Genomic DNA, 54,055 nt, shown 5'->3' with positions numbered 1-54,055 from the left:
GAGTTAATGCTTGTTTTGAACTTTATTTGGAAATTACAGAAGAAAAAGAGCAATAGCAGAGGTGAGAATCGAACACGCGTCAATGAAATGACTACTTTCTAGCCCTAACCCTAACCCCTAAGCCAACCAGCTGACAAAAAATCCATCACTTAATTTGCTTTCTATGATCTTCTTTTCGCCATTTTTTACGTCACTTAAACCGCAGCTTATGATTGGTTGGCGGTTTCATTCTAGTCAATTTCAGTGGCAGAATTTCAACTTGTTAAAGTGGCTACCCTATGAAGCTGAACTTCTGAAGCTTCAACCTTCAGTTCAGTGGTGCCACTGCTAGTGTTTTTCCACTAGATCTAGTGTTTTGGGATTGCATCTAGTGTTTTTTTTTTCACTAGACACTATTTAGTGTTTTTTAGCGATTTAGCGCTATGTTGGTGTGCATAACTTTGAACAGTGTTCAAAGCTGGGTTTTTTTTTTCGCTGAGACTTTTCGGTCATTTGTCCGAAATAACTCGAAAAAATTCGGTCATTTTTTATTTATTTTGGTCATTTTTAGTCATATTTGGTCATATTTTTATGATATAGTCAATTGACTATATATTTTTTCGGACATTTTGACCGAATTGACTATATTTTTTTCGGACATTTTGCTAAAAAATCGGTCAATGACCGAAAAATGACCCAAAAAAAAAACCCAGGTTCAAAGTAGTCCTACCTATTGTTTTGTTTGGCTGCATCAATGTGTTTGGTACTTTTCAAAGTAGACAATGAGTTTTTTGTCCGGTTGCATCCAATGAGGACCAAATTTAAGATATTTAGCTTAAATACTTTAAAAAATACACGCTAATAACTGTGAAAAGTGTTCAAAGTACTGAGAGTAGCCTCACTTTATGGTACGCCTAGTCGCTTACATTTTGGCTGTGGATTACAATGGTAAAAGACGAGGGACCATTTCATTTTGCTCCTGCAACCTTTCCACTCGGGCTTTGAAGGTAAAACACAAGGGCCTTATCCAAACAAGTTATTTGTGCAGATTAAACTGCCATGAATTTGACTTGCTACACTTCTTTATTACAGTAATAGCCTAACTACAGAAGAGCTTGATCAAAGATGTTATAGACAAAGCTCCGCACAAAAGATACAGTACCTCAACAACGTTAAACAAAGGAGCGATTCACATGGCATTCCTTATGACTCTATTACAGACACAACACACATCTAAAATTTGTATCAACTTCAGAGCTCTCACTTTCAAGGAAATTTTCTTATTTTAAGTAAATTTAGTTCCATTTTGAACTTTTAAGGACTTTTAACACTCACTAACGCCATTGGCTGTCATTTTTGTACATTTTGCATGTAGCCTAAATGGTCGTGTATTTATCATACTAGTGTTTTTCTTTGTGAATCTAGTGTTTTTTTCAGTCAAATCTAGTAGGTACTTTTTCATAACAAGAGAGTGGCAACATTGCTTCAGTTTCTTCAGTTGTCGCTGTTATGTCTGACCATCACTGTAAAAACAATACAGGTCAACATAGCAAAGGTTGAGAAAAACCTAGAAACTGAACCTTGCGTCGCAGGCCTAATGGCCTGTTCCAACATGGCTCAACTACTCCAATCAGTCGTTTTTAATTTGATTCAACCTTTACATGGAGGAAGCTACTTTTCAGACACAATTTTGAAATTATACTTCCACGTATGGAAGTCACACCCCAACTTTGTGAGTAAACATTTGGTATAAAGTTTTGCATCTTACTGTAGCATAAGCTTGAATAAATACTGTACAGTTGTTTGCAATTCTTCGAAATTGCTTTCTGCACTGTGATTCAACAGTTGCTCTTCTTTGCTATGAGCTAAACGCATCAAGACGTGTTCTCCTCACAACCATCAGCACACTTGATAACGCACCATGGCCGATCTTCATAGCAACTGTCCATACAAATCTTAAATATATCAGTTAAAGCTATGTGGGCTAACAAAGCTATAGCCTAAATATATGTTGTTTATCTGTTTTTTTTTTGTTTGTAACATTTTCTTTTTTTATTTTCCCTTTATATATATCTTAAATTTTTCTGAAGGTGTTGCAACCGTGCCAAATTTTTTTCAACTCAATAACTTTCTTCGGTCACAAGCACGTTTCAACGTTCTCGTTTTTTCGCTTTTACCTTTTTCTTGACCTTTGCTATGTTGACGTGTATTGTTTTTGATATGATGGTCAGAAATAAAAACAACTGAACTGAATCCAATCTTCTTCGGAGTGTTTTCATTAGCATCTCATGGAGTTTAGTTGTTTTTATTATTGATCATCTCAGCGAAAACAATACAGGTCAGCATAACAAAGGTCTAGAAAAAAGAAGTTCATCGACAATCTGCAAACATTAAAACGTGCTTGAGACTGAAGTAAGTTAAAAGAAAATTGGCACTGTCGCAACAAATAATAGTTATTCTGTGATAACCATTTCTTTGATATAACTATTGCTTTGCCAGATGTTGGCAGGTGAGGCACTGCCTCCCCTGACTGCACGTCCCTGTATAGCTAATCTCTCAGGCAAGATAAAAAAGAAAATTATATGGTACTTTGCTGCAATAAGTTTAATTGAAATATTGTAATGCCTTTTTGGTAAAGGTTAAATTTTTATTTTGTAAGTCATCCCACAAGTTTCCAATATTTTTTCTTGAAAGTTTATTTATATCTTCATACAGTTTAAAACACTTTTGAAAACATTGTTTAGACTTATACATACCCAGGGATATCTATAACTACGTAGTTATAGATATCTCTGTACATACCGTATACAAAACCAAATTGCATGAATATAGAACTTATGTTTTCAATCTAGTAAACTAGGCTAATTGACTAAATGAATAATCTTTTATTTTTTTAGTGTTGTTTATCTTTTGAGCAAACTTATTACTTAAGAGTATCATACATCTTTGTAATAATAATCCGTTACCAGCCAAATAGTAAAAATGCATACTGGAACAAGTAACCAAGTAGCAAATCCAAACACAGTTGTGTGGAACAGCCCTGGAATCTGGTTAACTTATGTATTGATCACTGGATTTATGCATCTTGTGTTGCTGAGCATGCCATGGTTTACAACATCATTGTCATGGACATTGACAAATGTGCTACATGGAGTTTGCATGTATTTTTTTCTTCATACCATCAAAGGGACACCATTTGAAACATCCGACCAAGGTAAATACCGCTATTCGACTCATTGGGAACAAATGGATTCTGGAAAACAGTTCACTGCAGCAAGGAAGTTTTTCATGACTGTACCGATTGTATTGTATATTTTAGCCAGCTTTTACAGCAAATATGATTTCAGTCATTTCATTGTAAATACTCTTGTTTTGCTGCTTTCTCTACTACCTAAACTTCCACAATTTCACGGAGTTCGTTTTTTTGGTATCAATAAATATTAATTTTGGACCAGTATATATAACTTTTTCACTATGTTTATTGCTTATGTATCACTTTTTTTGAAATCTGTAACATTAATTCATTCATAAAATGCACATCTGTGCACTGTGCAGATCATAATTTATGAAATATGTTCACTTTTTGTTTTGATCACTGGAGCTTCATATAGGATAGTAATTCTTCAAAGTTTGGAAGTGATAGAACTGTTGTTACATTGAGCACATTTAAATCTTGTTTATAGAAAAAGTAACAAAAAATGTTAAATTTTTGTCGGCATTCCAAATTGTTCTATACTTAATGGCATGTTGCTAATGTGATATGAACAACTTCTACCGTGATAACATTTAATATGTTTGACCACATATTGTAATGATGGTTGAAGAAACACATAAAGTGAACCTGTTACAGTACAGGATACTGCAGCATTGCATTTCATGAATTGCTTGATTTTGAAGGATTTGTAATTTCACGAGAATCACCTGAAAGGCGTATGATAACCACAATATCTATTGATGTTAGAATGTCTTCCGTTGATGTTAACCTGCTATATTTCTATACCTTTTAGTTTTTTGCAATTTTCCACAATGTGAAATTGTAATCTTAGAAGATGAACTTTTAAGAATTCTCAGCATCATGTTTTCCTTGTTGCTGCGTAGATAATTAATTGACCAGAGCCAGATGGAAGTATTGTACAGTGTACAACCATTCTGAAAAAGGAAAATGTGGACTTGTAGAAGTGGAATGGAATGCATTGTATGCACACAAGCTACAAAATTAGTTTCAATCTTAACTACTGCCCTGAACTTAGCTTTTTATTTAACTGATGATAGCTGTAGAATGTAGATTCCTTGATTAGAAACTTATATATCAAACTGTTTTTTGAAATTGTGCTTTTCCTTTGAAACTGTATTATTATATCTGGATTATGATGTATATAGTTTGTGAAACTGTTTTCGAAAGCAATGTTTGGCCTTTCAAAAATACCTTTAAGTATTTTTAACATAAAAATAGTATGAAAGAGTCAGTGGTATCATACCCATAGGTGTCAAACATGCCCTTGATAAGCTAAATGTTGAAACTGGCCTGTGGCCCTCCCTGGTTGTTTTTAAAATTACATTCACTTTCGTTGTGCAAATAGTGATAATAGCAATAACAACTCCAACTATAAAACAACTCATTTTGTGTATTGTAATTAAATTCAACACAGATTTTTCGAATGTGCTGATGTGGTGTAGACATAATTATGATCTTAGAATAGGATTCTGTTTTATTGATGCCATACCAGTAGGTTGGATAAATTAAACTCTGTGCCTCTTTTCAGACAACCAATCATGTTAAGTGGGCTTTCAACTTCCTAAAAAAATGCTGTGATGAGCTTGATGAAAATAAACAAATATTTGAAACCATCCGCCTCAAAACTTCTGAATTGTTATTATTTTTTAATCATGTGATGATAACTACCTGGATGAATACAGATTATCTCATGATAATTTAGCTTATACCACCATACGAATTGAGTTTCATGCTTTAAAATTTTAATGGGCGTATATATTCATTCACATAATTACGTTCACATGCTTTATAAAATGGATACATTTAACGATGGGCTATAACATACATTGTTTCTTATTGTAGTATATATTTGTTGCAAAGAACTGTAGTTGTTGTGGTTTTGTGTGTTATAGTTGTAGTGAATCTATGATGAACTTAAATTGGATATTACTCTGATGGTTTTCTGCAACTGTGTCGTAGGAGAATGGGCATACAAAATGTGTTCAAGATAAAGTTTTGAATTTGGTTTTGAGTTGCTGTATTGGGGTTTGTTGTGTACAAGAAAAAAATTATAAAATATAGTGAATTTACTCATCATATGTTGTTTTATATTGACAACGATATGTTGTTGACTTGCTTTTTACAGCACAGCAGCAAAGAAGTGCTTTGGAAGTAAAACGATTGTGATTTGTGAGGTAGATTGATTGAGCTGATACCACATCAACTGAGATTAAAAAATATTCTAGTCAAGATTTAAAATGGTCAAATGAATTTTGAGCGAAGTTTCATAGAGGAGTCAATGACATACAGGTACAAAGTATATATAAAATGTTTGCTTGTACCGATGACATAACTTTCACAGCTTGACATCTGGATATTATAAAATACTGCTTGCTTGTCGTTTTAGGGTTTTCTGCATTGTATGGACATTGGACATAAGTTTCTAAACTGGTTTGTGGTACAGTCTGTCCACTTAAATGATCCCTAAACAAACAGAAACAACATCGAAATGGGATTTTTGAGAACGTCCACCTGAACAGTCATCTTTGAAGTGGCGTTTCTAAATCAACCACACCGAAACATACCATTCCGAAGTGGTGGTGGTTCAATGCTTCACTTTTTGATACATATAGTAACAGTACATTATATGTACAAACACTAACATAATTAATGTCAAAGAAGTCGTATGTGCTTTTGCAGGCCATCATAATGAAAACGTCCTTTTCCCAGCTGAAACACTCGTTTCTCATCATAAAAAAAACATTTTGTCTATTTTCAAATGTTCTTAAAAAATTAGGCAATATCTTGAAATTACATCAGAATTTCAACTTTGACTCTAAAATTTCTTCAAGTTGGCGTAATCCAATTGCCTGGTTGGATACAATATACAGTAACAGTACAGTTTGTCATCCTGATTTATGTCTGTTGTAAACATTGAACTTTGACACCTCTTGTTGCGCCTCAACCTTATTTTTTGCTTTTTTTTTAGATTTTTAGAATCGGTCACGGTATCGGCCAAATTTTGCCAATATCGATATTCCAAAAATGGCCTAATAATTTGCATATTTAATTAATGCAGAGTGAGTTATGAGATCTGAAACCAAAGAGCGGGTGTCAGAATAACACTTTTTAAATAGAAATACCATTCTACTAACTCTAACACATGGAATGAAGTGATAGATGCGTAGGCTAAAGATCCTCTGGCAGTCTGAAGAAAAAGGTTTAACATTTATTGCTTTAGTGGAAGAGTTGCTAGAATCTTTAAAGTACCGGTACCTATCATATTTTTGAGTTTAAAGATTGAAAAAGGCTTTCTCAGGTGATGAATTCAAACTGTAATTACCACTTTCCTCATTTCACTTTAGTTTACGATAAAAGCGAAATCACAAGAAACGAACATCAAACAACTATGTGCATAGCCAAAGTTTATTGGTTGAAATTATAAAAAAAAAAAAAAAAATTGCATGAAAATATAGCCTAGCAATTTTAATGTTTAAAAGTTATTGTATAGCTTCAATGTTTTAAGAATTCCCATCAGTACATTATGTTCAAGTGAATAGAAATAACGTAAGATTTGATTATTTCGTACTAAAATTAATTAAATTTGGTGGTAATTCTATTTGTCGCGGTAGGCCAGTAGCAATTTCAATTTTTTATATAAATAATAATTGTTTTTTGCACTTAACAAAATAAAGATGAGACTTTTTATTTACTACTATTTAATACTTCTACTATGCAAATGAAATACCGTACCGTATAAAAAAACAATTGGTTTTAGTGAGAAATAGTCAAGTTTTATCTTTATTCATTAAGTGCAAAAAACAATTTATTCATTCGGACTGCGCCATAAAGTGGCGTGTCCTGATTACAAAATTAAAAAGTAGTTGCTGCTTGTCTGATGAATGGATGAAGCTTGAAATTAATAATAAAGTTATTAGTGCTTCTAAAAATTGTTAGTTTGTCCAATTCACCACGTTTTTCTAAGCCCCTTCGAGCCTCGAAATTCACGGCGGTCATGTCCGCCGTCACAACATGTGATGTCCGCGGGAAGTGCCATCTAGATCGGTCATATTTGTCCGCCGAGAAATAACACAGGAACTAGCGATACAAATCGTCATTGCATAGCACGAAGTCGAACAATTGTTGCGAGAATATTATTTCTAGCGCGCATCCAGAAAATGTGAATACTGTATACCTTAGCCTTCAGTCAAACAGGAAAACTTTCGATTTTTACGTTGCTTCAACGATTGATGATATTGAATCAGCGTAACAAAGGTGAATTCTTCGCTAAAATCGACGGGAGTAGCCTACCGGTACTTCTGCACTACGCACAACTTAGTTCAAGTCTTATGTCACAATGTCTGGCTTTGATCTCCGAGTAATATTGATAAGGCAAGGTTTTGATTGATTGAATCTTTATCCTCGGACTGGGAAAGCTTCTTGCAGAGCTTAATCCTGGCAGTTTCGCATACTTGTAGAGGCTTTGAATCACTGACGCAGGCCCGGTCACCGAGATTGACAGAGTGAAGTTTCCGATTGTTGAAGTCTTGTTGCCGGGGAATTATTCCATCCATTAGACGCCGCTGAATGGAGAGCAGTCCTTAACGTGCGTTGCTCAAGCGCACACCCCGAGAGTCGAACCAGCGCCGCTATTGATCTTGAAGTTTCTTCGTTCCAGAAGTGACGCGCTAACCAATTGAGCTTAGTTACAAAATTTGTTAAGTTTTGGTATTACAGTAAGAAAGAAAATGCCCAGGGAAAATTCACTTTCGCTCACATGACACGCAAAAATAAACCTAAGGAAAAAAGCCTAGTAAAACTTTACACAGCAGAAAATAGTAGTATTGGTGTAGAAGTTTTCCGACTCGAACCCAGAGCATTGTGACGCAAGCAACACGACCTGGTTCGGTGAAAGTTAATCAGTAATGCGGCGTATTGGGCCGCTACACAGCGCTTTGACTCTTCAAGCGCTGTTCTGATGAATCGTAGGTCTGATGAAAGCCTTTTAGAGTGACTTCGCTGAAAATTTAAAAATCCTTCTAAACCTTAGCTATAGTTCTCAAATAGTGAAGAATTAGCAAAATAAAATTAACAAGAATCAACAAAAACGAATTTCGAGGCCTGCCCTTAGTGACAAACGAGATATATTTTACAGAAAAAAATCAATAAATGAGCTGAAACAATGATATAAAACTTATTGTTGCCACTGACATCTACTTCAACACAGTTATAATAACAAAGTGGTAACAGTTATTTTCATTGATTTATATCAAACATAGTTGTATTCAGGCGCGGATCTATGGGGGGGGCCAAAGGGGCCCGGGCCCTCCCCGAAATTTTGTGAGAAATTGTTGAATGGTTTGATATGCTTCTAAACAGCTGATATTAGTCCCACAGCGGACTTACAACCCCCCCCCCCCCTTTGGCACGCGTGTGACGTCACGATATTGACAATGATGCTTTCAGTCTCTATGTCTCTAAAACAAAGTTTGCCTAATTTTAAGCGAAACTGCATTAAAAGAGCGAGTTTTGCCAATACCAAACATTCAAACATCTCAGCCAGGAATTAGCAACAAGAAAACATAGAGACTTAGCTTTATTACCGAAAAAATGCCGAAGAAAACATGATCTTATCTTATCCTTTTGCTATGCCACCGGACAGCACCATTTTACAGGAATATTTATACCCATATTTTTGTTGAAAATGCTCTCAGAATGCACCAAACTCAAAGTAATTTTTCGAAATTTTCTGGCGGAGGCCCCTCAGACCCCCGCCGCTGGGTGTCGCCTTTGGCAAACACGCCGTCGGGCTTCGCCCGCCGGTCGTCAAAACCCCCCAAATTCCTGGCTACGCCACTGATTGTTCATATCTGTTTTATCTTTTTATTACTTTTTAATTTATTTTCAAATTTTCTGGCCCCCCCCCAAAACAACTCCTAGATCCGCGCCTGGTTGTATTCATTCATTTAATCAAATTTGCTCATCATTAAAACCCTTGACAGCCCCTTTCACAGTTATTGTGATTTTTAGAAGGTTCTTATTCAAATAGAATCCATTTAAAAAAACCTTTATATACGTCATTTAAATTTCTACCAATAACAAAAAAGCATAAACAATGTATAAAATTGTACACACACATTGTAACAATGTATACATTGTTTAATGTTTTTATTCTGTTGGAAGTATCAATTTTTCTCCATATTTTAGATTTTGGCCTTCATTGAGTTGAAAATCAAAGTCTTTGGGGGCTTCAAACACAAGAACTACAGTTGAACCTAAATTAAATTCTCCAACTGGATCTGCCTTATTAAAACGAATTCCTTCATTAGCAAACTCAAAATCATAAAATTTGCCATGTTTCCATTTTAGTTGATTTGTCTTGAGCAGTAAATCCTCATAAATCTTTATGCTTCCAACTGCGGTTGCCCCAACAGCAGTCATTGAAAAGTAACCATGCTTCCAAGTCCCTGAGAGCAGAACACGTTCATTTAAAACAAACAACTCCTTCAACCATGATGCAATCTTTGGATTAACACTCAATAGTTCACCAGGGAAGTGTCTACGGTATTTTGCAACCCACTCACAAGGTGAATGAAACCTATGATAATCTCCTGGTGATAAATATATGACACATTGAAAGAGAGCATTTTTCTCAGGATCTTTCATTAATGCAGTCTGATATTCTTCTAAAGGTACGAGGCTTAGATCTTTAACATAGTTTTCTTGACTGTTTTTCTCTACATTTGGTTGTGGTATTGGACCAAGAAACTTTCTTAAAGAATAAGTGATTCCCTTGACTTGTTCTATTTGACCATCAACAACAGTGCCAAATGTTAAAACTTTTCCATCAGAAGGGCTCACCACGGGCGCAGTTTGATCAACAGGTCTTAACTGGGAATCAATAGCTCGAGAAAAAAAGGAACCAACTGATTTATATGCAGTTAAATCTTTTTCAAGAGCTTCATCTATGTTCACACCAGTCAACCAACAAAATAATCCTAAAGTACTTTTTCGAGCAAACTGATTAAGTTGCATATCCATAAACCTCCCCCAAATTCTGGACAAAAACCGGAGAGGTAAGAATGTGTATACAGCCACCAAGGGAGAAGAAGTTTTGTCTGGTTTAACACAATCATTCTTCGAAGGGTCTTGTTGTAAACCAAATATTAAAGCTTTGACATCAGAGAAAATGAGTACACCAATCACAAACACTCCACAAATACAAGCAAACACATGAAAATAAAACTTGTAATCAGGAAGTAAGGGAAAGCGATCTCTAGTTAAACTTTGTTCAGCAATTCTTCTGTTTATATGGCTTAAAACAATGCTTTTACTCTCTTCATCTTTTTCTTCCTCAGGTGTTTTTTTCTTTAGGCCTTGACCAGGTAAATTATGTCCTTTTGACGGGTCTTGAAAGAATGAATAAAACAAAAAAGTTCGACGCTGAAGCGTCTGTGTTGAAAATATGTGTGATTGGAAGTTGACTTTTTCAATGGACTTGAGATAAAGACTTCCTGTTGGTATTCCATTTAAATACAATGCTGTTGCAGATTGTGTATATCTAACATAAGGAAAAGTTTGTAATCTGAACAAAGTTTTTGAAGTAATCATGATTGGAAATAATGCAGATTGCAATTAAGTTTTAATATCTCCAAGCAACATTCATCCCTTAATAACAATTAATCAACAAACATCAAAACAACCCTGCAAAATCAAAACAATTGTTTAAGTGTGAGAAATAGTTTGTTATTGAAAAAAGTTATATATTTGCATACTTAGCAATGAAACATGTTATAATATTAATAATAATTGCATAGTTATCAAAATTGTGAAAATTTAAAACTTTGTTTCAGCATTTTCATTTTTCACAAACTGTTAAAAAAAAACATGTTTTTACGGGTCTGCTACTATTCGGTGAGTTCCTAACCTCTAACCCTAAAACGGCAATGATAATTAGGCTACGGTAGCAAATAATTTTTAAAAAAATCACCGAATAGGGATCGGACTCACCGAAACGAGCCATTCCATGTTTTTACTGTATAAAAAGTACAATTGCAAAAATTATATCACTAAATATGACTGTTCTAACAATATCCTCCCCCAAACGGCCTCATGATATATAAAAACATGTCATAGTGAAGCATATTTCAAAAGTATAAATGTGTCGATACCTGCATTTTCGGGTCTGCTACTATGCGGTGAGAGCGTCTTTTGGAGAGCTCCCGGTGATTTTTTGAATTTTTTTTTTTTTTAAATTATTGTGTACCGTAGCCTAATTATCATTGCCGCTTTTACATCATTTTAACATCACTAAATGTTGAAATAAGACCCTAACCCTAAAACGGCAATGATAATTAGGCTACGGTACCGTACCCAATAATTTAAAAAAAAAATTTTTTGAATAGGGAAAAATCAGAGGAAGGTGATAAAGACCAATTGGCCTGGGAGAGTCTATGGGGGAGGGCTGCTTTTCTAGCAGGTTTTATAAGTTTAACCTGCATGCAATAGCATTCCTCATTATCAGAATCACTGTGACACAAACATTCTGTCTCACATGTCTACTTTTTATACACATGTCTACTTTTTATACAGTGGCCATTCATTTAATGCATGCTTTATAATCAACCTAGCCAAAGTCTGAAAAACAAAAAACTTAGCATTAAACTTCAACAGGAGAAAAGTGGACAATGTCAAGAAACACCATTGGCAAATATCCAATGTTAATGACATGAAGGAAATACACCTAATAACTTTACATGTCAAGAGGCTACAGTTATTAGCAAAAATGCATGGCATCTGCATTGACGCCCTCAAATTCTTGGACGATTGGTGTACTTTAGAAAATACAAAATATATACAGATAATTTTTGCGATCCATTACCGGTACCATTTGCTTAAGCAAACGTGCTTTATATCTGGCATCAGGTCTTGAATCTTGATTGAGCATTTTCTGCTGCGGTAAAGTATGCGGTAAGCTCATTCCAATTGGTTGATAAGTTGTAACGAACTTTCTCTCTCACAAGCCATCTTTTATTGCATGTTTTTACAAAAGGATGTGGAGCTATTCTGGCATCCGATGGGTTTTCACATGCATTCATAATATCAAGGGAGCAAGTCTTTTAGGCGCCGGTCAAATAGGTGCGCACACTGTGGCGTCTAGATATTTAGGTACAAAGCAATGTGGCGCCCGTTCATTTAGGTGCTATTCCTAGTAAAGTCTGCAGATTGTATCAGCTTGGCAGGTAGGGCAATGCTTTTCACACAAAATGTTGTATTGAACAGAAAAATATGTCATGACTTCCGTGCGTGAAGCTGCTTAAACCGGCAATGCTTTTCACACAAAAGGTTATATTGAACAAAAAAATATATTGTATTTTAATGCGCGTGTTTGGCATTTATTTGTTGGTAGTCCAGGTTTGCGTCGGCGAAAGCTTTATCAATAAATTATTCAAGTTTCCGAACATGACTGAGTTTACTTTTAGTGAGTCAAATAATAACTACACCATATATTCAAGCGGGTGGTAGGTAGTAACATTTTAAAATTTTCCCCCTGAAAAGATCAGGGTTGTCAGACAGCTTTTGAGAAAAAGATCCGAACAATGTCGAAAAAAGGGCAAAACTGGGTAAAAAAGAGCCAAATTGTTCAATAATGTTAATAACGTTGCTAATAAAACATAATAACGTTAACAACGTCAATAACGTTACAACATTGCAACAACACATTCTACAACTACATTCTACAACACATTCTACAACTCTTTAGGCTGCAATCAATTAGTACAATCCCCAACCCGTGTAACTTCCACAAGTTCAACTTTAATCGATCATGTATACAGCAACGACCAATCAAATAAAATTCAATGCCATGTTCTTATTCACGATGTTTCTGACCACTTTCCTATTGTAGTTGTGATAAACTCTGTAAAACCAAAACAAGAAAAATATACACAAAAAGTAAGGAACATGAAAAACTTTGTTGCTGATGAATTCGTTTGTGATCTGGAAAATAGCTTGACCAACCAATACACAGAAAGGAATGATTCAGTTCATAGCAAATTTAATCATTTCATCGACACTTTTAATGACACTTTAAACAAGCATGCACCTTTACGATTGTTGTCTCGAAGAGAAAGAAAACTCAAGACCAAACCATGGCTAACAAAAGGAATTTTGAACTCCATCAAAACTAAAAACAGACTATATCACTTAAAAATAAAAGACCCAACAAACACTTCTGCACAAGCAACATACAAAAAGTACAGAAATGTACTTACTCATACCAAAGAGCAAGCAAAAAAAATGCATTACAATTTTCTTATTATGCAAAGCAAGCACAACACTGGAAAAATATGAAAAACCATAAATGACATCATCAAGTACAAACATAAGCACACAGCTCACATACCAGAAGAAATAATTAGCACTGACAATGAAAAAATATCTGACCCTGCACAAATAAGTAACTGTTTTAATGATTATTTCACAGAAATTGGTCCTTCCATGGCATCTAAAATCCCTCTACCGTCTCCTGGCTCATTATTGAAATTGCAAAGTGTCCCATTCTCCTTTTTCCTAAAACCTGTCAATCAAGAAGAAGTATTAAAACATCTTAATAATCTTTCTGTCTCTAAAAGTACAGGACATGATGGAATACCTATAAGATTTGTCAAACTATCCTCACCAATAATCGCCCCTTTCCTCACCAACTTATTCAATGAGTGTATCGATAAAGGTGTATATCCTGATGTACTAAAGGTCGCTCAAGTTACCCCAATTTTCAAAAGTGGCTCCAGGAAAAATTGTTCCAACTATAGGCCCATATCACTATTGTGCCCCTTCACCAAAATATTCGAAAAATGCCTGTATGAACAAATGTACAATTATCTAACAAAAAAAGACCTGATCACACCACATCAGTATGGATTTAGACCACAATATTCCACTTCGTTAGCTGTGTCAAACGTTTGTGATAACATCTTAACTAACCTAGATAATAAAGATACAACTTGCTCTGTATTTCTTGATTTAGCTAAAGCCTTCGACACAGTTGATCACACTATTCTCATACAGAAACTGCAAACATACGGCTTTCGGGGCCTTCCATTACAATTGTTAAAAAGCTATATCAGCAATCGTCTACAGCACACGGTCGTCAATGGAATCTCTTCAAACTCAAGACAGGTTACCTGCGGTGTGCCCCAAGGATCGACATTGGGACCCCTTCTTTTCAGGGTTGTCGGTATTTTACCCGACCCAAAAAAAACCGGGTGGGTTTTTAAAAAAAAACCCACTTAAAAAAACCCAAAAAAACCCATAAAAAAACCCAGAGCATCATATGTGTCCAGTTTTTATTAGAAAATTAAAAAAATGAACAAAAACACTACAAGGCACTTAAAACAAACTTTAAATTAGGACTTAAGGATGTGATTGTGAAGTAAATTTCCAAAAATAAACTGAAAACGCAGTGGATACTGTACAGTACACAAAAATCAAGTAATGCCGCTTTGTGTATACTACACTAAAACTAATTTATGCAAGAAGGCCTGATAGTTAAACTGGTGAAAGTAGGCTACTACTCTACTGTAGTCTGTATATATATATGATGTGAAATGCAATTTAGGAGGCTATTTACCAATTACAGATTCTGGATTCTAACGCATGGCTGTTTCAGAGCATTTGCCTAAATGGCCACGCAATTGCTCATCCATTACTATATATATATAATATAAAAAAACAATGAAAACTATCAATACTACAAAAAAGTGCTCAATGCTAAGCAAAAAAGCAAAGCAGAGCAAATTAAATCAAATATAGTTATTACTATCTGAAGCCTTTACAAATTGTTTCACCTAACGGATCATCAGAAGGTCTTATTCAAATAGAATTTTCTATTTGAATAAGACCTTTTATTTGAATAAGACCTTCTGATGATCCGTTAGGTGAAACAATTTGTAAAGGCTTCAGATAGTAATAACTATATTTGATTTATATATAATATATATATAAATGATAAAAAATATTTAAACATGATGGCATAAATGCTCCTTGCCTTCAAATCTAAAGCAAATGATGCAATAATGTGATTTCTACCACGGTAGCATCAACTTGGTATAGAAATCAGTGGATGATGCAACATCCAACTTGATCTTGAAATTAATGGATGATGCAACATTCAAGCAACAACAGCCCTAGTGCATTATTTTATTGAGTTATGCAAGCATGTACTGTGAGTGAAAGGCACTTCATTCGTAAAAAGTAGTATTTGAGGTGAAATAAGCATGAATCTACCTTTTTTTGCATCTTTTTTAATAAAACCCAAAAAAACCCGGGTTTTTTTAAAAAAAAACAGGCGGGTTGGGCTTTTTTAAAAAAACCCGGGTTTTTCTCAACCCTGCTTCTTTTCTTACTGTATATAAATGACTTACCAAATTCAACAAACATGAATGTTAAACTATTTGCTGACAACACCAATCTTACGATGAGCGACAAATGTGAAATAAATTTGCAGAACAATGTGAATGCCGAAATGCAAAAAGTTTACAACTGGTTGAAGCTTAATAGATTATCATTAAATTTCTCAAAAACTGAATACATGCTAATAACAAATAAAAAACACATAAAAAATTTTAACATTAACATTGGTAACACAACCATTCAACAAAAAGATCAAATAAAATACCTTGGCGTTTACATAGATAACAAATTAACATGGAAATATCACATAGATAAAATTTGCGGAAAAGTAGCAAAAGGTTCATGGGCGTTGCTTAAACTCAGAAATTATGTTAACACAGACACTTTAAAAGATGTGTATCACGCTTTGATTTACTGTCATTTGCAATATTGTATTTCAAGCTGGGGAAAGGCCTGTGACAGTGCACTGGATCCATTAATAAAATTACAAAATAAGGTTATAAGAATAATTACGAAACAAAATTACTATGCTCACACTAATTTTTTTATTTTTCAAAATGAACATCTTGAAACTAAAAGACATACATAACATTGAAATAAAAAAACATATGTACAAAGTTCGGTGCTGGTTAAGCATCGGCCGCCTTGGTTGGTGACGTCATGAAAATGTGTGACGTCATGCAAAAAAACGCAACTACTTTTAGGAAGGGTGCAAAAACGCGGAATAGAAGTAAAACCGGAAAGGCTATTGATTTTTAAATATTTGTAGTGAATAGTGCCTCCTAGCTTTCTCATTTCTGCTCGGATTTTAACAATTTTCCTATCGTTGGAAAGCATGATGCCTCATCTACCCGAATGGATTAATTGCCAGTCTAAAGTAGGCATTACATTTATGTAGCGCTAACTTAAACTTTATGTAAAACCGGAAAGGCTATTGATTTTTAAATATTTGTAGTGAATAGTGCCTCCTAGCTTTCTCATTTCTGCTCGGATTTTAACAATTTTCCTATCGTTGGAAAGCATGATGCCTCATCTACCCGAATGGATTAATTGCCAGTCTAAAGTAGGCATTACATTTATGTAGCGCTAACTTAAACTTTACTATTTTGTACCAATTCTCCGCAATTCATTTTTTACAATAAAAATACCAAACCATCACAAATTAAAAGATTATGTCTTGGTTTATTCATATGTTAACTTTCACATTTATATCTAATCCACAAAACGAGCAATCGTTGTTCAAACGTAACCGCTCGACGAAGCTTTTTTCCAATGCATTTTTCAAGGCGATTCGATCGTGGTTCAGTATAAGCCGCCCACAGTTTGCAGTGATCGGTGAATACTGCCTCCACCAAATATGCTGTAGCTTTCTCATTTCTGCTTAGATTCTAACAATTTTACTATCGTTGGATGGCATTATGCTTCATCTACCCGAATGGATTAATTGCCAATCCAAAGTAGGCATTATATTTTTGTAGCGCTAACTTAAACTTTACTATTTTGTACCAATTCTCCGCAATTCATTTTTTACAATAGAAATACCAAACCAACACAAATTAAAAGAGTATGTCTTGGTTTATTCATATGTTAACTTTCACATTTATATCTAATCCAAAAAACGAGCAATCGTTGTTCAAACGTAACCGCTCGACGAAGCTTTTTTCCAATGCATTTTTCAAGGCGATTCGATCGTGGTTCAGTATAAGCCGCCCACAGTTTGCAGTGATCGGTGAATACTGCCTCCACCAAATGTATTGTAGCTTTCTCATTTCTGCACGGATTTGAGAAATTTTACCATCGTTGGAAAGCACGATACTGCATCTATCCGATTTAATTGGTTGCAAGTTTAAAGTATGCATTATATTGATCTAGCGCTAACTTAAACTTTACTATTTTGTACCAATTCTCAGCAATTCAATTTTTACAGTAAAAATACCAAACCAACACAAATTAAAAGAGTATGTCTTGCTTTATTAACCTAACAACTTTCACGTTTATATATTATCTAAAAAACGAAAAATCGTTGTTCAAACGTAGCCGCTCGATGAAGCTTTTTTGACAATTTTACTGACGTTGGAAAGCACGATACTGCATCTACCCGAATCAATTGGTTGCATGTCCAAGGTATACAGTACATTTATCTAACGCTAATTTAAACTTTACTATTAAAACATCAATTACTCCAAAAGTGATATGACATTTGGACAACACCATGAACTCCAAACAGACTTAAGCAATGATATCCATAAGCAGACAATAGGCAAAAAGTGTTTACTAATTCCCTTTAATTGAATCTTGCTTGAACATTTTTAATTATTCCAGACATGTTGGATCAATGTGCTTGGCCTACGCAGTTTTTGAAGTCAAGATTCAGTTGGTCAAGCAAAAATAGTAGGCTACACATTTAGCCAAACGCAGCAGCACCACTTTTCAAGATTGAACAATAGAAACCCTTTAATGATGCAAAAATCAGTAGTCTTAACAGCATCAAATTTTACCTCTTGAAGCAGTTTAACATCGCCTATCTTAATACGAGAAGTAGAATGGGGTGACTTTGGTCCAGTTATGAGACACCGCTTACTTTAATTTTACAATGGTTCTGGGAGAAAACTTTAATTTACCAATATTGAGGGCTATCAAGAGCCTTAAAACATAGAGCCTTAAAACATTAACCTTAAAACATTTGACCAGGCTAACACTCACAATAGTATTTCAATAAGATTTAATTTATGTTATGGAACCGGTTTTCTTCCATTAGGAATCGTCAGCATAACTGAGTTTAGAGTGACTAGAATCAATGAGACAAAAATCTCGTGGGAAAAAAAATTTCGCGAGCGGCTCATACTGAACCACGATCGAATCGTCTTGAAAAATGCATTGGATAAAAGCTTCGTCGAGCGGTTACGTTTGAACAACGATTGCTCGTTTTGTGGATTAGATATAAATGTGAAAGTTAACACATGAACAAACCAAGACATACTCTTTTAATTTGTGTTGGTTTGATATTTCTATTGTAAAAAATGAATTGCGGAGAATTGGTACAAAATAGTAAAGTTTAAGTTAGCGCTACATAAATGTAATGCCTACTTTGGATTGGCAATTAATCCATTCGGGTAGATGAAGCATAATGCCATCCAACGATAGTAAAATTGTTAGAATCTAAGCAGAAATGAGAAAGCTACAGCATATTTGGTGGAGGCAGTATTCATCGATCACAGCAAACTGTGGGCGGCTCATACTGAACCACGATCGAATCGCCTTGAAAAATGCATTGGAAAAAAGCTTCGTTGAGCGGTTACGTTTGAACAACGATTTTTCGTTTTGTAGATAACATATAAACGTGAAAGTTGTTAGGTTAATAAAGCAAGACACACTCTTTTAATTTGTGATGGTTTGGTATTTTTATTGTAAAAATTGAATTGCTGAGAATTGGTGAAAAATAGTAAAGTTTAAGTTAGCGCTAGATCAATATAATGCCTACTTTAATCTTGCAACTAATTAAATCGGATAGATGCAGTATCGTGCTTTCCAACGATGGTAAAACTGTTAAAGTCCGAGCAGAAATGAGAAAGCTACAACACATTTGGTGGAGGCAGTATTCACCGATCACTGCAAACTGTGGGCGGCTTATACTGAACCACGATCGAATCGCCTTGAAAAATGCATTGGAAAAAAGCTTCGTCGAGCGGTTACGTTTGAACAACGATTGCTCGTTTTTTGGATTAGATATAAATGTGAAAGTTAACATATGAATAAACCAAGACATACTCTTTTAATTTGTGTTGGTTTGGTATTTCTATTGTAAAAAATGAATTGCGGAGAATTGGTACAAAATAGTAAAGTTTAAGTTAGCGCTACAAAAATATAATGCCTACTTTGGATTGGCAATTAATCCATTCGGGTAGATGAAGCATAATGCCATCCAACGATAGTAAAATTGTTAGAATCTAAGCAGAAATGAGAAAGCTACAGCATATTTGGTGGAGGCAGTATTCATCGATCACAGCAAACTGTGGGCGGCTCATACTGAACCACGATCGAATCGCCTTGAAAAATGCATTGGAAAAAAGCTTCGTTGAGCGGTTACGTTTGAACAACGATTTTTCGTTTTGTAGATAACATATAAACGTGAAAGTTGTTAGGTTAATAAAGCAAGACACACTCTTTTAATTTGTGATGGTTTGGTATTTTTATTGTAAAAATTGAATTGCTGAGAATTGGTGAAAAATAGTAAAGTTTAAGTTAGCGCTAGATCAATATAATGCCTACTTTAATCTTGCAACTAATTAAATCGGATAGATGCAGTATCGTGCTTTCCAACGATGGTAAAACTGTTAAAGTCCGAGCAGAAATGAGAAAGCTACAACACATTTGGTGGAGGCAGTATTCACCGATCACTGCAAACTGTGGGCGGCTTATACTGAACCACGATCGAATCGCCTTGAAAAATGCATTGGAAAAAAGCTTCGTCGAGCGGTTACGTTTGAACAACGATTGCTCGTTTTGTGGATTAGATATAAATGTGAAAGTTAACATATGAATAAACCAAGACATAATCTTTTAATTTGTGTTGGTTTGGTATTTTTATTGTAAAAAATGAATTGCGGAGAATTGGTACAAAATAGTAAAGTTTAAGTTAGCGCTACATAAATGTAATGCCTACTTTAGACTGGCAATTAATCCATTCGGGTAGATGAGGCATCATGCTTTCCAACGATCTTTCCAACGATAGGAAAATTGTTAAAATCCGAGCAGAAATGGGAAAGCTAGGAGGCACTATTCACTACAAATATTTAAAAATCAATAGCCTTTCCGGTTTTACTTCTATTCCGCGTTTTTGCACCCTTCCTAAAAGTATTGCGTTTTTTTGCATGACGTCACACATTTTCATGACGTCACCAACCAAGGCGGCCGATGCTTAACCAGCACCCAAAGTTCATATGAAGGAGTATCCGTCTACGTATTGTGATTTATTCACAAATGCTTCATCTATTCAACAGCATAACACAAGATATCAAACAAGCAACAATTATTTTATAAACAGATCAAACACAGAATTTGGCAAGAAGTCCATGCAGGTATTGGGACTAGAGATGTAAAAAAACGTTTTTTTTTGTTTTTAAAAAAAACGAGCTCGTTTTTTTTGTTTTTTATCGTTTTTTTTGTTTTTTATTCGTTTTTTTTGTTTTTTTTACCTATTTTTACATTAAATGTCACAATATGCAGCAATTAGGGTAAATTCATTGCAATAGCGTCTCTTTCAACAAAAAAACAGTCTCATTACTCGTATAACTTCTTTCAAATGAGACAATATGTCTCTCAAGTCTCAACACACGAGCCATAAAGATTTCTCATCGTCTCAAATAGTAACACATATGGTTGGCACATCTTAAGTTTTGTCTGTATTTTGGTCCAGACGGTTGTTAAATGCAGTACCACACTCGTGTATAGTTTCGAAGCCACCTGGGATTTTGGTTAATGGGCATGTTACGTTAGGACCAGGTGGTCAGGGTCCTGTTTCTCTACTTCACAAAGGCACTTTTCAGCAGCACACCACACCTTTTCCAGTACAACGTCAAGATATTGTTCCAGTTGATGTGCATTTGGTGCAAACTTGATGAAAATCACACAAGCGGTTCTCGAGTTACAAGTGAAATAACCTTAGCCACTAGGTGGCTTTATAGATAAGGAGCAATAGAAAAACGGCTATATCTCAAGAACCGCTCAACATATTTAGATAATTTTTAGCTCTACCCCTATGTTTTTTGGGGTGGGCTATCTGTTTATGAACATTAAAACAAGTTTTGGCTACTAATTTTTGAGATAAAAAGAAATTAACCTCTTGTCGTTACGCACCAATAAAACCATGGTGCGTAAATTAAAAAAAAAAAAAATTGGATAGAGGAAAGATTGATGACAAGTTTGGCAAAAGCAGTGTAGTGCTAAACTCCCAACTTTTAGCCCAAATCACATTTAAATGTAGTGAAAGATGGAAACATTTTGATGTTTTTTTATTTTCCGTGAAGAGGTTCAATACTCCTTTATGATGTTTGTCATAGTCATGTTTGTTTTCCCTTAATTACACCATTGTGCTGTCATAGACATGTTTAAAAGAAGTATGGTTGCACTTAATCCACCCAATTTGAACTACGGTAGTTTGCAGGACTCTGAGGCTTTAGCACTTTTCTGTTTTTGCCAAACTTTTCGTCAATCTTTCCTCTGCCCAATAAAAAAAATTAAAGTTTGCATCATGGTTTTATTGGTGCGTAATGACAAGAGGTCAATTTCTTTTTATCTCAAAAAGCAGTAGGCCTAGTTCTCAAATAAAATAAGTTTTCATCTTTGATGTTTGTTTTGTATCTTTATCCTGCATTGCGGTAGCCTAATATGGGTAAAACTTTATACTTGTCAGGAAAAATATTATAAAGCATTTATTCACTATGTGAACACTGAGCAGTGCTGAAAAAACCCACTTTAAAGGGAAAATTTCTTCATTCAGGGTTGGTAGTTACTAGCAATAGTCAACATGGGTGGTGGGCATTTGAAAGGAACATTAACCTAAACCTTTTCTGACAAATGCACTAACTTTTGACAGCTAAAAATAGCAGTGATAAGATCTGTTGCATTATATGTCACAAATAATCTGCAAGAAGCATCAATGACGAAGTGTCCAAGATCTTACAACACACGAAAAGAATACTTCTGTTTCAATATTTATAAAGCATATACTGTACATCGTTGGTAAGCTATCAGTTACAAAACATATTGGCAATAGCTTGCATTAGTAAATTACCACGTCCACAAACAAGGTAAATGTGTGTAGGCTACTGAATACTGCCACCTTGTTTTGCCAAAATTTCCTCAACCCATTGAGTGTGTACAAGAATAACCAGTGCCACAGTATACTAACATCATAGGCTAACTTCCATAAAAGGAAAAAGAAATTAACTCATCTACATTATGTCATGTATCAAATTGCATTAATTCAATGTTTGTCAGGTCTACTGCCACAAACATGCCTGAGAATGAAGAAAGCGAAACAATACGTAGGACTATGCAAAAACATATGCTGCCAAACACAAACACTTAGGAATTTCAGCACACCAATAAAACCATTTTCAGTAATTTAATGTTTTTCAAGAGCACTATAATGAAACTAAGCTGCAAATTGCAAAAAATTTGCAACTTTTCCAGAAAAATATGAAAAAAAACAAAAAAAAACAAAAAAAACCAAAAAACGAGTGTTTTTTTTGGCTCAAGTTTTTTTTGAAAAAAAACACGTTTTTTTTAAAAAAAAACGGTTCGTTTTTTTTGCATTTACATCTCTAATTGGGACCAATGCTCTGGTCAGAGGTTCCAAGTAGGCTAAAAAACTTATCATTTCATTGTTTCAAAAAAGAGATCAAAACGTTAATTTTACAAAGCTACAGTGCATCGTAAGTGATATGTTATGGAAACCAACTTGTCAGTTGCTTCGGAAACTTTATTATTCTCTGCTTGCTTCATGGAATTTTGTGTTTTGGCCTACGTTATCATCAATATGTTTTTTTTTTTTTTGTGGGTATGCTGTTGTTGAAGCGCGGGAACGTTTCAATTATTATTTTTCTATTGTAAGCTTATTTTAAATGGCAAAATCGTAATTTCCGTAGGGTGGCAATTGACTAGTAGACCGTATGGCCGTCTCGTTGTCTCCCTGTCGGTATGGGAACTTGTGTAACTTTTGTACTGTGTATATTGCATATTTCAAACATGTACCTATGTTCCTGTTACTGACAAATAAAACATTGATTGATTGAACTACAAGAACAGGTAGCCACTTTAACAAGTCGAAATTCTGCCACTGAAATTGACTAGAATGAAACCGCCAACCAATCATAAGCTACGGTTTAAGTGACGTAAAAAATGGCGAAAAGAAGATCATACAAAGCAAATTAAGTGATGGATTTTTTGTCAGCTGGTTGGCTTAGGGGTTAGGGTTAGGGCTAGAAAGTAGTAATTTCATTGACGCGTGTTCGATTCTCAGCGCTGCTATTGCTCTTTTTCTTCTGTAATTACCAAATAAAGTTCAAAACAAGCATTAACTCTCCGGATGAGTGCTAGAAGGGTCACAATTGGACGGTAGCCTCTTATAACACGTTCTGATTGGTTGGCGGTTGCATTGTAGTCAATTTCAGTGGCAGAATTTCGACTTGTTAAAGTGGCTACCACAAGAACAATTCCAAATCTTCATCTTCTACAGTGTTTCCACTCGAATCTTTGGCATTGGCATAAACATTGTCAGCTAAACACTGTCTAAAAAATCGTAATTACACTTTTCAGTCTCAATTTCCGAAAGACATTTATGTAAATAGCTAGTTTGATAGTATATGCCAACTGCTTCCAAAAAGAGCCAAATATTGAAAACAAAGGGCCAAGGGGCCAACTACCTCTAAAAAGGGCCAAATTTCACAAATTTGGCCCCAAAAGGGCCAATCTGGCAAGCCTGGAAAAGATCAAGAGAAAAAATAGCAACAAGTCGAAGTCGTGGATTGGAGTTTCCGTTTTTCCGCAAACATTTTAAAATTTCCGGTGATGATCCTAAGAGTCTGCCGAAGCGACGCCACCTAGAAAAAGAAGGCCGTTTGATTGCGTATTGACGTCATCATTAGTAGATCGTTACGCCTCACTAAGCAGGCTTTCTTTTCCTAACCACATCGCAATTCGCAAGACCCGCAATGCAGTGTCATGAGTAGGGCTATTTTTATATGACCTTAAAAATCAATAATATGACTTTATTTTTTGGAAAATATGACTTTATATGACTTTATGTGAAAATCGTTTATTTTTACATACGAACAACGTCACTCACGGAACTAACGAGTAAAACATACGCAACATAACAGTAATACACATCCATTTTTATTTTAAACCACTGTTGTAGTACAGTTTCATGTAGTGTGGAATGTTAGAGTCTTTAAAGTTACGATTTGGACCTAAAAATGACTTTAGTAAGGAAAATGAGCGCTCCACAGACGCTGATGTGGGTTGACACTTCTGCAGTTTTGCATAAAGCGCTGGTGAAATGTCTTGTCTTTAGTAGCTTCATATTTTGTTTCACATCGTTTTTGTCTAATCGCTTCTTAATGTAATTTTTGAGCTCAAGCGGATCTTTTCCGAAATCAAGGGCATTTAGATCAGCATGGGCATCTTTGATGGTGTACGTACAACTTTCCATTTTGAGTATTAGGTTGACCTCAATGTGTGACCTCATAAAATGTAGGTCTGTGACTGTAAGTGTTATATATGTAGGCTAATCCTACAGTTTGCCTTCGTTCAATCAGAAATTGCCTTACTTTCTTAGTGCTTAATTGCTTCACCGCTTAAATTGGTATTTTTTATTTAAAGTATACAACGGTATGACTTTATGACTTAAAAATATGACTATTTAACTTAAAAAGCTGATATATGACCTAACCAGGAAAATATGACTTTATATGACTTCATAACTTTCTTAATATACCTCATAGGGATGCGCAGTGGCGTACGCAGGATTTTCTCAAGGGGGGGGGCCATTGAGAGTAGCGTAACCAGGAATTTTGAAAGGGGGAGTTTTACGACCGGCGGGCGAAGCCGAACGGCGTTTTCACCTAAAACGACACCTAGCGGCGGGGGGTGTGGGGGGCCTCCCCCAGAAAATTTTGAAAAATTACTTCGAATTTGGTGCATTCTGAGAGCATTTTCAACAAAAATGTGGGTATGAATATTCCTGTAAAATGGTGCTGTCTGGTGGCATAGCAAAAGGATAAGATCATGTTTTCTTCGGCATTTTTCGGAAATAAAGCTAGACGTTTTCATGATATCCCAGTATGGTTTTAGTTTAGACTTTATCCATTTCTTTCTCACTATAATAGGCTTACAGAACACTATGCTACATTGGCATACCTGGGGTGGGGTAGGTGGATTGGGCTTTGTATTTCGTATTGGCTTAGTCTATATTGTTAATTGCTTTGACAGAGCAATGCAAAACATATTAAATGGCTTAATCTACGTCGTTAACTACTAAAACATTTTAAAGGGGGGGGGGCCATGGCCCAATGCCCCCCCCCCCCTGCGTACGCTAGTGGGGATGCGGTTTTTGCGTTAAAATTGATTTCACGACTTAGTGATGCATAGAAAAAAATATGACTTTAATGACTTTAAATGGCCCTAGTCATGGGTTGACTGTTGATCAGTGAATGAGCTTTGAGAAGTTAATATCTAGCAGAAATCAGAAATCATAGCAGTATTTATTTAGCAGGTTAATAATTCTGAAAACTAAATAATTAGATTATTTCACACATTTATTCAAGCTCTTTTTGTTACCTTATTGCAAGGTGTTGTGAATGCTGGATAACTTAGTTATAAATGCAAACTGAAAGGAAAGGCAGCGATGGATGACCAAACTATCTTTGTGTTAAAAAGTTAAAATTTGTAGAGATTTTCTAAATTTGGCTGATTAATTATTTTTTGCCCTGGTTTTTTGGTGTGTTGGTTAGTTGCTAGAATTTATCTTTAAATAAATTCTGTAACTCTGGTGAGAAAACAACAAAAAGTTTGCAATGCCTTATATGTGCTGTGTTCCCAACTGCAATGGAAATTATCATGGTGGATTAAAAGTGCAAGTTTTCAGCTTTCCAAAGACGAGGAATTAAAAAAGAATTAGTGGCTCCATGTTATCAAACGTAAAGATTTTGTTCCAACAAAGTCAAGTCGAGTATGTGCTCTCGTCTCTCAACTTATTTTGTCAACTTGTTTCAATCATAACAGAAAATCACTTCTTTTTTGAAATGTCTGCAGACGGTGAATCAATGTGAAAAAACGATCGATTTTCTGTCTGGGAAGTAATGTCTGACTGCTGAACCGTTTAGTTTAACTGTTTCAAATAAATCCTATCGATAAATAATGGCATTGTTTTCTCTGCTGATTTCTCTGCTCTTACGAAATTTTCTAGTAATCCTCTCTAGACTCTAATGTGTTTTCGATGTATTTGTATGTTCTCTGTAGGCACAGAAAGCACAGAAATAGCTTTTCAAACCGGCGACTTGGCAGAACAACCACTTTTAAGTTTACGCTTGAATAGCGTTGTTCTGCTTGTTTAGATATTGATTAATTGTTCGAAACAGTGTGATGCCTTTTTGAGCCAGCAAATGTTTCCTTTTTACAACGTTTTTACATTGTCAGATGCTTGTTAGTTGTTTACTCTTAGCAGACTGCTGAGCTGTTAGCTGGATTACAGCTTTCACAAATGCCTGAACTGTAAAATGAGGAATATATGTCCAAAGCAAGTAAATGCAAATTAATGAGTCTGAATGCAATGTCGGTTTTGTTTAAAAAAATTTGTAATTTTTAGGTATGTGAACTTCACTTTCACAAATATGACATCTACAAGACTGTTTCTGCATTTGAAGAGAGAACAGGAAAACAGTTGTCCTATGATTTGAATGTTTCGAAATTAGTACCTGACGCCATTAATCTCAATTACCAAATTGTGCATCATATTTGAGCAAACCTTCTACATCCAAAAGAGCAAGTCATGATGACAAACTTGAGACAATAGAAAACGCTCAGCTCTCTCAAGCCATTGCAAACAGCAAAGAAGAACTTGTCATTGCTCTGGAAAAAGACAGCTTGACTTCAATTGAAGATCTGTGAAGAAAAAGTTCAAAATCAATTCTTCATGATAGATTGTGGACGAACGTAATAAAATATTGATTTGTGAAATAAAGAGCCATGTTATAATTGTTATAACTGTGCCTGTTGTTACCAGTGCAGCGGTTTTAGATGAACAATTGAGCATGACCGTACAGAGAAGCTCAGTAAATTTGCCAAAAATTAGGGAGTACGTTTTTCCATTGCATGTAAATTCCATATCCACATTGGAGAGTGTATTACAATTGCTGTTATTGTCTTTTGAAAATTGTACCTTTCCAAGTGAAAGCGATTTTGTAATAAAGTGCAAGCTTGTTATTAGTATTTTAATGTCTATTAAACGTTGTTTAAATTATGAAAATGTTATTTGGTTTATTTGTCAACAGCTAACTTTAATAATGCTAATAATGCTTCAATAATGCATTTAGAATTATACACAATTTGCCTAAACACTATAGCGTACGTGAACATCAAGTCTTGTGCAACATTATAACATTTGATGTATTACTTCGGAAATACGGTATGTTTTTTCTTTTGTTGGAAGATGTGAAGTTTCGTCTAACTCTATTGTTGCCTCCTTGATGAGGTCCGACTGCCATCGTAAATCAAATTACCGTCTTCAGTATAATAATTCTATGTATGCTATTTTTTAGTTTTGATGGCTGCCATGTCATCTGATTGTTTTTATCGTTCTGAATACTTTCAGTTCTTCTAACTTGTAACACTACCGTACCATTGTCTGTAAACTTGTAACAGTTGATAGAATATTTAGTGAGATTTTGTGCATTTGCAGTTTGTGTATTATTCGTTGTTTTTCGTTGTTGTTGTTCGATGTTTGCAGTTTGTGTATTATTTCGTTGTTTTGGATATGGACAGCTTTGTCTGATGCAAATAAATATTATAATAACACCAAAGCTACCGGTTTTTCCACCACCGGATATTTTAATATTTATGTCATTATTTGTGTGAAATGTGAAACTGTGTTGCCTGTCACTACCTACCTTGCTGGATATTGTTGTTACACCTTTTGTAAAAAAATGAAATGTGAGGAATGCAAAGAACGCGTGACTTGTGCAATGTCGGATGTAGATAGTATACGTAATAGCTACATTAGTGCAATCACTTCAGAAGCATTATTATACCTTGATGATGAGATTATAAAGATTGTTCAAATAAACTATCTTATTATGGAACAACTATCTGCAACTAAACAATTTCTATTCTCAAAGAACCAACGGCAGCTGGTTTTTCAAACAACGTTATGTGCTATTTTGGAATGCGATGTTGATAACTTGTCAACAAATACTTGTGAAAATGGTCACAGCATGTCAACAATAGCAAACATGACTTGCTGGGCATCCACAAATTCTTTACTCAATAATTTTTGTCGCAAGGAAAGTGATGAAATTGTTCAACAAACACTGACAAAGAAACGTAAACTGCAAACTGTTAATTCGTAATCTGCTGTTATATGGTATTTAGTGATTGTGCAATTTATGTGGGCCTACTCTGGCCTGTGTTACAATGCTACCTTTTAATAGGTTAATTATTTTATGTTGTTATATGAATTTCAAAATCACTTACAATAGCATTCTAATCATGTGTATGATGTTGATCGCCAACTGTGATAGAATTGTATATCCGTAGAACATTTAATGTGTGATAATGCTGTTTTCTCTAATATTAGATTATAAAAAATTGTAATGTTCATCAATCGTGCGTATTAAGTTTTATTACAGTATTGTGGCATTTTTTGATTGCATACAACAATTATTTGTTTATTGTTGCATGATTTTTGACAACACGTTGATTAAATTTTACATGAGATCTGACTTTCATTTGTATTCGTGATTCATGTTTCAATACAATAGCATTATGTGAGCATCACTTGATCTTGTGTATTTGTTTGCGTGCGTGGAACTATGGTCTTGAATATTTAAAATAAAAAATTGTTGATTTGTGGTACATACAGTTGCTTACAAACACAGGGGTCACAATGATTTCTTACATTCGTGTGACATTAAGACACAGATTGCTGGTTTACTACAACAAAACACAAGAACATAATGAAGCAAGCTTAAAAGCCATTGCAGAACTCTATTCACCATACGCGTTTCGCTGACAATCTGAACTACTCGTGATGACGTCACAAGTTTTGCCTTTTTCCCATGAAATGGCCTTCTTCTCTAGATGGTATTGATTGATTGAATCTTTATCTTCGGACTGGGAAAGCTTCTTGCAGAGCTTAATCCTGGCAGTTTCGCATACTTGTAGAGACTTTAAATCACTGACGCAGGCCCGGTCACCGAGATTGACAGAGTGAAGTTTCCGATTGTTGAAGTCTTGTTGCCGGGGAACTATTCCATCCATTAGATGCCGCTGAATAGAGAGCAGTCCTTAACGTGCGTTGCTCAAGCGCACACCCCGAGAGTCGAACCAGCGCCGCTTGATCTTGAAGTTTCTTCGTTCCAGAAGTGACGCGCTAACTAATTGAGCTATCGGGGCGGACTATTGGCCGTAGTCGCTGATCGCAGTTTCAGTAAACATTTTTAAAGGGTTAGGGTTAGGAAAAGATAGAGAAGAAAAATTTAAAAATAGCCGAAGTCGCTGATCGGAGTTTCCGCAAACAAACAAACTGAAAAGATCGAGAGAAAAAAATAGCACAAAGCCGAAGTCGCTGATCGCAGTTTCCGTTTTTCCGCAAACATTTTAAAATTTTTGGTAATGATCCTAAGAGTTTGCCGAAGTCGCTGATCGCAGTTTCCGCAAACAAATTAAAAGGGGTTAGGGTTAGAAAACGGTCGAGAGAAAAAACTAAAAAAAGCCGAAGTCGCTGATTGGAGTTTCCGCAAACAAACAAACTGAAAAGTTCGAGAGAAAATAATAGAATCGTTTTTCCGCAGTTTCCACAAACATTTTAAAATTTCCAGTAATGATCCTAAGAGTTTTTGTTTGTTTGCCCATAGTATAGTTTGCCGAAACTGCGATCAGCGACTTGCCGACTTCGGCTTTTTTTAATTAATTCTCTCTATCTTTTCAGGGTATAAACTGAGGGTACGAACTAGGTTGCATCCAGTTATAAATACACTGAGTTTAAATCCTATTATTACAATTTTATTTGCTTTCGTTGGCCATTGTAGACAAGGGCAGTGCTGGTCTTTGGGGTGTGTAAACCATGCGATTGCACAGTGACTGCAAATTAGGTGGCCCGCAATTTACTTAGAAAATTAGTTGGAATTTTCTGGAGGAGACCCTCCTGACCCCCCGCCTATGGGGGTGTCGCTTTCTGCAAACAAGCCGTCAGGATTCGCCCACTGGTTGTCAAAAAAACCCTCCCCTTTCAAAATATCTAGCTACGCTACTGAATTGGATCATTGTCATTGGGGCAGGCAAAGCATACGGTATTCCGCACAGGAGCCGAAATACCCTAACACCTGCACTGACAGGGGGTACGAGAAAATTTCATGAAAGCTCAAAGGGTACGAGCGCTAAAAAGGTTAGAAAACACCGGTCTAAATCATCTATATAATGTACAATACATTCATACCGTAGCTTATCATGCCAGTGTGGACTTGGAGCCAGATAATGCTTTTTAAGTTATTGTTGCAGGAAGGGGGCAGATATAGGCAAAGATATGCTTCATTGTCTGATTTTCTAAGCCAGGGGTGGGCAAACTTTTTGTATTGAGGGCCACATTTAAAAAAATGTTGCAGCCGGGGGCCGCACACTCTCATTACAAATGACTCATGAGATCGTCATTTATTTTTCAAACACGTCTAACCACAGTTCTTCTCGATAAGGCAATGCTATCCATTTTGGTTTTCTGTTCTGGACACATGATATTAACTACGTCAGAAATGCATTCCTTGATAAACTCATCGTCTGAAAACGGCTTGTTTGTTTTTGCAAGTTTGTAAGAAACCATAAAACTGGCTTCCGTTGCAGCCTCTTGTATGGTCGACTGTTTGGTGAAAACACTCTGTTGTTTCTTCAGCTTGTTCACTAGCTCTTGGCATTTCCGTTTTCTTTCTTCACTGGTGAAATTTTGTCCAAAGTTTGCGTGCTTGGTTTGGTTGTGTCTTTTTAAATTGTACTCCTTGAAAATAGCCACGGACTCACGGCGCAACAAGCAAACTGCTTTATTTCCAATTTCGATAAAATAGTATTTATTCAAACACTGTGCGTCTCAACAATGAAAAGCTGTTTAGAGGAAAGTAGAAGTACTGGTAGGCCTACGGTTGCCGCTACCGTATTTGTATTTTATGATCAAACAATTGAATCAAACAATGCGTGAGAGCATGTTGCAATACATGCACGACTGACGTGTGTGTTTATGCACTGAAAGTGAAGAGAAAAACACACTCGTAAAGGGAATAATATTTTGTCATGTAACCTGTTTAATTAAAACAAGAAGTGATGAGTAGGAGTTTCTGCAAGTGCCGGCGGGCCGCATAAAATGGTCTCGCGGGCCGCATGCGGCCCGTGGGCCATAGTTTGCCCACCCCTGGTCTAAGCCACAATCACACATTGGGTGGGGAGCTACCTTCCGTCAGAAAAGGTTGCCGTACTTTTATTTCTCTCGACTTTGTAATGAGCAATACAAACTGCATCTACCATTTCAGGACAAAGCATAATTGTTTAACTAATCTGCTGTATGTGAAGTACTTATTGTTTGTGTTAATAGTAAAAAATCCTAAATAGGACATGGCTGGGTTTACGAAATTACTATTGCCAGATAAAGAATTATTTTCTAATTTGAGAAAACTTCAAAGCCGTGGAAGACAAAAATTTGTTATTTGTAAAATTTTGAAGGTCTGGGAGATCAAACCTCTAATTTTAACCCTAACAGCAACACCTATGACAAATACAAAGATTTTTGGTCACAGCCAGCAGCGTCAAAATAGCTACTAAATATGCTGTTGACATTGTATTAGCATGTCTCTGTTGTTTGTTTTCTATTGGTACCATAACAGTACCGTAAGTTATTATATTTTCATGTGTTGTTTTTGTTTTTTCTTGGGCTATTTTTTAATTTAGCCGTATTGAATTGAATAAAGGTGGCAGCGGACTTGATGACCCTTTGTGGCCTTGTCGCTGTTTCTTTTCATTCAGTAGCAATTGTTGACACAAGTTTGTTAATTTTGTCATGACTGACATTTTTGTTATATATGTCTGCTGGTGGAGAATAAATTGATTGATTGTGTCTTGTACTATACATACTACATAGAGTTGCTAATTTTGGTGACTCAATGTTTTTTTACAATTGTGAGTTAAGAAAATGGCACAGATTAGCAATGCATGTTAATGGTATATGAATAGCTTGGCTGAAGTTGTTTTGTTTTTCTTCAGTATTAACCTGTTCAATGACTATAAAATATTTTAAATACCGGTAACTTATTAAGTTTGTAAGGTAGGTATTAGTTCAATTTTTTAATTGAAACTGAGGAAAGTAAAGTAAAGGCTGTCTTCCTTCCATCATGGCAAACTCTGGCATGGAATCTCTCATTCCACTGGTTAACAAGCTACAAGATGCATTTTCTCACACAGGTAATTAATTCGACTTATCAACCCAGATTTATAATTGTACCGTAGCATTTGTAGGTTAGTTGTTACACTTATCAGTTTCCATATCTATTAACAAAACTTTAGTCTACATTATTATAAATGCACCTTCTACTATATTATGTTTACTTCAACTAGGGTAGATCAGTACTGTCCTGTATATAAAAGACAAGAAAAATATTTCCCTCAAAAATCTCACTGCTGCAGTTGAGACTACCTCTTATTACCACTAGGTATAGCGTGAAATCTACAGTTGCAGTATTATGACTTGAATAATATTAAATAAATATAATATCACATATTTCTATGCATTTATTCTAGCAATACACAAGTGGTAAGTCACATACGCTGCACCTGGGTAGATGACATATGGTGGGGTTGTATACCTCATGCTGTAGTTGTACCTAATTTGGTTATCACACTATGACCCTCCGGCCTCCAGTTGTTCACCTGCATGTTCAGTGAGCAAATCCCCTGATTCTATCATCTCTTGAAACCTACACTTGTTTTGAGAATTAGTAGTGAAATAATTATTAATAAGTGCCCAAAGCCAAATTTATTACAAAAGTATAACTGTGCTTAACTTCATTTTATCGCTGTTTTTAAAACAATGTTGCTTGTGTTCTTTTTTAGGCCAGCAGCTCAACATTGATTTACCACAAATAGCAGTGGTGGGAGGTCAAAGTGCTGGCAAAAGTAGTGTTTTAGAAAATTTTGTTGGAAGGTATGAAGTGATTGTTAGATTTATCATAAATATATTATCAAAATATTAAGTAATACAATACTGTATGTATTATCAAAATTTTTCTTGAATACGCAAGTTTTTTGCTAATTGTCTATGGTAGTTTTTTGACATACCATCAGCTGTCTCAGTAAAGATCACATGTTTTTGCTGACATGTTGTTTGCAGCTAATTTTTTTCATGAACACATGTAATGCTTGACATAATAAACTATATATATATACTTTCATCATATATATAATTATATACACACAGTAGTGGAGACTTTACTGGTAGTGTAAAAACTGATTTGTTCAATATGTAATTCTATTTTTTACTACACAAATTGCTACACATGTCATACCTATTGCTGTTCAATCTTACTGTATACTTTTTCCATTACACAAACTTTTACCACTTTTTCTTGTAGGGATTTCCTTCCTCGAGGTTCTGGAATTGTAACCAGACGTCCACTTGTGCTTCAGCTTATGACATCCCAAGCTGGAGGTAAGTAAAGTGGCCTATCTAAGTAACATAGATTCATAGTTAAATAGAACCGGCTGTTGTCAATATCCTTTTTTTATAATATTGTGTTATTTCAGAATGGGGAGAATTCTTGCATTGCAATGGGAAGAAGTTTACAGATTTTGATGAGATTCGTAAAGAAATTGAGGAAGAGACAGACAGAATGACTGGCACCAATAAAGGCATCAGTCCCATTCCTATTACACTGAGGGTTTACTCTCCTCATGGTATGCATGTAGGTTATTACGTTTTGATTTATTTACTAGTTTCGAATTTAATAAATGTTTTCTTGACAAATGGCGTGAACTTGTCAGCACATTTATTTCGGGTGACACAGTGACCATTTTTGCCAAGATACGTGCGTGCTCTCTTTCAGTATCGAACCGATGTCCTTTTAAAAGTTTTGCAGGTGCTCTCATGTCTCGGCCAGGCAGCCGACACTCTTCATGAAACATTTCCATTTACCGCAATGAACATGTAGAAAATCACAAGCAGAGAAAACCAAGCAAAGGCACGGGATTTAACATGGTCAACAGAAAGTGCAAACGTTTTCGGCTATACAACATGTTAGCCCTTGACATTTTGGATTTTTTTTTTAAATTTTGGATGACATGTTTTATAGCCGAAATCGTGTGTAATTTTTGAGTTTATTTCTGTATTTGATATTTAATCTCTAGTCGTTGCTTGGTTTTATCTACTTATGGATCAACAAAGTTACCTTGTTACCGAAATGGTTTTTGAAGAAATAAAGTTTCATTTGTTTGTGTAACACTGTAATAGCATTTACGTTTGCTTTTGTACTTCTATTGCAGTCTTGAATCTCACCCTTGTTGATTTGCCCGGCATTACTAAGGTGCCTGTTGGTGACCAGCCCTTCAACATTGAAGACATAGTCAGAGAGATGATAGCACAGTTTGTTTCCAAAGACAATTGTCTCATTTTAGCTGTGTCTCCAGCAAATGCCGACCTTGCAAATTCAGATGCTTTGAAGATAGCGAAAGAATTCGATCCTCAAGGTAGTAAAATCTTACATGAGAAACAAAATCAACTCAAAAATATTCGTATTGTTGATTGTGCTAGCAAAAACGTTAGTATTGCATTTTGTATTGATGTATTATTTTATTATTTGTATTGCTTATTTGTCAATTGTTTAGTTTTGTGCGTTTTTTGAAAAGTGCTTGCAAAATATAGTTTTTTTTTGCAATCTTTGAAACCAAATCAACCAGTGTCATGTGGTGAACTGAGGCGATATGCGGTATAATGCACATTATTTGCAGTACAGATACGGGCTTTGTAAGTTGGGGTTAATAGTTTCAGTTCTACAAAACCATAGTTTGAAATTGTCCGGATGAGGTGCTTTACATAATTGCTTTTACCTTTCCACATTGAATTTGATTCTGACTTGGCACTCAGCAAAGGTATGGCTTTAAAACAATAATGTACACAATACATCTGAGCTGAACACTGCTATGTAAAGCGCTGGAACCAGCTCATATCTGCAACTGCAATGGATACAGCGCTTTATAAAAACAGATATTATGTATACAGACAGTATTAAGATATTGTTACATCCAGGTGTTCGTACCATCGGCGTGATTACTAAGCTCGATTTAATGGATCAGGCAACGGACGCAAGAAATATTTTGGAAAACAAATTTTTACCTTTAAGAAGAGGTAACGTGAACTTAAAGGAGACATGTCGTTGCTTGTAACCATAAAGCTGGACAGTGAAATAATGTACTTCTAAAATCGATTTTGTTATCCAATTCCAAATCTGTTCTGTTTATTCTTCAGAAATTGTTGATATTGCTTGCATGTCATTGAGTACATAGCGCACTTGTTTGTAAGCTTTTTTTTAGGTTACATTGGTGTAGTAAACAGAAGCCAAAAAGACATAGATGGACGTAAAGATATTAGAGCTGCCATGGCAGCCGAAAGGCGATTTTTTCTTGGCCACTCTGCCTATCGACACATGGCCGATCGGCTAGGTACCCCCCATCTTCAAAAAGTTTTAAATCAGGTATCTTTATTGTTATTATGCAGTTGATACTTCTTTTTACCTGGATTTGAATTTTTTTTGATTAACTTGTCTACAAACTTTGCAATCTACTTAAAACAGTTCGAATTTAGCTCCCAGTTCAATTAGTTTTATAGCACGAAAAAAACTAATTCAAACCCCAACTTGCAGCAATTAACAAACCACATAAAAGACACTCTTCCTACTTTGCGGAACAAACTCCACAAGCAGATGATGGACATGGAGAAAGAAGTGGAAGAATGCAAGAACTTTAAACCGGACGACCCCACCCGGAAAACCAAGGCCATGCTGCAGTGAGATTTTTGATAACGTAGTTGTATGGATAAAAAAAACTTTGCTGTCGAAAATCAGGTTGGTAAAGCAATTAAGGCAGGGGTTCTTAACCGGGGGTAAATTTACCCCCTGGGGGTAAATTTCACCGACCGAGGGGGTAAATTTACTGAATCATAAATTAAAGTAAATTTCATATTTTCAGTTATTAAAAAACTGGTAGTATTGCACTCGATTTTGATTCAAATTTACGCTTAGGCTTAATGTAAGTTTTCGTCTTTTTCTTTTATCTCTACGCAAGTAGACAACCAGTTTCATTTCAGCAGCGCATGTGTGCTACAATTTTGGAAAAAATGGATAAATTGGTTTCTTTCAACAAAATAATATATCCTGGAATTATACGGGTTTACTTTGCACAGACGGTGTCCCTTCTATGCTCGGTGCTAAGTCTGGCTTTACAACTCCGGTGAGAAAACGCACACCGAACATCATTTCTACTCACTGTGCCCTTCATCGACATGCACTGGCAAGTAAAAACCTTCCAGAATATTTGAAAGCAGTATTGAAGCATGTGGTTGAATGTGTGAATTTTATCAGGGCACGTGCTCTTAATCATCGTCTTTTCAAAGTGGTTTGTGGTCAGATGGGATCAAAACACTCTGTTCTCCTTTATCACACCGAAGTTCGGTGGCTCTCTATAGGGGTCTTGCTTTGTCTCGAGTTTTCGAACTACATGGTGAAATCGAGATTTTTCTTCGAGAACGCAAATCCCCGTTGAGCTTTTTGCGACAACAAATTTATTGGTGCATTGGCTTACTTGACAGACATTTTTTCAAGTTTGAACCAGCTCAATGTGCAAATGCAAAGAAAAGTGTTAGCATTAGACAATATTAGATCTGAGTAGAAGAGTTCAAAAAGGAATTTACGCAAATTTTGCAACATTTGATGATTGGAAAGTCAGTAGAAGTCGCAACGAGATTTCTGACCTCAAAGTCGAAATATGCCAGCACCTTGCCGCCTTAAAAAAGAACTTTGACGGTTACTTCGAAGGTGAAAGTTTTAACAGTAGGCTACTGCTCTTTGGATAACTCATCCTTTCGAAGCAAAGTTAGAAAGTATTGCTGACGATGATCTTTGCAAAGATGAATTGATTGATCTTCAATGTTCAACAACGCTTTGTTCCAAATTCTTATCGTGCAATGGTGACTTTTCCAAGTTTTGATGTGGATTAGTCGAAGAGTTTCCTACGCAGACTAAGCGTGTATTTGAAGTTATTATACTTTTTTCAACTATTTATCTGTGTGAAGCAGTGTGCTCTTCACTGTTGACTATTAAAACAAAACATCGATCTTGCTTAGTTCCCAAAGACGACATGCGAGTAGCTCTTTCAACGACTGTTCCAAGAATCTCCAAAATTGTTCGTGGAAAGCAAGCACAAAAGTCATTTGAGTAGACATTATTTTTCACAGGACCCCGTCAAGAACAATCGTGTCTTCGGCAAATAAACAGCTTGTTTCTGATATTTGCCAAGGTAAATCCAAACAAAAAAGGATGTTTTGCATTTCTTCGCATGGTTGACTGGACTCGATGACATCACAAGGGGCCATCAAAACGGTGGGGGTAAATTTTACTCTTTTCATTCGGCAAGGGGTAAACGAGACAAAAAAGGTTAAGAACCCCTGAATTAAGGCAATGTATCTTAACCAATTAACCATCCATCATTCAGTGTTCACCTGTGTGAAATTTTCTTTGTCGTACGGTAGTAGGTTGTTATGCCGCATCATATCTTTTGCATCTTGTTTTAAAATGCTGTATTTTATTCAGGATGATTCAAGCCTTCAATATTTCCTTTGAAAAGTTAATTGAAGGCACCGGAGCATCTGTGGACACCCTTGAGTTATCTGGGGGTGCCAAGATAAACAGAATATTCCATGAAAGATTCCCTTACGAACTTGTGAAGGTGATTGCATTTCAATTACGTTTGAAAGATGCGAACCTGAGGTCAAATTAGTGAAGCTCAGCTCAAAATCCAGCTTTTGTTTAACACAGAAAGATTAACTTTGGAGTGATTGCAGGCACAGTTGGCTTTTGGCATATGACTAATACAATAGTTTTTTTTACCATCGGAAGTTATATCGATTTTCTTAGACAAGCCATTCCTCAGACATATCCCGTACTAAAAAGTAAACCCGTATTTCAAAACGATAACATGGTATGATTAACTTGATAAAATCGATAACATGCTTTCCCCCGACACAAAGTTTCCTACTTTGTATCAGCAAGAGCATTTTATAACTGAAGTAGAAAGAAGTAATTCACCAAAAATAAGCTGAATTTTATGGGCAACGAATTTGCTTGGCATTGAACAATGCAAAATTGCAACGACAAACAGTTTGATTTATATCGTGTATTATAGCGTATCAATACGTTTTTCTTGTATGAATTAGAATAGTTTTTATACATCTTCACTTTTGAAAAAGTTACGGTAAAAGAATATGGTATATATCCTTAAAGCTGCCATAGCATAAATTTTATTACTGCTTTTAACTACTGTAATTATTGGTTATGCAGGTTTTCTAATCATTCTATTTGTGCACGTGATTACGTAACAGGAAAACATTATCAGTCACTTCAGTGTAAGCAGCTTATCAGCTTTTTATTTGTTACGTAGCACATACTCATTGCCATAGAAAATCTGATGAACATACGTATGCTTTGTGCCACTTTATCCCAAACGGTTACGATATGACTCACACGTATAGTGGACATGACTCACACAGACGTTGAACCAAAAAATGACTGGCTTTCTGATCCGGGAATAGAACCTGTGCTGTGATGTGTCCCCAGACAACAAAATCTGTCATTTTTATAAATCAATGCAAAAATGATGGATTTTATTGTCTGGGTCAGTGCCTCCGGTAACAGTTGCCGTTTTTATATCGTTTCAACGTCGCTATATCTTGAAACGATTTAAGACAAAAAAGAAACTTCTGCGCGGTGCACTCTTGCAAAAACTCCTCCCAAAATTACCAACCATGCATGAGAGCACAAGTACAGCGATTTTTTTTATGAAGTAGTCCTACAAGCTTGGCGTATTCCAATTTTTACCTCCTAACTTTTTTACATCCATTTACTTTTTGCTGCGTGGCCGAGTAGTGAGAGGGTTTGCACGACGTTTGCAAGGACGTTAGTTCAACGCTAATGTAGTGTACGTAGCTCAGCATCTTAGCAAGACATGTCAAAATGGAAACCGCTTGGCCCTTCATTGTCCCCACCCAGACAGCAAATCAGTTGTTTTTACATTGATTCAACGTCTGCAGACGTTGAATCAATGTAAAAAACGACTGATTTGCTGTCTGGGCAGTGAGTGACAAGTGGAAGGAAAATGGTGGCGTTGAATCGATGGCTGTTAATAGCATTTTGCTGCTTCCAGCTGTCAGTTGTGCTGCATCTGGAATTAAATCGTACTGTGTGTTGTCTCGTGGACATAAAGTTATACAAATGTTCTCACCATTCTTTTAGATGGAGTTCGACGAGCAGTCCTTACGAAAAGAAATCTCTGTCGTAATTCAGAACATTCACGCGATTCGCACCGGCTTGTTCACACCAGATGCTGCATTTGAAGAGGTTGTTAAAAGCCAAATTAAAAACTTGCAGGTACAAGTAGGCCACAACACTAGCTTGCATTGCGCCTGTTACATAAAATTTTTAAACAGTTTGTCTCAACCTAGCGCGCTTAGGGTCGCGTTAGATCGATAAAGTTTTTGCTAAATATTTAATTTGCATTACTTCTTTACAGGAACCGGCTATGAAATGCGTCGACTTGGTCGCGACTGAGTTAATGACCGTTCTTCGAAAGTGCAGTGAAAAGGTAAGTGCCTGCAACTTTCCAGTATATATGTCCTCATTGTTTGCAGTCATGGCTACCTGGATTTGCGGCCTGATTTGTCACATTTTGCAGATTTTGTCTAGCTACTTCCTGACTGAAATTTTCTGAGGTTTTGTTAACTTTTCGCTGACTAGTAATGATATAAAAGATTTTTGTTGCCTTGGAGAGGCAGAAAAAAAAATGAGAAAAGGTAAGTTAAAAGACGTTCAATCAGACTGGTAGCAAGCAGCTAACAGTTTGACTGAAATCTTCCGAAACAAATCGTGTTTGGTTTTCAAAGCCGGGTGATGTTTAAGCGCAATTTGTCACTGGGGAAATTTCATTCATACAGTTAGCTGAAGTTGGCAAAATCTATAAAAGTCTGCAGAATGTCACAAATCAGGCTGTATCTCTAGGCAGCCATCATGCAGCTAACTTGGTTTCTATTCGTACCCGTTGTGATCTCGCATGTGGTCATGCATGAACTAATCACTATTTATGTGCGCACTGTTGACAGGAAAGAAGTATCACACTCAGTCAAAGCAAAGATGTTACTTTTGTGTTAAGGTGCAATGTAGTACTTTGCTTATGATCAAAATGAAAGAAGAGCATTTACAAAAACCACGCCTGATAACATTCCTGTTCTACGACGAAAGAAAAACCATGTCAATTCATTGTCATAATAGAAGTAAAGTTGTTTAAAGATCTTTCAGCTGCTACGAAAGTGGTATGAAAGCCAAGTTGCCCACTGTTTGGCACAATGGAATGGCACAAACTCCAAATTAGGTTTTTTATTTTTTTTTTAAGAACGGTTTTGTTCTTATGGATGTCTTTGATCAAAAACTTAACTTTCTTGCGGTTGAAATAGATGAGCCGATATCCAATGCTGCGTGACGAAGCGGACAGAATTGTGAGCACCCATATGCGAGAGAGAGAAGCAAAGACAAAAGAACAGGTAGTTCATTATTTTGGTATTTCGAACAAGTTTTTTCATCAAAGTAGGCTACGTTTTTCCTGTGAATCAATCAATGAAGTTTACATTTTAATCGCCTTCAAATTTCCGCACCGATAGGTTTGCCACTCACAAGTAATCTAGATAGATTGAATATATATAATTTAAATTGAAGCTATCGGCTTGCTGCTAGTTTCAATGAAGAACCGCAGTTGAACCTTACTTAGAGTTGCCCAATTCGTATTTCTCTGAAATCGATTTTGAGATTGCTGTTATGAAATGCTCAACCGCATTCGTACAAGTTTTGCGGAGAAGTGCACTTATATGTGATTATTATATGTAAGACAAGTGATTAAACATTTACCTTTGATGCAGTTTAGGTAGTTCTAAACAGGGTCTGCTACTATTCGGTGAGTTCCTAACCTCTAACCCCTAACCCTAAAACGGCAATGATAATTAGGCTACGGTACCAGATAATTTAAAAAAATCACCGAATAGGGATCGGACTCACCGAAACGGGCCATTCCGTTCTAAACAAATGTAGTTTGACACTTTACTTTGATTGCTTAACCTTGAAAATCAAAGATTTAATGATAATCCATTTTAACATGATGAAGTAAACTTTCCACAAATCCGAAACAACTTTTCTTTTGTCCCTCGTACAAAACCAGCATATGCTTCAATGCAAACATGAAATTAAAACCCAATTATAAAAAAAAAGACAATAGTTCAATACAAACAAAGACGGTAATGGCACTTTGTATTTTTTGTGTGACTATGATTTGAAGTTGTTGTTGTTGTCGATTCGTGTTTGTGTTTCAACTTAATAACTTATTTTGGTTGCACAAGCACGTTTTTAGCGTTCGCGTTTTGTCGCTTCTACCTTTTTTTCTACCTTTGTTATGTTGACATGTATTGTTTTTGCTGTGGTGGTCAGAAATAAAAATCAACTGAACTGAAGTAACACAACTGTGTTTATGTTCAGGTGACCTTCTTGCTCGAATGCGAGCTTTCCTACATCAATACCAATCACGACGATTTCATTGGATTTGCAAAGTAAGTTTCTCACATAAGTTTCTCACGTCTTGCTGTTTGTTAGCACCAGAACTAACTTCGCTAGCCTATGTACTGAGTGATAACTAGGGCAAGTAAAGTCTTTTTTTTTGGTAAGTTATTGCGGTGTGGCTTTCAATAAGAGTTCGGGACACAAGGGGTAAGTTTCAAAATTTTAATTTGATAGGTCAATAAAAAATCAATTTTTTATCGTTAAGTCAATTTTAGGTCAATAAAAACTTACTCAAGTGATAACTTCAGCGACTCGAAAGGCGCGTGTTGTACTTGCACTATGGTATAATGAAACGCAATAATTTTCTGCGATCTGCCACATGCTATCAAAGTAGAATATTTAACTTATCATGACCTCGCCGGACAACAAAATCCGTCATTTTTTACATTGTAAGTCAATGTAAAAGTGACAGATTTTGCTGTCTGGGCAGTGCATCGTTTTGCAAGAATTTCAAAATTCTAAGCTTGGAAGAAATAGGAGGTGATGATCTCAGAGACGTGTATACAAAAAAGATTAGTACAATATCATTTGTACTTAATTTTTATTTACCTTTTCTTTAGTTTTCTACGGCCACCATATTTTTGCAAATGTTTTGTTGCTTTTGCTATGTAATATGTCCATTTTGTCGTCTGTTCTAATACCCAGATATTTTGCACTACCAGTGCGAGCAATAGAGCTTTACGTATATTGGAAAGTTCTGTTTATATTATTTCTATATATTATTCCTTTTTAAATTAGCATATGCGTGGGTTTTCCATACTTCAGAAAGTAGTTACGTCTAACGCAGTTTATTGTTGAGTTGGAATACCGTAGTTTTTCTTTCACATTAAAGTGAAATTCTCTTATGTTATGCTGGTATGGATATTAGAGAGTCACCTGCAGACAGGTTGGTATAATTTGCTTGCAATGCTGCTTTACATATGCTTACCATTTCAGGAAATGCTTGCATTCCCTGATCCCTCCATTGATTTCTGTGAGCCCATAATGCAAAACTACTAGATGAGCGTGGGGCGCGTTAACCAAAAGTGTTGCCAGACGTACTTTTTCAGCCCAAATGTTTTTCGACTAGACTAAAAGCTTAGATTAACGTTTATTTGTTTACATTACAACTAGAAAAGCACTGGTACGTGCCGTTATGTTTGGTTTAGGCTATTTACGGTCTCCAGAAATTCTCTTCAGTGTTTGTTGAGTTTATAAGAAATCACCTAAGATAAATTTTGTGTAAATTTTGCCACTTTTAGAAGGGTTGTAAGTAACAGCCAATCTTAAATCTATTTTTGAGTTGGTTACGAATTATATCTGGGCTGGAAATTTGAAGCCGAAATGGTAACACTTTTCTGTAGTTTTGCATCTTCTGTTTCTAGAAATCGCTGATTCAGCAATGCAATATCGTCTGGAATGTCACGTCCCAGACAGCAAATCAGTCGCTTTTTACATTGATTCAACGTCTGCAGACGTAAAAAACGCATGATCTACCATCTGGGATTAATGAGGCATGGTTGTTACAATGAGCATGTTTTTTTTTTCAATTGATAAGCCAAACTACATCACGTTCAGTTCCAAAATTGAGAAACCATACGCAGGTTAAACCAAGCAACGACACGGCATTTAACATAATATAAAGAAATAAACTAAAAGTGCGAACTTTTTCGGCTATATCACGTGAGCCCTTGTCAAGGAACTGAACAATTTATACTGTATTGTATACAAATACATACATAAAATGAAACAAGCATTGCTAATAAATGGAAATGAAAATAAATATATCAAAGGAGTCGAGGCATATCACAAAGCTGATTGGATACATGAAAAACTCGAACAATTTTTGTCGGAACTACATTGCATTTAGATTGCGACATACGAAAAACTAATAACTTCTAAAATGGTCACATCATTGTGTGATTACGTCATTGCCACATAACAAAATCCAGTGTATTGTATTTCTTACAACTCTTTGTAACATTTTGACATCAGCCCGCTTGCCAAAATTGAAAATCACAAGTAAAACCAGCTGTGAAAAGTTGTCATTTTGTCAATAACAACTCTCTCTCTCTCGCTCTCCCTCTGTCTGGATTAGTTATTTCTGATGTCAGGCGGTCTTGTTTGCATTGCAGCGCTTCACAGAAAGGCGTGGATCGTGGGATGAAGAAAAAATCGGTTGGGAATCAGGTTAGCATGCTGTGTTGTGTATTTGTACGCTTGCACCACTGTTAGGGCGGTGGAAACTCTTCACTCTGTGTCTATGTCAAATTTATGGAAATCGTAAATTTTAAAGTTTCAATTCGTTTCTAGTTTTAAAAAAAAGAAAATCATTCTAACATGACATTATATTACTTCCAAGTTCCAATATTTCATTTTTGTTACAGAATATGGTAAGAACTCTACCCTTGCTACGTGGTACTAGTAGTTTACATTAGTGTAATGGGTGCTTTGATTTTCCGATGCTGTCTGAATACAATAGCTGTACACAAATCAATCGCTTAATTCTGATTCATTTGATTTGTAGCACTGACAAGGAAAGCAGTTTAGATTTTGAAACTTTGTCTAACTAGCATGTGTTTCTTTTTAGTGTTTTAGCTTTGTGTCTGCAGTAATACAATAGTTTTGATTTTGAAATCGTTGATCTGTTAATAACGGGACACGTCGTAGCATGATGCGTATGTTTTCTATGTGCTGTAACAACCAACAAGTCAACGTTTGCGTCAATTAGCATTTAGCTTTTTTGTAGTTCGTGTGGTATGCGTTCGGAAACAAAGTATTTTGCCGTTTATGCAGCTTAGCTTTTGATTTAAATCATTTGTATTCTTTTTTTAGTGTTTTAAAAACGTTCTGAAATCTTGATGCATTCTTCTGAGCTTGGTATATTGCACAAAACACTTCGAAAGACGTCATCGAGTTTGTTTTGATTGTCTCGTTATTCCTAGCATTCTACTGCAGGTATTCCGGAAAGGCTGGCTCACTTTGCATAATCTGAGCTTCATAAAAGGAAGTTCAAGGGAATTCTGGTTCACCTTGAGTGCAGAAACACTTCAGTGGTACAAAGACGAAGAGGTATAATACGCTGATACAAATGATTACTTGCGCATTTTTCTCCCTTCATATTACAGACCATCACTGATCATTTATAATTACCTCATTACCAAATGAAGAAAAATGTATCCATGTTCTGTTGAAGTTTGTTATTACTGACGAGAGTGTGTTTTGGCGAGTTAGTGCATGGTAAAAGAAAAGAAATTTAAACTCTGCAAAATCGCATGCAACAACTTTGTGCAACGCAACAATGTTGAGCAGTTGTCGAAGAAATGAGCCAATGTTTGTTATGCAAGCCAATGCGAGCATGGCTCAACTACTCAGACAGCAGATCAGTCGTTTTTCAACTTTTTTTTTGATTTTTAGGAAAAAGACAAAAAATTCATTCTTTCCTTGGACAATATTCGTCTTCGTGATTTGGAAAAAGGATTCTTATCCAGCAAATACGGGTTTGCCTTGTACAGTACCGAGCAACGGAACGTATACAAAGACTACAGGTCAATAGTTGTTTTCTTATTAGATGCTTAAAACTTTTTTTTATGGTTGTGGTGTGATTTTATCTTGTCGCCCACACATTTTCTTCATTTAACGTCAACAAAATTAACAGGCAATTGGAACTGTCAGCTGAAAATCAAGAGGAAGTGGACAGTTGGAAAGCCTCGTTTCTCAGAGCTGGTGTCTACCCGGAAAGAAGCTCAGAAACAAAGGTATTATATAGGTTTCAATGCCAACATCCCTCTGCATGTGTGGTTTGGCTTTTTGACGGTTGGCGCTGAATGTACTTAGAAATTAGAATCATGGAAATGTGTGGATTTGTAGAAGTAATTAAGGCACCAATCGAACGAAAATCGGTAGAGGCCTTAAGAACTTAGAGTCCTTTTAGATTAACCAACTTAACTCTTGAGGTAAATTGGTAATTTGAAATTGACACAATTATAATAATTATCATGTTTTGTAAAACATTGAGTGTTGTTCACTTTTACCAATATTCTGCTTGGAGATTTTATACTAAAAAACTCAAACTTTATACTGACGGCATGCTTCGCTTGGCTGCTGAGTTGCAGATCATCTGGTGCCAATGCGATTATTGTCTGCTGATTATCTTGTTTTCGAATGCGGCTCATATTAAAGAGTTTGAGAATGGATTTTAGGTTAGAATCCTCCTTCCCAAGGATATATCAACATCGAGTCCTAAAGCAGTGGTTCCCAAAATTTGTGCATCAACCTAAATCTGAGTTTGGTGACTCGCGACCCAAGCCACAGATAACCTTTATAAACAATTTCAGCACTCTACTGTTTTTTCAACCTAGTCTTCTATCCCATTTGGTAGACTTGAATCGTCCCTACACGATCTATTTTTGACCCTTTACGACTCGTGTTAGGATTGCAACCCATAGTTTGGGAACCACTGCCCTAAAGGAAGGCAAAATAATAGAACAGCATATCAATGTTGTCACTGAAATTTTCACCACCTGTTTCTATGCTTCGTTGTGTGAATTATTAATAAAGAACAGCAAGTAATTATTAAGAAAAATGTGAACACTATAATATAAACGACGACCTTTTAGAGTCCATGTTAATTGTATGAGTACATGCATAAAAGTGAGACAAAGTCCAATTTGAAATTCTTCTGTTGCATTTTGGCAATTTGAATTTCTTCTGTTGCATATCGCGATTAAGTGTTCACATTTTCTTAAATTTTTGATGCTTTTGTATCTGCTTTACGCGGATCCCCGATTGACTTCACGTTGATACGGGTTTAAAGTAATCGCCCCTTTTTTTTAATAAGTAATTATTACTTGCTGTTCTTCACTTGTTGTTTCTCACTTGCATGTTGCCGTCCGTGATTGCTCAAAATTATCAAAACTAGCAGAACCCGCATGTTTTGAATTCCATGAATGCAAAACCGATGCATTGCTGTCGTGGTTGTGACCGTGTTTTCCTTGCATGTGCTCTCTGCCGCTGATTACAACAAATCTGATAGCAGCGATCTCGTACACGGGTAAACTTTTACACGTTTTCGAATTTCAGTCAATTTGCAGCTAAATTTTACGTAATTCTTTGTCTTGTTCATGTAGTTACATAACAAAATAAAGTTTGCTTTGACTTTCATCGCCTTGACTTTGCATTGTTATGACTTTCTCATAAGCTCACTTTCAAGTGTTATTGGTTCATTTTGAACTGTAGTTATCGTTTCAGCTTGCATGGCCTGTTATCGTAGTCCAAGAATTTCATGATTTATCCTTCCAAAGTGTACTCAGATAGAAATCGCTACAAAATTTTTTCTAAATGAATATCTGAAGTTTTAGCAGATTTCTCTTTGGTATGTTCATCAATAACCATGAACGAAATCTTTTAAATTAAACATAACTGATTTGTTACCCATTCCCACTATCCAGCTACCAAAGTTGGTTGTTTTTGCGTCGATTCAACGTGGTAATCTTCTGCCCACGTTAATCTAACGTGCTAAGAGTTTTTCCAAATTCTGACAAGTTCTCCTTCAAAAAGGATGAGTCCGGAGAGTCGGTTGGCTCACAGGACCCCCAGTTGGAGAGGCAGGTTGAAACCATACGGAATTTGGTAGACAGCTACATGGCCATCATCAGCAAGACCATCCGAGACCTCGTGCCGAAGATCATCATGAACATCTTGATCGGAGAGGTAAAAAGTTTATGTATAATTGTATATCCGCATCACAGAACTGGGCAAAGAAACATTTCAGTGTTTTAATTGCAATTTACGGTTTGTTGTGTTACAGAAATTTGCAATAAAGAAAATCATTAACGTTTTGATAGAATTGGTTTGATAGATTTTCCCTTTTTCGAAAATGGCTAATTTCGACAATCGACAGTTGTATCGTTTCACAGACAAAGGAATTCATCAAAACCGAGGTTCTCGCCCAAATTTATTCGTCTGGAAACGCGGTAAGTTGAAGCATGTTTCTTTTTCAAGATGGTTCGTTTTTGTTGGCAACACTTGAAACTAGTATATAGTCAAAATATAAAATTTCTTGAGAATGTGACTGACAGAGTGTTCGCTGTGGCTTCACTGCTCATGGAATGACTTTACAAACATGAGGCTTTTGGGAACGTTTATTATTACAGCAACATTTGGTTTATCGTGTCCCAATGACAAATGACGGAGAGGCTTGAAAGACCATGATCGCCAACGTCTGTATCAGATCAGAAACATCTAAATTCTAAACCAATCAAGAGATAGGAAGCCTGTCGACAAAAAATTTATTCTGATCGAGTGGATTTCCCATTGAACTCAATGCAAATTCTACTTACCTACAGTCCTACATCATCTCATGTAGTACATTCCCTCTCACTTACATTTGGCTTCTACGTCTTAATCCACTTTCGATGATCGTGCAGGAAAATCTCATGGACGAGTCCAAAGAGGAAGAGGAGAGACGAAACACAGTATTGACGATGTACCACAGCCTCAAGGAGGCGCTCAAATGCATGGGAGACATCAACATGCAGGTAGGATGTTGATCTTGATGATGTTGATCTTCCTGCGTTACTGAACCAACGATTACTTTGTTGTTTTCATGAGTTTGTGAACAGAGCGCCATCGCCTTGAAACAATTTATTAAACAATGTACCATGAAACTTGTGCAGTGAACAGATTGCGATTGTTTGACTTGTATGTCCTCAAAGCTAACTTTAAGCTGATTTTGGGTTTGTGCTTTCACCCCGTGGGGGTAAATCGAACCTGTCATGGATGTACATTGGAGGTCTTCTTCAGAAAACTGTTTAAGAGTAGGACAGATTAAATCCGCTGGGACTCCTGGGCTGAATGTCTGCGCCACACGCAACGAAGTAGTAATTACCTACGTGTGTGCATCAGTGAATAAACCAATCAGCAACTCTACCAATTCTTCAAACTGATGGGATAGTGGGTAAATTTGTGCTGTTTTGAAATGCGAGCTACTGTTATTAAATTTTGAAATGCGAGCTACTGTTATTAAAAACTAGTTTAAACTAGTAAAAGCTGCTTTCAGTGTGACGTTTTTCCGCCGTAACATGTTCGCCACTGCAAGAAATCTATTTCGTATATTTAGTGAAAATCGTAAACAAATTTTGCATTTCATGATTCATTCATCTTCAGGCTTCCCAGACGTCTCTACCGCCCCCAGTGGACACGTCATGGATTGCCGAAGATTCCTCATCGACTCACAACTCGAACCACTTAACTAACGGGACGACCGCCCGCCCAAGGTAAACTTCATGTGCTTCTAGCAGTTTTTACCAATCGATTCGTGATAGCGTTTGTGTGTGAGTGGGTTTGTTGTAGAATTATTTAGACCCCCTGAGTCAATCTCTTAAATTGTTTTAAAATTAACTAACCTGTTATGACGACGATTCCTTGCTTTCAATCCTTTATTAAAATATATTCAATTCTTTTATTGCGTCGTTTAATGTCAATTTGTCATGAAAGGTTTCACATAAAGACAATGTATTCTTCATTGAACCATTTTCTGTAAAAAGACGACTTTACTAGGAAGCCTCTGTTAAGGCGATCATCCAGCGCTGACAATGTGCTGGATATAATGTCCGCCCCTCAAGCCCCGCCCACTCAGCGAACCACTCACCATCGACCAGCCCCAAACCAGCCAATTAAAAGAAGGAACAGCATGAAAGCTGTGGACGAACAATCAAGGTTTTTTTTCATATCGACGGCTTTTTCGGCATGAACGTGTAACCAAGCCTCCGCCTTTTGACCACTTATAAAGAAAATACCATTCAGCATTGCAGCATGAAATTTGCTGAGGAACTATTACTCTTGCCTCTAGTCCAAACTAAACAACTTTATCCACTTCCTGCCATTGCGTAATACTTGGTGGTGGCAAATGTGGATCAATGTGACCACCTTGCTGCGTATGTTGTTGCTGTTGTTATGTCAATAACAAGCACGTATAAATAAAAGTGGGCTGGTTGCTGCAACCGTTTCGCATCTCATATTCATGGTGGTTAGTAAACTATTAACTTTGTGTTTAGAAACCATTAACTACAACCAATAACATTTATTTTAACTGGAACTTTCTGAAAAGTGTTTTGAAGCGGTTTGAAGTGCTTCCACCCTGGACACGTTTCATCTTAGTAAAAACAAATTAAATTCCCCCCCAAAAAACTTAATTGCTGCGTCATAGGTCGGTGGTTAATGACATCATCTCTCACAAAGATGACATGTCATCTTCTTCGTCTCGTCAAACAAGAGTCTCTGCAAGTCAAAGGCATAGACGCACAAAGGAAAGACGTGACAACGTTCAGACATCAAGACAATCTTTTCAGTGCGCAGCCGCTAAGTTTCATCTGAGCTTGACACTGTCTTTGCTTTGTTTGAAGCATGTTCTCTGTATCTAACCTGTTGTTTTTATTTTGAGATAACGTCCAGTCTTCAGACGTTGAAATAATGTCAAAACACACTGATTTTCTAGCCGAGTTCTTCAATATGTCCGAGTAAATTTATGTTCGATTACATTGTATCGTTTGTCAGCGAATTGATTTAAATCACTTTAATGCATGATTGTGATATTTGATCAAATACGTGGTTTTCTCTACTTGTTAGTTACTTTGTCATCAAATTCTACATTTGAATAATTACATCGACTTCAACAGTTTCAACAACTTCAACAAAAAATGGAAATGATGTCAGGGACACTTGGAAATAATAACACATTATTAATATAGCTAGGTGAATGTGGTCATTTTTCTTTTTTGGCACTCGGTATCAGATTATAAAGAAATTGTGCTCGTTCTCCATGTACAACAATCACTGCATTCGATTTCAGGCCAACCCAAAACATACAAATATGTTGAAGTTGGAAAGAAACTTACATTGGTTTAAAAAATTTTCGATGTTTCCTGTGTTCTTTTTTTTCGTTGGGGTTGAACCGTATTGTCCTGTGGAACCAATAAACTGAAATAGTTTTGTTCCCAAGTGATTCTGTAATTGTTTTGTTTAAGTTTTAGTAGAAAATACCTATCAAAACTATGATCTTGATCGTTTATTGACAATCTGGTTTGGAAGTTACTTTAAATCGTTCGGTTACATGGTCGAGTAGTGGAATGGCAATCAAAAGGGCACCGGTTCGACATCGCTCAAGAGCATGCGGAGCTGTGTATTTGGCAGGACACTTTAAGGCGTGCTTGAAGGTGGACACGAAGATTGGCTTCCTTGCCTTCCCGCCCACTTAATCTAAATATTCAATCAAAGCCTGGATGCGATAAAAACGTGATAATAACGTTGTTTGCTGCAAATGTTGATCTTTATCGTTTTCATGTCAGTGCTAGGAGCACGAGTCCAAGAAGAGGTCCTCCTTCGCGTCCCACCATAGCTCGTCAGGCTCCAGGACCTCCACAAGCAACATCATTTTCTCTTCCTCCTCCCAGTAGCTCCGCTCCTCCTATTCCCAATAGACCTGGAGCACACACGGTTAGACCTGCGCCTTCCATACCAAGGTATGGGTTGTTTTGCAGTGTTTGTTTCTTCACATTGCGTTGGAGTAAGACTTGAAGAAATAAAGGATTGTTTCAATTTTCGCATTTCCATCTGCTTGATACTAAATCTTGTCTAGCCATCGGTTGTCAAAATTGTTTTGAAACTCCTGCAAGTAATCAGCCTTTGCCAGTACTCGTGATACAAACTTGCACAAGATAAAATAACAAAAAAGGATAATTGGTTACCTCTTAAGATTATGGGGAAAATACGTTTGGAAAACAATACACAACAGACTTGGATTAAGGATTTATTGAAAACATTTTTTTTGATTCTCTACACATAAAGAGCGGAAAAATCTTTTTTAAATTTTCATCAAAAGTACCAAAACTTTCTCGTTAAAGTTACTGAAAAGCACATTTTAATAGTGTCTTAAGGGAATGTAGGCAACTGTAAATACAATTAATCTTGCAGCATTGAAGGTAAAACAATTGATTAAAGTTTAAACAAGCTCAAACTTTTTTTTCCAGGCGACCCGCTCCAACACAGAAGTCGTTTATCCCACAAAGGCCAACATGAAACTTTTTCTCTCCATCCTGAAAGATGCCGGTTTTATACTTTATAGTAGATATTGCCGTTATATGGACTTGTTAATGTTATACAGTATTAACATGCCAAACTTCGCCATCTTCCGCTAAGCCTACAAAGTTACACATATTTTATTAACTCGTTATGCTGTAGATGTCAGCAACTAAATCTGTCTTATCGTAAAATCTTATCTTAACGCAAAAATCTGTGTTACACATTAATGAATTTATCTTTTTATACCAGGGGTGTGCAACCTTCATTACAGGAGGGCCACATATAAATATCTGTGTAAAACCGCGGGCCGCACGTTTATTTAGCATATACTTTCTAGTAGTTACAGGCACAAAAAAGTATTTTTTTTATTATTCATGTTATTCTTATGGCATTATTAGAGGTTATCTCCTTGCAGAAATAATAAATTAAGACGCATAAATTTCTGAAGAAAACTGCTATTCAAACTTATTGTCACACCGACTACGAGTTCAGTGAGAAATTTGCAGCTGGTTTCTTTTCCCGACGACTTTTTTCAAATTTATTGAAAGTGCTCGCTAGTCGAAGTCCATTTTCTAGGTGTTCGCCTGTCAGAACCGATCGATAGGGAGATTTTATGACGCCCATTTTAGGAACAATTTGTTCGCACAAATACGTTGAGCCAAAAAGAGCCATTTTTAAAGCCATGAATTTTTTCAAATGTGGAAAGTCGTCTTGGTTGAGATGTTTTCGGTAAAAATCAAAAAATTCACGACTTCTTCGCAGTTTGCAAAATCGTTGCAACATGCAGCCCTTGCTTAACCAGCGCACCTCGGAAAAGTAAAGTAGATCTTTATGTGTCGTTTTTGAGATCATTCAGAAACTTTCGAAACTGACGATGGTTGAGCCCTCGTGCTCGAATGAAATTACTGCCTTAACCGCGGGCTCAAGACGTGTTTGAACTTCAACAATTTTTCGCACAGGTTTTGCTGGTGAATGATATAATGAAGAATTGCTATGTCATCATCAATTTTTCTCTCCTTCAAGGCAGACTTCAAGAGACTTATGAATCGAATGCCAGTTCCGGACATGAATCGAGCACCATCAGTTGCGATTCCGCATAAGCTGGACAAGTCCAGTTCGAACTGGTCAAAAAGCATCAATTACTTCAGTAAAAATGTCAGCACCAGTTGTCGTGCCCTTCATTGACTGTAGTGACAGAAGCTCTTCCGTTTCGTTCAAGTCTTTGTCCACTCCTTTTACAAATATGGCCAACTGTGCTGTATCCTTCTGGTCCGTACTTTCATCGATCGCAAAACTTCATGAAACAAAGTTCTTCACCTTATCCCTGAGAGTGTCACTAATATTACAAGCAAGATCGTTTATACGCCTTGCTATCGTCCACCGCGACAGACTTATTTTCTCAAACTCACTTTTCATTTTAGGGCACATTTCTTCTGCGACATCGATAAGACACTGCTTCACAAAATTACCGTCAGAATACGGTTTCATAGTTTGAGCTATTCTCTGTGCAATTCTGTGCATCTGATGTTCCAAGTAATTAAATACAATTGGATGAACGGTGGTGGGTGGAAGATTTCTAAAATGGTTAACAGAAGGTGCGAAATGTACAATAATCCACTCTATAATGAATTGTTTGCACGTATCAGACTAAATTAAATTATAAACGTGTTTCGCGGGCCGCACAATTTTTCTTCGCGGGCCGCACGTTGCACACCCCTGT

The 54,055-nt window shown here is 36.2% G+C and overlaps 3 protein-coding genes across 3 annotated transcripts; 2 read left to right on the top strand and 1 right to left on the bottom strand.

Moving 5' to 3' along the window:
* Positions 1-2,880: 2,880 nt before the first annotated feature.
* LOC145788246 (ORM1-like protein 2) lies at positions 2,881-5,284 on the top strand. Its single transcript, XM_082600022.1, has one exon. The coding sequence runs from the start codon at positions 2,962-2,964 to the stop codon at positions 3,421-3,423; it is 462 nt and encodes a 153-aa protein (XP_082456148.1). The 5' UTR covers positions 2,881-2,961; the 3' UTR covers positions 3,424-5,284.
* A 3,027-nt stretch (positions 5,285-8,311) lies between these two features.
* On the bottom strand, positions 8,312-10,848 carry LOC145788245 (phosphatidylserine decarboxylase proenzyme, mitochondrial-like). Its single transcript, XM_082600021.1, has one exon. It carries the CDS (start codon positions 10,802-10,804, stop codon positions 9,362-9,364), a length of 1,443 nt encoding a protein of 480 aa, XP_082456147.1. The 5' UTR covers positions 10,805-10,848; the 3' UTR covers positions 8,312-9,361.
* Positions 10,849-32,751: 21,903 nt separating this feature from the next.
* LOC145764825 (dynamin-1-like) lies at positions 32,752-52,360 on the top strand. The gene is made up of 24 exons (XM_082576503.1): positions 32,752-32,821; positions 33,470-33,560; positions 33,988-34,064; positions 34,160-34,309; positions 34,895-35,098; positions 35,658-35,756; positions 35,942-36,102; positions 36,271-36,413; positions 38,215-38,350; positions 39,913-40,047; positions 40,190-40,261; positions 41,127-41,213; positions 42,196-42,266; positions 44,391-44,445; positions 45,214-45,327; positions 45,673-45,803; positions 45,914-46,013; positions 47,291-47,308; positions 47,815-47,967; positions 48,174-48,230; positions 48,684-48,794; positions 49,423-49,532; positions 51,603-51,776; positions 52,284-52,360. The coding sequence occupies exons 1-24, from the start codon at positions 32,752-32,754 to the stop codon at positions 52,330-52,332; spliced, it is 2,568 nt and encodes an 855-aa protein (XP_082432629.1). The 3' UTR covers positions 52,333-52,360.
* Positions 52,361-54,055: the final 1,695 nt, after the last annotated feature.

This window comes from Aplidium turbinatum, chromosome 2, assembly GCF_918807975.1.
Source record: "Aplidium turbinatum chromosome 2, kaAplTurb1.1, whole genome shotgun sequence".
In the NCBI taxonomy this organism is placed as follows: domain Eukaryota; kingdom Metazoa; phylum Chordata; class Ascidiacea; order Aplousobranchia; family Polyclinidae; genus Aplidium; species Aplidium turbinatum.
The sequence above is the reverse complement of the archived record's forward strand: the minus strand, read 5'-3'. Positions and strand labels throughout refer to the sequence as shown.

Coding starts and splice junctions, on each gene's coding strand:
- LOC145788246 (XM_082600022.1), top strand. CDS start 2,962: ATGCATACTGGAACAAGTAACCAAGTAGCAAATCCAAACACAGTTGTG.
- LOC145788245 (XM_082600021.1), bottom strand. CDS start 10,804: ATGATTACTTCAAAAACTTTGTTCAGATTACAAACTTTTCCTTATGTT.
- LOC145764825 (XM_082576503.1), top strand. CDS start 32,752: ATGGCAAACTCTGGCATGGAATCTCTCATTCCACTGGTTAACAAGCTA. Junction 36,103..36,270: donor TTCAAAAAGTTTTAAATCAG/GTATCTTTATTG, acceptor CCCAACTTGCAG/CAATTAACAAACCACATAAA. Junction 45,804..45,913: donor AACGTATACAAAGACTACAG/GTCAATAGTTGT, acceptor CAAAATTAACAG/GCAATTGGAACTGTCAGCTG.